At 46.2% G+C, this 72,089-nt stretch overlaps 1 protein-coding gene across 1 annotated transcript; it reads right to left on the bottom strand.

Moving 5' to 3' along the window:
* Nucleotides 1-24,727: 24,727 nt before the first annotated feature.
* On the bottom strand, nt 24,728-61,069 carry LOC147664085 (selenoprotein S-like). Its single transcript, XM_086949998.1, has 4 exons — nt 60,962-61,069; nt 50,510-50,599; nt 28,225-28,303; nt 24,728-25,994 (listed from the first exon to the last, which is right to left on the bottom strand). Exons 1-4 carry the CDS (start codon nt 61,013-61,015, stop codon nt 25,912-25,914), a joined length of 306 nt encoding a protein of 101 aa, XP_086806124.1. The 5' UTR covers nt 61,016-61,069; the 3' UTR covers nt 24,728-25,911.
* Nucleotides 61,070-72,089: the final 11,020 nt, after the last annotated feature.

The following is a 72,089-nucleotide window of genomic DNA, read 5'->3' as shown; positions in this document are numbered from 1 at the left end:
TGAGCCTTAGGCTTACCTCCTAAGGTCTTATTAGCCTTTTGGTAACACAATTGTATGCAGGACACAATCCACCTAGAAATGGACTGCTTAGAGGTAGCAAGACTCGTCCTGACTGATCCATAATTAATAAACAACTGGTCAGACCTACGAATATCTTTGGTTTTATCCAGATAAAATTTCAACACCCTCCTAACATCCAGGGAATGGAGAGACCTTTCCGCTGGAGATGAAGGATTCTGAAAAAACGTAGGCAAAATTATGGTCTGGTTGACATGAAAATCAGAAATAACCTTGGGAAGAAATTTAGGGTGAGTACGCATAACAACCTTAGCAGCATGAAATACAGTATAAGGTTCTTGGGAACACAACGCCTGAATTTCACTCACCCTGCGGGCCGATGTAATGGCCACGAGGAACGCCGTCTTCCAGGACAGGTGCTGCAACAAAGACTTATGAATAGGTTCAAAAGGCTCCTTCATCAAACTGGACAGCACCACATTCAGTTGCCATGAAGGCGAAGGAAGCCTGACAGGAGAGAATACTTTCTTAAATCCTTCCAGAAAATCTTTGATCACAGGGATCTGTGTTAGACGGACCCGGAGGGTCGGCCGAGCAAGGGGGAGAGGCCTCCTGGCGAGGGACCTCTCCTGTAATCGTACGGACGAGTAACTTCCCCCCCACAGATGGGCACCACACCAAGATAGGTTACGTGCACATTTATAGGTATTCTTAAGCAGGTTAACTTGACGATACAGTGGGGACCAGGATTCGAGGATCCCGTCAATTCTAGTCTCTTTGGGGAAAGGGATAGCGGGACAGTCTTAGTACCGGTCCGGTACGGGGGTAGCAGGGGTGGAGCTCACAATCCTCGAGCTGGAGGGTTCGCAAGGAGGGGCCGCGGCAGAGCCAGCAGGCCTTCAAGATGATTCACGACGAGGAGAGGCTGCGGCAGCGCCAGCAGGCCGGCAAGATGGTTCACGACGAGGATGAGCCGCGGCAGCGCCAGCAGGCCTTCGAGATGGTCCACGACGAGGATGAGCTGCGGCAGCGCCAGCAGGCCTTCAAGATGGTTCACGACGAGGATGAGCCGCGGCAGCGCCAGCAGGCCTTCACGATGGTTTATGATGAGGATGAGCCGCGGCAGGACCAGCAGGCCTTCAAAGGTAGTTCACGAAGAGGAGCCGCGGCAGCGCCAGCAGGCCTCCAAGGATGAGTTCGTCTCGGTGTCTCTCGACTCCAGGATACAACTGCCTTCCTGCTTTGGAGCTGCCCCAGTTACAGGTCTGGCACCCTTTGATGTCCGGACCCTCGCACTTGTAGGTCGGGAGGTCCGGGATGAGGGAGTCCAGACACCCAGCAGGGGGGTGGAGCCAGCGCCCAGGGAGGCCGAGGGCGATCGAAACCGGGCGGAGGGGAGCCATCGACACTCCTTCTCCCATTGACCTGCCAAGTGGTCTCTCTACCCCCTGGGTGGATGGTGGTGCCTCGATGTCGGGGCCTGGCTGGGCCCGAGGCCGAGGTCGACCCGAGGCCACGAGGCCTGGCCGTGTAATCCCCAAAATGGCGGCTGGGCCGGAGACAGTGGTTCGGGAAGGGACCCGGGCCAGCCGAGACTGTTGTGATCATGAGCCAAGGTTCCGTTTGGGAAGAGCCGTGGGTTGACCCGGTGGGCTGCAGGGGTTGTTCTTGTCCGGGGAACAGGGGTAGCAGGGGTCCGCGACCTGCCATGCGGGGAGGGGTCGGGCATGCCACGAGGCCTGTCCAACATGCGTCCCCCCAAGCTGAAGGCAGGGAGAGTCACCCATCCTCTTGGGTAATCTCCTCGCCGAGGCGGAAGAAACGGGACAGGCCGTCTGCGTTGGCACCGGGAGTGAGGCCGATCTGCCAATAGCCCGCTGTCAAATCAAAGATGCTCAGGTAGCGGGCGTCCCCCATGCGGTCGATCAGTTCATCTGCCCGGGGAATGGGGTGAGCGTCGGTCCTGGTGACGGCGTTCAGACCCCGATAGTCTACACAAAACCTGAGCTCTGGGGCGACGCCTGGGGCGGCGGTCTTGGGGACCAGTACGACCGGGCTGGCCCAGGGGCTGTCGGAAGGCTCGATCACTCCTAGAGCCAGCATCTTGGATACTTCCGACTGGATACAGGCGCGTACTCAATCAGGTACCCTGTACGCCCTGTGCCGGCTAGGGGGGCTATCCACGGTGTCAACATCGTGGAGGCACCAGGGGGTGACCCCAGGGATGAGGGAGAATAGGTCGGCAAATTGTAGTAGCAGGTCTTGGCAGTCCTGGCGTTGCGCTGGGGACAGGGCATCGGAGAGGTGGACTTCTTCCACGGGGCCGTCTTTCTCGAGGGTCCTCAGGAGATCGGGGAGGGGCTCGGAGTCCTCTTCAGCCCCACTGTCGGTAGCCATCAGGAGGCTAAGTTCAGAGCGTACAAAGTGGGGCTTAAGTCTGTTGGCGTGGAGGACACGTAGAGGGTTCCGGGGTGACTCCAGGTCTACCAGGTAGGTGACGGGGCCCTTGCGCTCCACCACTTTGAAGGGTCCCGTCCATTTGTCCTGGAGGGCGCAAGGTTCGACCAGGGACATCAACCAGACCTGCTGTCCCGGCTCGAACTCGATGGACGAGGCATTCTGATCATACCAGCGCTTCATGTCCTCTTGGCTGGCTTCGAGGTTGGCCTTGGCAAGTTCCCTGAACCGCCGGGTCTGGTTCCGGAGGGCCAAGAGGTACTTGTACACATCAGGGGGAGTCTTCTGAGGGGCCACCTCCCACCCTTCTTTGACCAGGCTGAGGGGGCCCCGGACGGGGTGCCCATACAAGAGTTCGAACGGACTGAAACCCAGGGATTTCTGGGGGACCTCCCTGTAGGCGAACAGGAGGCATGGGAGCAGCACGTCCCATTGGCGACGTAGGGGCTCTTCCAGGCCCATGATCATCCCCTTGAGGGTGCGGTTGAATCGTTCTACTAGTCCGTTCCCTTGCGGGTGATAGGGGGTCGTGAATTTGTAGGTGACCCCGCACTGTTGCCATAGGGACTTCATGTATCTGGAGATGAAGTTCGTGCCCCTATCACTGACGACCTCTCGGGGGAAGCCCACCCGCAAGAAGATCCCCATCAAGGCTCGGCCCACCACGGGCGCTGTCACGGTCCGGAGAGGTATGGCTTCGGGATAGCGGGTGGCATGGTCCACCAGGACAAGTATGAACCGGTGACCCTGCGCTGTCCGGGGCTCCAGGGGCCCCACAATGTCGATTCCCACCCGCTCAAAGGGAGTGGTGACGATGGGAAAGGGTTGCAGAGGGACTTTAAGTTTTCGGCCGCTCTTCCCACTGGCCTGGCAGGTGGGGCAGGCCCGGCAGTGGTTCGTTACATCGTTCCACATTTTCGGCCAGTAGAAGTGGGTCACCAGGTGGCTGTACGTCTTGTCCTGCCCCAGGTGCGCGGCAAGAGGCACATCGTGTGCCAGGTTCAAGAGGAAGTCTCAGAATCGGAGGGGGAAAACCAGCACCCGGGTGGCTCCCAGCTCGTCAATCTTTGGCTCACTGTAGAGCAGCCCGTTGTCCCAGTAGATCCAGTGGGCCCCCGAGGCATCCCCTGCGCTCTGGGCTATGGCTTGTTGTTGGAGACCCTCGAAGGAGGGACACGCTCTTTGTTCCTGGCGGAACTGCTCCTGAGTGGGGCCACCCTCTTGGTGCCACTGGGCCAGCTCCGGGAGGTCTTGGAGTTGGTCCGTTTCTTTGTTGCTGAGCCCCGGAGGACCAGGCTCAGGGGTGGTTTCTTCTGCGACGATCGGCGGAGGAGGTTCAGGCCACTCCTGTTCCTCCGTGCTGGAGATGGCGCGGGCGGCCATGGATTTGGTCGTTACAGAGACCCATTCAGGGAGACCAAGCATCCCCAGGTGCTCTCTCCGCTCAACGGTTGACCAGGGGGAGCTCTCGAGGTCGTTTCCCAGAAGGCAGTCCACCGGGGCATCGTCGCGGACAGTCACTTTCAGCATGCCGGACAACCCCCCCCCCCCCACTCGAAGGGGACGCGGGCCATCTGGCACAGGCTTTCGGAGTTGTCTGCCGACCGTATTGACAAAGTACATTGGGTAGGATTTGGTCGGGGGTCACCAGATGGCAGCGAACTGCGGTCACACTGGCCCCTGTGTCACGGAGGGCTTCAGCCCGGCGTCCATTGATGGTGACCCACTGGCTGTATTTCTGCGTGTTGGCGGGGATGGGAGCCCGTGGGACCATGTCCCTTTCCCCTAGACAGACCAGGGACATGGTGGCCGGTTCCCACTCAGGCTGGTATTGCTCGCACTCTTCGGCTTCTTCGTGGCCCTGCTCTTCTCCTAGGGTGACGGCAGTGATCTGGCGGTTCATGGGACTCTGATTTTTCGGGCAGTTTGGATAATTGGCGTAGTGGCCGGGTCGCTGGCATTTGTGGCAGACAACGTTGGAGCGGAACCCTGGTCGCGTTGGAGGGCTTCCTCTTCCGGCGGGGGTTGCTAGTGGGGGGGCACCGTGACGGTGTCCCGGCCCGACCCTGGCCTCCTCCTCCCTCCCGTGGGCGGTGGGGCCCTTGGGAGGCTCTGTTCTGTTCGCTGGGCCAGCTCCGAGGGACCCGTGTGCTCTCCCATCGGTCTGCTTCGATGGCGAGTTTCCGAGGTTCGGTCAGCTTACTATCGAGGAGGTGCTGCCTTAGTTCTACGAAACAATTATTGGAGAGGTGCTCCCACACAATAAGGTTGAATAATTGCTCGTAGGTGGTGACCTGGCTGCCTTTGATTCATCCCTCGAAGGCTCGGCTAAAAAAGTTCACGTACTCCACCCAGGTGGTACCAGGGATTCTTTTACAGTCTCGAAATCGCTGCCGGTACATCTCGGGCGTGAGCCCATAGCGAGTGAGGAGGGCGGCCTTCATGTGGTCGTAGGATGTCATCTCGTGGTCGGGGAGTTGCAGCAGGGCATCTCTTCCTTCCTTGACGAATTTTCCCCATAACCCGGCTCCCCAGTCTCTTCGCGGGATTCGGTGGGAGGTCATGGCTACCTCGTAGGCCTTAAACCATTGCTGGATATCGTCGTTCCGGTAGTATTCCCGGACGACGTCCTTGGGGATGTGGGCCTTGGGGTCCGTAGGGGAAGTGGGGCTCTTGGTTCTCGGGGACGCTGAGGTCTTTGTTTTGCCGTCGAATTTCTAGTTCTTTTAAATTGCGCTCATGCTCGTATGCTAGTCTTTTTCTTCCAGCTCCCTCTGGCTCTTTTTCTCTTCTCGTTCTTCCCTGAGCCGTAAGTGTTCGAGGGTTATCTTTTGTTCTGCCAGTTTGAGTTCTCCATCTAAGCGGAGTCGAGCCAGCTCCAACTCGTGGAGCCGGCTTTTCTCCCGTTCTCTGGCCTCTTCGGACGAGAGGCCCGCTCTTCTTTCTTCCACGGGAGTGGTACTTGTTTCTGCGGCCTTAAGGCTTTGATTTTGGGGTGGGGATGCTTCCGTCTCCACCCAAGATTCCAAGGCGTGCTTGAGGTAATCCATCGTGCTCAGTCCCGTGGTAGCGATGCCCAAATCTATGCAGAATTGCTTTAGTTCTTTGTGGCTGCATTCTTCCAGCCGTTCCATCTGAAATTTTTCGGTTGTTCCACTCTCTTTTGTCGTCATTGCTGCTGTGTGTCGTTGGGTGAGTTACTCTCTGTACGATTATGCGTCGGCTCGGATCGCGGCGCTGGCCACCAATGTTAGACGGGGACACGGAGGGTCGGCCGAGCAAGGGGGAGAGGACTCCTGGCGAGGGCCCTCTCCTGTAATCGTACGGACGAGTAACTTCCCCCCCACAGATGGACACCACACCAAGATAGGTTACGTGCACTTTTATAGGTATTCTTAAGCAGGTTAACTTGACGATACAGTGGGGACCAGGATTCGAGGATCCCGTCAATTCTAGTCTCTTTGGAGGAAAGGGATAGCGGGACAGTCTTAGTACCGGTCCGGTACGGGGGTAGCAGGGGTGGAGCTCACAATCCTGGAGCTGGAAAGTTCGCAAGGAGGGGCCGCGGCAGCGCCAGCAGGCCTTCAAGATGGTTCACGACGAGGAGGGGCCGCGGCAGCACCAGCAGGCCGGCAAGATGGTTCACGACGAGGATGAGCCGCGGCAGCGCCAGCAGGCCTTCAAGATGGTTCACGACGAGGATGAGCCGCGGCAGCGCCAGCAGGCCTTCACGATGGTTTATGACGAGGATGAGCCGCGGCAGCGCCAGCAGGCCTTCAAAGGTAGTTCACGAAGAGGAGCTGCGGCAGCGCCAGCAGGCCTCCAAGGATGAGTTCGTCTCGGTGTCTCTCGACTCCAGGATACAACTGCCTTCCTGCTCTGGAGCTGCCCAGTTATAGGTCTGGCACCCTTTGATGTCCAGACCCTCGCACTTGGAGGTCGGGAGGTCCGGGATGAGGGAGTCCAGACACCCAGCAGGGGGGTGGAGCCAGCGCCCAGGGAGGCCGAGGGCGATCGAAACCGGGCGGAGGGGAGCCATCGACACTCCTTCTCCCATTGACCTGCCAAGTGGTCTCTCTACCCCCTGGGTGGATGGTGGTGCCTCGATGTCGAGGCCTGGCTGGGCCCGAGGCCGAGGTCGACCCGAGGCCACGAGGCCTGGCCGTGTAGTGTCCAAAATGGCGGCTGGGCCGGAGACAGTGGTTCGGGAAGGGACCCGGGCCAGCCGAGACTGTTGTGATCATGAGCCAAGGTTCCGTTGGGGAAGAGCCGTGGGTTGACCCGGCGGGTTGCAGGGGTTGGTCTTGTCCAGGGAACAGGGGTAGCAGGGGTCCGCGACCCGCCATGCGGGGAGGGGTCGGGCATGCCACGAGGCCTGTCCAACAATCTGGAAAAAGGAAGTCTGTGAAGGGCATTTCCTGTAGGCAGTCAATGCGGCGAGATGAACCTTAATGGAATGAACATTAAGTTCAGACTGCGCCAAATGTAGAAGATAAGGAAGGATGACATCTTCCTTACACGTCATCGGGTCATGGTTCTTAGACTGGCACCAGATACAAAACCTCTTCCACTTTAAGCATAGGAAGTCCGAGTGGAAAGACTTAGACTCCTTCAGTATGTCCATGCAATCCGCAGGCAGATTCAGATGGCCATATTGCACTATCTCAGGAGCCATGCCACCAAACTCAAAGACGAGAGGTTGGGGTGTAACATCCGTCCCCCGAACTTCGTGAGAAGTTCCGGCCTGCACGGCAGCCGAATGTGAGGAAGGAGAGACCGGTGAAGCAGGTCCGTGAACCACCACTGCCTGGGCCACTCCGGGGCAATGAGCATCATCCGAGCCCTGGACCGGGCCAGCTTGATGAGCACTGCCGGAATCAGGGGAATGGGAGGAAAAGCGTACAGAAAGCTGTCCGACCAGTTGATCCATAACGCATTCCCCAGCGTCCCCCGCTGGTATTACCTGGAGGCGAAGTCTCTGCATTTGCTGTTTTCGGCGGTGGCGAACAAATCTACGTCTGGAGTTCCCCACCTTGCGAAGACTTCTCCTAGTACTTCGTCGTTTATGACGCATTCGTGGTTTTCCTGAACCAGTCTACTCAGCGCGTCTGCCTGAACATTCTGCACACCTAGCAGATGGGTAGCCGTTATCGTCAGTCCTCTGGCTAGAAGCCAGTGCCAGATCGCTTGCGCCTCCTGCGACAGAGTGCGAGATCTCGAGCCCCCCTGCTTGTTGAGGTAATACATTGTGGTGGTATTGTCCGTCTGTACAAGCAGAGAGTTGGTCTGGAAGGACGGAAGAAAGGCCTTCAGTGCCAAGTGAACAGCTCTGAGTTCCAGGAAATTGATGCGATACGTGGCCTCCATCGGTGACCACGTTCCTTGAATCTGTAGGTTCCCGGAGTGCGCTCCCCATCCCAGGAGAGAAGCATCCGTCACGACAGTCTGCGTGGGAATGTCCTGGTGAAAGGGAACCCCTCTGAGGAGATTCTCCACTGAACACCACCACTTCAGAGACTGAAGAGCATGCAGCGACAGTCATATCTTGTCGTCCCAATATCCTTTCCTCTGATCCCACTGATCTTCCAAGCACTCCTGCAGCGGTCTCATGTGCAGTCGTGCGTGTGGCGTCAGGAAGATACAAGAGGCCATCGATCCCAGTAGAGAAGACACCGTCCTCACTGTTGTAGATGGAGTTGTCATAAGAGCCTGAGCCGTCCGAAGGAGAGATAATCGTCGCTCTTCCGAAGGAGACACGCTTGCTGACAGCGCATCGATGGAGGCTCCCAAGTACTGTATGCATTGGACCGGAGTCGGGACAGACTTGGACATGTTGATGTGCAACCCCAGCTTGTTCAAGAGAACGCACGTCTTCTGGAAGTGTGCTCGCGCTTCCGAGGAGGATGCCTTGATCAACCAATCGTCCAGGTACGGGTAGACAAACACCTTGTTCTTCCGTAGGTGTGCTGCTACCACCGCCATGAACTTCGAGAATGTTCTCGGCGCAGAATTTAGTCTGAATGGGAGTACTGTGTATTGATAATGATTGGCGCCGACTTGGAACCGCAGGAACTTCCTGTGTTGTGTGCAATGGGCACATGGAAGTAAGCATCTTGTAGGTCTATAGCACATAGCCAGTCTCCCTGTTGCAACTGAGGATAAATCTGATGCAACAACAGCATGCAAAACTTTTCCCTGCAAATCCATTTGTTTGCCTGTCGCAAGTCCAGAATGGGCCTGAACTCGTTCTGGTCCTTCTTGCGAACCAGGAAGAACCGGGAGTACAGACCTCTTCCTCTCTGGGACAGAGGTACGTCTTCTATCGCCCTTTTCCTTAACAGGATATCCGCTTCCGCCTGAAGCTCGCGCAGCTGAAACTGCGAGCTGACCGGTGGAATCGCTGAAGGCGGGCTTGTGAACCGAAGACTGTATCCATTGCAAACAATATTCAGCACCCACTTGTCCCGAGTAATTTTTCTCCACTCTGCCAGAAAAAATTGAATGCTTCCCCCTACCGGAGTGGGTAACAGATCCGGGGGAAGTAGGTTCCTAGGGCCTAGACCCAGCCTGACCCTTGGTCGTCGGAGCCGACTGCTGGCCTCCTCTGCCCTTCTGGCGTTTCTGGAACGGCTTACGGAACTGTTGTTGTTGCGACTGTCCTGAAGCTCGGCCACGTCCTCTGCCTTGCCCACCGAACCGCCGTTGGAATGGGTGGTACGATTTCTTCGTGTCTTTAGGCTTCTCCAGGCCCCCAGCCGTGAGCGTTTCGGCCTCTGCCTTCATGCGGGCCATCTCGTCATCCGCATGTTTCCCGAAGAGGGTCTCGCCAGAGAATGGCAGGTTGGCAACCCTCTGCTGTGCGTCCAGTTTCAGGGACATAAGACGGAGCCAGGCATGACGTCGCTGGTTAACACCATGGCAAAACCCATGTGCAGCTAACAAAGATGAGTCTGCCGCAGAGCTGATAATCTAGTTCGCCACCAGCATCCCTTCATTCAGCACTTCCTGGAAGTCCTCCCGCTTCTCGCGAGGTAAGTGTTCCGCAAACTGCTGGAGGGAGTCCCAGAGGGCGCGGTCGTAGCGTCCCAACAAAGCTGTGGCACTCGCAGCCTTCATAGAGGTCGCCAATGTTCCACATACTTTCCTCCCTGCTGAATCCATCCATCTAGACTCCTTATCCGGGGGAACCGTGGATGACGGGGTGGTGGCATGTTGTTTGCGGGCCGCCGTCACAATCACAGAATCCGGAGGAGGTTCCGCCCTTAGAAAGGGCGGGTCCGAATCGGGAGCCCGGTACGTTTTCAGCAATCTCCATGGAGCCGCCTTTGTCACCGCAGGGGGAGGAAAAGGGCCATGGCCGGTTCCTCCAGGCCCGGCACCAGAGGTAGCAGTGGACGAGACGGGTGTTTCTGATGCAACGTCTCGAAAATGACTGAAGTCTTAGGTGTAGGCACCGTCAAGGATATGCCCAACTTTGCAGCGCCCCTTAAAAGGACATCATGGAACGCCACCAGGTCATCAATCGGAGACACCCTCGTGTCCGGTGACCCCGACAAGGTAGGAGAGTAGTCCCCGGTCCCCGAGGACCTTGTGTGAGAGCGAGATTTGTGCCTCCTATGGCGGTGTCTCGACTGCCTGGACGATCTGAGGCGCGATCGCTCCTTCCTCCTAGAGCGAGAGCGAGATCTGCCAGCCTGTGGCCGCTCCACAGGTTTCCGTGGGGGAGTCTTCCTCGGTTCCTCCTGGGGTCTAGGTTTCGGTGTCCCCTTAGGAGGTGTAGGCAGAGGAGGTAATGACGTGGACCTCGGCGGAGGGACCGGAGGTATCACCGACCGAGGGGCAGGCCCATGCGGTGGAATCGGTGGCAGTGGTCTGCCTGGCGGAAGAGGAGGGTTGGTGGGAGGGTCCTCCTTAGGTACAGGCGGAGGTGGCGACCTAGGCCGAGATGGTGTGTATACCACCGAGTACACTGAGCCCAGTGACCCCTTAGGCGAAGGGGGCTGAGATCCAGCCCCTTCAGCAGGTGATCACTTTCTCTTGCATCCTCCACTAGATCCAGTCTGACTTCTGGGGCCAGAATCCCTCTTGCGCCGTTTAGGAGAGGTGGAGCGACTTCTAGACGCCGATCTCTTCTTCCTCGACGCTGAGCATCGCTTTTCCGGCGTCGAATGTCGCCTCTGCGACTCCGGCGTCGAACGCCGCCTCCGTGACGTCGATTCCTTCTTCCACGACGTCGAACGCCGCCTCCGCGTCGTCGACCTCTTCCTTCGTGACGCCGTACGCCGCCTCCGCGACATCGAGCGTTCCGTTCTCGACGACGAGCATCATTCCTCCTTCTTGAGATCCTCGACGTCGAGGAGCCCCTCGACGTCGACTCGACGGCGAGCGCCGATGCTTGTCGCTTCGTCTCCGACGTCGATAGGTCGACTCAGACGAAGACGATGACGACGACGATGCCGTCGACGGTGGCTTCGATGTCGGCCTCTCCAGGCCCTTCGACGTCGAGTCGTCACGCCGTCTCGACCCAGAGCCCCGGGGAGATGGGGAACACACCGCCGTCATCCCTCTCGATGTCGTCATCGATGCAGTCGACGCATACGGAGACCGGGACCGTTTGCTGGTCTTCCTGCCTCTGGGGAGCCCCCCAGAGGCCTCAGCAGAGGCAGAGGGAACCTTCCCAGCCTGCCCAGACCCACCTGCAGCCGTCTCTCTTCAAGGCCTGAAAACCTAATCTTCAGCTCGTCCCTCAGGGTCCTTGCTGAAAACTGCTGGCAGATGTCATAGTCTTCAGGGACATGTTCTTCAGGGAGACAGACAATGCAGAAGTCGTGTGGATCACTCTTGGCCTTCTTCCTTCCACATGCTGGGCACTTGTCAAAAAGACCAGGCATTTTAGAGTCCTAAAACGCCTGAACCAACACACAGGAGAGAAGGAAAGCACCAAGAAAGCTAAACTCAAACACTTTGAAACACAAAAGTGACAAAAAATCCAATAAACCCTTGAAACAAGGGAGAGCTCAATGCCAGGGTCCTGTTAGCAGGAGCCGGAAAAAAGAACTGAAAGTAAGAGGGACCTGCTATGCATTCTGGGATACTGGGAGAAAGTTCTGGAAAGTTCTCTTAAAGGCACAGTATCCTATTTGAGCCACATAATGGCAGCCTATGGGGCTTGTCTGTCCATGCCTTCCTCTCTATCATTCCAGAGTCTTTTACTGGTGGAGGCAAGTTTCTCTATGGTAGAAACTGCAGGCTGGGTTATGTGTGGTGTTGTTGGTGGAATTTCTAGTTGAAGTACTGGACAGTGTAGCCTGTGGATAAAGGCTGCATTATTTGTCTTTAAATTCTCTCTTAAGTGTCTTGCAGGGTCTGCATTTTTTGACGACTTAAGAGATTATTTTTGATTGCCGGGGTCCACGCACATGGGCGGGACTATTCACTAGATTATGACTATACACAGAGATCCCCTACTACAGAAGGGACACTATGATTGATTCGCACGTGGATTGGGGTAAAGCCCCCCCCCATCTAGGGCCGCCTGGAATTGCAACTTTAACTGGGGGACCAATTGTGACGCGAAGGCGTGGTAAAATTCTAGTGGAAAGCCGTCTAAACCAGGGGCCTTGCGGGTAGCTAATACCTTCATTGAGTGTCTGATTTCCGTCACCTTGATGGGCCCGTCAAAGTCTTGGCGGGTGTCGTGGTTTTCTCAGAAACCTGGGTGGGACTGGCATATAACAGTGTGTAGTGCTCTTGAAAGGCTTTTAGGATCGAGTCCTGCGAGTATGAAAGAGTGCCTTGAGCATTACAGATGGCCGTGATTGGCGGAAGGGTCGAGTCCTGCTTAACGAACCATGCCAACAACATGTCCGCCCTAACTCCCTCTTTATGGGCACGGGCCGCATAAGCTGCAAAGTTATATCAGCGCATACTTGCCAACGCCTCCTCATAAGCAGTTTTGGCGCTAACAAACTGGGCCGGCGTGGCTTTATCCGGGTTGGCCTTTTTGGTAAGGACGGCCAGCGCTTGTTCTGCACTTTGGATGCCATGCTCCAGGACCATTCGGACTCCGGTAATGTGGCAAAAGCAGGTACCACGCATTAAGACTTTAAAAGCATCCCACTCGTGCGCGGGTGTAGTAGCTGTGTTTGTGTAGTCTTGGAAGTAATGCTGTATGTGGTCCGCTGGAGTTTGTTTAAAAACCGGGTCATCAAGACAGTCCCTAGGGAGGCGCCAAGTAGGGACGGGGGATGCGGCGCGCGCCATCGGATCATTATTGTGTGGAGTCTGGCAGTGGGATTCCAGGTTCAAAAGGCATCTGCGAGGGACCAGTGTTGTGCCCATGCTACAAATCGTTTTGCCTGCACTACAATGGGGGACGCCGGATGGCATCTATCCAGTGTTATATTTTGCACACAATTGTAGTCCCCACCTAGGATCCAGGGTACTTGTGTGTATGTGCTTAAAGGGGTGGAAAGCGCGTCCCAGAATTTATTTTGGTCTACGTTGGACCCATAGATACTCCCCAGCAGTACTACTTGACCGTCCAACCGTCCCTGCAATAGAGCGTATTGGTTGGCTGGATCAATGGCGTGGGACTGCTCCGGAAATGGAACACCGGGACGTACCCATATGAGGGTGCCCCAAGCGAAGGCCGACTATGTAGTAGCACATATGATACCCTTCCACCTCCTGCACAGTTTCGCCACCTCTCCTGCTGTAAGGTGCTTCTCTTGTAGAAACGCGATCTGTGCATGGTGGCGTTTGATGAAAGTGTATATTGAGTATCTCTTGCGCGCGGTGTGCATACTGCGCACATTCAGTGTAAGGATGGTGGTGCGGCCAGTGTGTGCCATCGGTGCTTGCGTAGGGTGTCTAAGGCAGGATGGGTGCATGGGCTCCCCCGGAAGTCCTGAACTCTAACCCACTGCCCCAATGCCCACACTGCTAGGACATCAGCACAGCTGCTCAGCGGCTTGTGGGCAGGGACACAGTGCTAAGTAGGTATGGTTGCGGGAGGGGAAACTGAGGAGGGGCAAACGGAACATGCCCAAATGTGGGGGACCCATTGTCAAGGGTGATACGTCATGGGTGATATGTTCAAACTCGCTCTCAATTGTTGCGAGAGCTTCAACATTTTGTAGGGGTGACGGCCTGCATTCACGAGGGATCTCGACATGTGGGCTATAAGCGAAATCTATGACTGTCTGCTGGTCCGCCTGTATGCATACCTGCAAACACCAAAGCCACGATAGTTAAAATCCTACCTAAGCCTGCACGCTCGGCAGCCAATCCCGGTGTGTGGAGGGCGGGGCTGAGGCAGGACATACTGGAAAGCGAGCGGTTAGCGCTCTAGACTCTGACACTTCCTGGGCTATTTAGGCGGCGAGGAGGCAGCGCATTTTGCGGTAGGGAGGTGGTGGCAGCTTCTCCTAACCCCGCTTGGCGCTACAAAATCAGATAGCGGTGCCTAAATTGTAAATTGTAAAAGGAAACGGATTTTTTTTTAAAAACGACCGAATTTTTTTAATGTTGATTGCAAAAACTATGCTGACAGTGTTTTAACCTGAATAGAAGGAATTGGGTTGTGTATTTCTCTGTGGCATACTGCAATAATCTCGCATACCTGCAAACACCAAAGCCACGATAGTTAAAATCCTACCTAAGCCTGCACGCTCGGCAGCCAATCCCGGTGTGTGGAGGGCGGGGCTGAGGCAGGACATACTGGAAAGCGAGCGGTTAGCGCTCTAGACTCTGACACTTCCTGGGCTATTTAGCCCCTCGTCGGCCCTAGCGCGCAGCGTTGGCGCGCAGCGTGGCGCCTACTCCTGCGCCTAAGACGAGCCGAAGACCAGCCCGTCTGCGCCCGTCCGCGACAGGACGGGGCTAAGGGGCCGGAGATTATGGCGCTACCATCACATGTCCTAGAAACATCGTCTACCACACGAATATCATATACTTCGCAGGTATTGCTTGCGATTCGTGCTGATATGTCCCATGCCTGTACTTTTTGTATTGATACTCCGGCTGAAGGTCCTTTTTCCTGTTACAGATGCCATAGACAGTTTGATCTTGATATGAACTGGAACATGCATTCACAGGTAGCTGAGGTCATACCAGCAAGAAAACTAGATTGTGTTCCTATTAATATACAGACAAATAACTCCATTAGGTGGAGTAAAAATCTACTCTGTAATACTCGATCTTTAGTGAAGCATTCTACACAGATATGGGATCTTGTACTGACTGAGGAGCCAGACCTCTGTTTTTTAACAGAAACCTGGCTTAAGCCCCATTTGGTTCCAGCAATCACTCTTAGTGTCCCATTAGGATATAAGATTGCCAGGGTTGACCGCTTAAAGAAAACTGGAGGGGGGGTGGCAATTGTGTATAAAGAGGAATTGAATTTAACTATACTGGAGGAAGTTAGTAATCCTCAAATGCAACTACTTATTTTTAAACTTAGTCCTAATCCCAGAGATCAAAGTAAGGGTGCATTGTTGTATAGACCACCAGGTCCGATTGGGACTTTTCCAGTTGTGCTAATAGAGGCTTTAGCACCATTTGTACAAGATAATCAGGATTTCCTCTTGGTAGGGGATTTTAATGTCCATAGTGAGTTAGAGGACTGTAGGGAGGCAAGAACTCTCCTAATGGACCTAGACTCCCTAGGGCTGAAAAAGATCAATGACGGCCCCACTCATGAGGCAGGCCATACGTTGGATCTGGTAATGTCCAACTCACCTTTAATCAAATGTATGCCTCCTGAACAAGTAGACTGGACAGATCATTTTATTTTAAAGTTCCACACTGCTACTAACAATAAACCTCAAAAGCGGAGTACTCTGGCCACTAAAAGGAGGCCCTGGCATAAACTAACGGTGGAAGCCTTTAGAGATCAGTATAAAGCTCCCCTATATGGACTCACTACAGGAGATATAACAACAGAATTGTACAGGTTTGACGAGGCAGTTAAGGATGCAATAAATAATACTATCCCCCAGAAAATCTACAAACCCCGCCCAGCTAAAAAGCAAGAAATCTGGTTTTCTGAAGATCTAAGATCCTTGAAACAAAAGACCAGAAAACTGGAAAAATTATGGAGACGGTCTAGAAAGCAGGAGGATAAAACACTCTATAAATCCTCTTCTAAATTGTACCATAAAGCCATCAGGACTGCGCGGAAAACCCATATTGCTGCACAACTCATAGAGGCAGGGAAAGATTCTAGAGTTTTGTATAACATCTTACAAACCTTTACCAGACCAGCAGCCTGTGAGACTGTTGAGGTAGCCACTCAAGAGCTGTGCAATGAGATTTCTACCTTCTTCATGGAGAAGATAGAGGCTATCTATGAGAAGATAATGGCCTCAAAGACGGCTGTGGGAACAAGTAATAACAACATATCCCAGTCGAGTATACTATCAGGACCACCTACTCAATGCCTCTCTAGCTTTCCTCCTATCTCTTTGGAGGAGGTAATCTCACTGGTTGCACAGATCAAGAGTGGAAGTCCCTATGATAGCATTCCTGCCCGCATCCTGCCTAAGCTGGTAGAAGTTCTTGGACCAGAAATCCAGAACTTGATTAATCTTTCCCTCTGTACAGGGCAGGTTCCTATGGACTGGAAGAGGGCGCTAGTAAGGCCATTGAGGAAGAATACTACCATCCCCTGGACGGAGTTGGCGAATTTAAGGCCCATCTCTCTTCTCCCCTTTTTGGGGAAGATTATAGAGAAATATGTAAATCGCCACCTATCCAGCTACATTGAGCTAGTAGGCGGTCTGGATCCTTCTCAGTCGGGATTTAGACCAAGACACAGCACCGAGACCACCTTGCTGTCAGTCGCAGACGATCTACGCATGTTCCAGGATAAAGGTCATTCTGTTATCCTGGTTCTGCTGGATCTGTCTGCGGCGTTTGACACCGTGTCATACGACATCATGACAGCCAGGCTAGTTAACATCGGCCTGGAAGGCAAGGCGTTGTCATGGCTGAGGAGTTTCCTGACAGGTCGTACCCAAAGGGTCACCCTGGGCGATTATCGGTCAGAGGAGTTGGAGATCTCTAAGGGGGTGCCACAGGGCTCTTGTTTGAGCCCTACTCTTTTTAATATCTATGTGGCCCCCCTAGCTAACATCATGAGATCGTATGGATTTATTCCAGTGTCATATGCAGATGACACCCAACTCCTCTTTCCTTTTAAAACCCTTACGGTGGAGGTCAGGAACTCCTTTGCCCAGGGGATGAAGGCGGTGGCAAACTGGATGGCATCTAACCTCCTGCAGTGTAATGTTGCAAAAACGGAGGTGATGCTGTTCGGTGAGGCCAAACTTCTGTGGACCCCAGACTGGTGGCCTCAAGATCTTGGCCCGGCTCCAGAACCCAAGCAGGTAGTGAAAAACCTTGGCGTCCGACTTGATCAGGAGCTTTCATTAAAACATCATAGCAATCAAGTGGTGGGCTCCTGCTTCCATATCATCGGGATGCTACGAAAGGTTTTCCCTTTACTACCTGACTCTACTAGGAGAACCTTGGTGCAGGCCCTAGTATTGAGTCGCTTGGACTACTGCAATGGGCTGTTGTTGTCAACAAATGAAGCGGTAATCTCTAGACTCCAGGTAGTCCAGAATACTGCTGCCCGTCTGGTCCTGAACAAGCCCTCTCGCACCCCTTCTAAACCCCTTTTGGAGAAGTTGCATTGGTTACCCATCAAACAGAGGGTGAAGTTTAAGATCTGCTGTACAATGCATAAGTGTCTACAGGGAAATGGTCCAGCATATCTGATTAATAAATTCTCCTGGTATACACCGACACGCTCTTTGAGATCCAGTGAGCAGGCATTGTTACAGATTCCAAAATTTAGCAAAGTGAGACAAGGGGGAAGATCTCTTACGGTTGCTGGTCCAACTTTGTGGAACAGCCTCCCACTGTATTTGAGACAGTGCAAGGACCACCTTCCTTTTAGGAAGCAATTAAAGACATTCCTTTTTCAAAATTGACTTATGTTTATGGTTAGGGTCCGCTAGTTGCTTTTTTGGCTGCCAAAGGCGCGGAGATACTCCTTCGGGAAGTGATCCTAGCGCGGTACAAACACGCAAATAAATAAATAAATGCATGTGGTCAGATTAAGCCTGAGATGGCGGGAAGGAGCATGCGTCACGAGGACTACCTGTGTCAATATGCAGAAGACATCGCCCATCGCCCCAAAACCTCTGCATGTTGCAAGGGTCCATTCACATCAAGTCGTCTGCTGTTCACGGGGTACCCGAGGGCAGAGCCACCGAATGCACCCCACACTGCGTCGTTTCACTGTCCCCTTTCTCCTCCGATGTAAAGATGTGGGGAGCTCGGTCAATGTCTGTTGTTGGGGAGGCGGACAGAGGCCCGCCACTGCCTTCAGGGTTTTACGTCTCTCCTGAACTATTTGCTCCAAATCCGGGGACCCCAGGGTGCGTGGAAGCGATGAGGAGGCACCCAGATGGTTGTGTCTCCATGAGCATGATCTTCTGGGGCCTGTTGCTCTCACGTGTTGCTCTTGGGTGCGTTCCGATGGCCCGCGGTACAGTTATGGTCCGCCCAATCATTTGCCTCCTCCGGGGTCGCGAAGAAGTGAGTAGTGCCATTGCGTATGACTAAGGCGGGCGGGAAAAAGCAGGGAGTATTTTATTTTTTCTGCTCGTAGGCGCCGCTTCACTTCCAACAAGGATGACCTTTGTCGCTGGACCGCTCGGGAGTAGCCGGGGAAGAGCATGATGGTTTTGTTCTCGGAGCGGTCCAGTCTGTCGAGCTGCCCAGAGCACCGCATTACGGTCTCTGAAGTGTAGGAATTTTGCCAAAAATTGGTCCTGGCGATGCGCTGGAACGCGGTGCGCCCTTTCGATGGAGAAGTATGCTGTCCGCTCAATACCTGGGGTGAATGACTTGGTCCAGGTTTCCATATCCTCCACTGCGTCTTATCCTTCAATTCCCTCCGGCAGATCGAGAACTTGGATGTTGCAGCACCACGATCACCCTTCCAGATCATCGATGCATTCTTCCATGGTGAACACGCAGCCTATCAGAGTTCATATCTAGTCCTGATGTGTCCGCCCCATGGGGAGGATGTCGGTGACCGCTCTGTCATTGTCTGAAACATTGTCTGATAATTTTCGGTGGTCATCCCGGTGGAGGCTAATGTCCCTTGTGAGGGTGCCCAATTGTTGGTCCATGGAGAGCCTGGACTGCTCTATTGCCACTAGTACCTTGCCTAGCTTGGCCGATAGGGATATGTTCGTGGTCGGTCCGTCGGCTTTGGGAGCGCCACTCGAATGGTTGGTGGGAACTTCTGATGCAGCCTCTGGGGCCGGCGCCATTGCTCTTGCCCATGTTGTCTGGTTGGGACCGCGCGAAAGTGGAGGATATTGTTATCATGGTAAAGTGCTGTCCTAGCCGATGATGGGTCTCCTGGCATTTTGTCTAGCTGCTGCGCAATGTCCCTCGCAAATGGAAAGGACTCCGAAGGGAGGCATAACTTGGATTGGACCGTGGGTTTCGGGCGCCCGGGAAGGTGAGTGCTGTCAGTCGGGGGTTGGGGTGCCTTCACTGCAGGCCGCCGGAAGGGGATGGGCGCTCGCAGACACACCCATCGCAATTCACTGGAATTGGCGTAAGTCCATGGTCTTCCTTGTCCTGAGCAGCTGGTGCGTGTGCAGTGTCCCTAAGCTAGTCACCACACCACCTGCGCATTGCCCGCTTCTGGCAGTGGATGGTGGGGGAGGGTCCTCTGGTTGGTGGTAGCTCTTTCCCCAGACGTGGGCCCAGCAGGTAATGCTATTTGCGTAGGTGGGCTGGCGAGATGCAGACACCGGTCAGCCAAGCGCTCACTGTGACAAACTGCGTGGCTTATCCGGCGTTGGCGGTTGCTAGTGCCTCATAGCTGCAGGTGCACAATCGCCTCTCTTGAAGGTGGGGGCCCCAACCTGATCTCATTCCCCGAGGCCCCTCCGCTGCGTTCCTTTGCCCTGATTTGAGGGGCTGTCCTGCTCCAGTACTCGGCAGTGAGAAGTGGTGTTAACGTCAGCTCACCAAGTGTCTTCAGCGGCCCCCCAGCCCACAGAGTCCAGGCGAGCCTCTGTTACGAGGTCTTGTGTTGGGGCCGAGTCTACGGGCCCGGTGGTTGTCAGCACAGTCCCCAGGGTTTGCTGTGCACTGATGTAGGCTGCTAGGCAGGGGCGAGCCAGGCCGCCATTTGAGAATCAGACAGGCCGCGTTCTGGCCACAGTCTCCGGCAATCTCTACGAGGCATGCAAAGCCTCCCACCGGGTCACCGCCACCCTTGTGCGGGCTCACCTTGGCTCCAGCGGTATCCCAGGTCAGTGGCAGACGGGCCCCGCAAGTCAGTGGCAGACGGGCCCCGCAAGTCAGTGGCAAACGGGCCCCGCAAGTCAGTGGCAAACGGGCCCCGCAAGTCAGTGGCAGACGGGCCCCGCAAGTCAGCGGCAGACGAGACCCCCCCCACCCACCCCTCCCCCCGAGGCCGGCGCAGGTGGTGGCGGTGCTCCTGGGCAATGCGCGCCTCCCTATATGCGCTGGTTAGTGCAGATTGCTACCTCTCCGCAAGGGCCCCTGGCGGGGGAGGCCTCCGCCATTCGCCGGGTGAGTCAAAGGTAGGGTGAGGATATCTGTGAGCATCCGCGTCAGGGCTCTCGCAGCTCCAGGGAAGAAGTTGAGCGGCGCTCTCAATGTCGAAGGTCCGAGGTTAACTCCTCCGATGCGCCTTCGTTGTCCACATCTCCTTATTGATGGCAGGAGCTCGATGTGGTGCAGCAGGGAATCTGCAGGCCCATAGAGTCAACTGTCCAGGCAGGAAGTTATGAGTCTGGTGGGCGCCATCTTATGCTTGGCGCCGCTTCCCCGCTGCAAAATCCAAATCTCAGCCCCTGCAATGCCGAGCCTGCAGCTTGGACGTAGGCGCCAGATGTGGTCAGGAACCGCTGGGTGTGGGCCAGTACCAGCTAGACTCCATGGGACTATGCGAGGTGAAAGCCCAGTCACGGAGCCTCACCGAGACCCGTCCGTCTTGGTGGCCATCTTAGCCACACACCCTATGGACTTACCCCATGTGATGGTTCCTCTTAGAGGTGACTGCGCCGTTTTGGGCACAGTCTTTGCAGGAGTCTAAACCATAACACATAGTACTCCGACTGCATCAATCTTGCCAGAGGTGTTATAACAAATTCAGAATGCACACAGGGCAGCTGCTACCCTGGATTTGGGGATGAAGCTAATGGGAAACTTTACTCTAGTCTCCGCAATGATCCTGTCGAACATAAAAGGCGAAGCAGCTTCTCTGGCTATATGGCAGCAACTCCTGTAGGTTGCAGTAGGCAACCAGGAACGTGAGCTACCTATAATTATTGCTGAAGTCTATACTTCCAAAAGATGCAATACTTTGGGAATGAACCCAGAAAACCACAACTTGGCAAACCTAGTTCTGACAAGGATACTTCCAAGCAGAACCTAGAGTTTGCCAAAAAAAACAAAAAACGATGGGATAAACCCAAACCTAAAGAAAAAGCTAAAGCTAAATTTTGAGGAGGATCTCCACCTCCAGAGTCCTTCGACAGACGCAATAATTTGTGTGATTGCACACAAATTAAAGCACCTGATAGTTATCAGCTTTCTAATATTTGTCCTCTCTCGTTCCTTCCAGGACTCATCGTAAAAACAACATTACGAGCGAGAAGGGCGTTCTGACTGAAGACAGAAAGAGTACGTGAAACAGAGGAGGGACTCACAATGCTTGTCTGACATGAAGAAGAAAAAACCTCCTGAATTTAAGCCCTAATTTCAAATAAAGATAGTTGCGGCTATAATCTCAAAATATGCCACAAACACTGAGAACTTTCCCCCCCTCACCCCCAGAAAAGGTGAAAAGGTGATCCCAGTCAGCTTAGGTCCTCAAAAGTGGCCGTGTACCATGCCATTGCCTAAATTCTTGCCTTTACACCCGACATGTAAACACCAGCTCATGGCCAAGAGGGACGCCAATTACACAATGTTACATTTCGAGAAGTTATAACAGCTCCCATTCAAAACAGTAGACACCCTCTGCAGTGTGTTTAATACATGCCAGTAGGTAAATATGAAGCCCTAGCAGGGAGCTCTATTTAGGAGTATTGTCTTTACCGTTCTCTTATCGATGTGAGCAGGCAGACAAAGAGGTATAACTGGAAAGGAATGAGACTCTTCTGTTGGTCGCTCACTTGTCTGTATACGCGTTACCATTCATTGGACATGCAATGCTTCAGTAGTAAATTTGACTTGTTTTCTAAAAGGAATACCAGACTCTTCAATTCTCCCCCTTAACACTGTCCTTTCAAATGGAAGCTATTTAAGGTTAAGCGACCAAGACTGTTGCGGCATGAAAGTCAGGGTCCTGTATAGTTTATCGGTCTCCTAGATGGTGACCTGCTACAATAATGTGCTTTTTCCACCTACACATAGTCTCGGATAGTTTGGTGTGGCCTTTTCCAGCTTTGAAGGCAGATTTTAGCAAGATAAGCCGAATCACAGCCTTATTGTTTAAAAAAGATGTAGCATTAACATCTGTCCGAGAAACTTTTAAACTGCAAGTTGCAAAGACATCCAGTGAAATACAGTCCTTGTTGAACACAAATCTCCCATTACACTTCGTCAAGCTTGTGCACAGAATCTCTAATGCTTCGAATACCACCGGTATAGCACACTTTTTAAAAATTATCTCTAATGGCTTAGTCAGTTCCTTAAAGAAGATCTTTGAAGTAATACCAGCATTTAGCCATTCATTATTTTCCAGTGTATTTGGGGGCATACCCTTGGCTATTATTTCTCATTTGCAGCATTCTGGTTCTATTTGTTGTTACTCCGCAATGGAAGTTGTTTCGAAGTCCATTTGTACTGGAACTACCATCAGTCCAGCTGTGCTGTGAACGCATAATACGACTCTTTGGAGTACCCTTGCTTCAGGAACTGAACACTATCTGGTAATTTTCATTCCTATCCACCTGGTTCACCTGTGTGCAACCAGGGTTTTATTGCTTATGGTGCCCCTTCAAATGGGCACTCTATGTCTGCTTCGCACTGCAATTGCTCATTCCTGTGGACATTAACCTGTTGATAAGTCGATAATTATCCACTTTCGAAGTTGTCCCATGAACTTGCGGCTGCTCAAGAGGCATGGTACGAGCCGCTCCCTCTAGGAGAGATGGGGGCTTCAACACAAGAATACCAAACTCTAGTAACATGGATGCAGGCCACCAAGCTACTTTCTCATCATCGGCTGATAACGAGGATCATGTCTGTTCTTTGGAGCTTTTAAATGGGGAAATTGTGGAATCATTGTCTGTGGAGACTGAACCCCTTCTAGATTCGCTGAACATTGATCTTGTAAATGAAATGTTGGGGGCCTCCGGCTCACTCTAATTTGGCCACTTTTTCAGAATGTTCTTGTTGTATTTTTTATTTGGATAATAGTCGTTTATATGACATGCTTATTAGCATTGCATTTAATTTGCTTAGCTTGTGCTCGTGTTATTATTTTGTCGCTAAGTTTACATTTCCGATCATACAGGCGGTGTGGTGATTTCCCTTTTGGGTTCACATTGTTTTTCCCGTAGTTGCACGTATTGGCTGTTTTAGGCTGCCCTTGCTTTGCAGAGCCACACATAATACATTTTGTTTTGTGACACAATATTCTAAAAATATGCTACACATATTATTTGTTATTCAGTGACGCTTCTTGGGATTCAGTTTGTACATTTCATACAAGGTCGAATAACATGGTGTACTGTTTTCTTGTACCCGGGCAGCAACATCTCCTAACACTTTTAGACATAACAAGATAGCATAGCTGCAGTTTTCTTACACAGTAGCTCTTATCATATATACTGTGTCTCGCCCCCTTAGGTGCAAAGAGGAGAATTCCAGAAGAGAGACCGGTCCAGGAACGAAGGCAGCAGCCTTGCATAAACTTAATTTACACCTATAATGTGGGCCACCTAACTACACACACCAGGTATAGGGTCAGGCGCCAATCCCAGATATCGCAAATATATTTCTGTACTCACATAGTGAGAGTAGGCCTAGATCGATATATTAGTTGCCACGGTTGGGTTGATCATTGTTTACAGTCTGCTAGTAGTGTTGATTACTTTGCTCAGTTATATTTCTTTACTAATAACAGCACATTTGCTTCAAAATAGACTACAATACTATCAATAAATATATTGTAATTTTCCTTCACGCCTGTCTTTCGTTTACTATGGACATTCATGAGTGAGAAACGAAAGGTGATGTCTGTTTCCACTGATCCCTTTAGGACTTTAGTTTGCCGAAATAACCAGATACTCTGGAACGTTAGGAGTTCAGGTGAGGCACTGGGCGAGCGTTGAATTTGGTGTGGTAAAGAGACTCAGCCCCTACATTATGACGTCCTGTTCTCCCAATGCACAGTTCTGCTTCAAAACAGAATCCCTGCAACACAGCCACCGGCCTCCATGGATGCGATGTAGCGGCAACCCATCTTTCAGATTCTGAGTCTTGTGTGTGAGGAGCTTTGTTTCATACAACATCATGTTACAGCTCTGTTTGCAGGGGGCAGTACAGAGCATCACAGTTTCAAAATTATGTCCATACAACCCTGGAGTCACCAAAATACAATGTGAGACACCCCTTAGAAAAATAGATCATCCCCAAACACTTCTTCCAGAGAAATTAATTTGCCTTTTCAAAATACCCCAACAAATTTCAGTATCACTGTAATCACTTGGTTTTATGTCGGGTAGCAATGATTCCCATCGGATATCGCATTACCATTCAATTTCTTTCAGCTACCAGATTTGTACAAATGCCCGACTGACCCACATTGGAATTTTGTACCCACATCTGAAACATAGGTGATGCTTGTTCTTGTTTCTACCACACTTTCCCCTTCCTCTATACTTAGCAGAAAAGAAAGTTACAGTACTTCACCCAACAGACATAAACAGCAGTTTACCACTATGAGATCACTGTTGTATAAATCATAGGTGTCACAAACATCAGTGCTTATTTTGCAGACTCTGCCCATCAAAGGATGTAGTTGGGTTTTGCACGACTTTTGAAATCTGACTCCATGTGACTACTAATGGTACATACTGTTCAGCTTTAGAAACCATCTTGTTGTCTCACGTTTTTAAAGAAATTGAAAAGCTTGTGAAAATAATTTTGATCTTTATGTAAGGGACAAACAAAGCAAAATGAGAAGGAGTTTAATAGATTGAACATACAACAAAACTATGAGAAAGGTCTTAACACACTCATTTCAGAAATACCACAATTTATTAGGGCAGGCAAGTTCTATTTCCAGTAAAAACTAAAAATATTGTTAGAAGGACGAACAGTGTGTCCACTTAGTCCCAGAGAAAGCACATGTTAAAGAATAACAGTTTTGCAAAGTAGGTGAAATAAAGATGGCTATACAGAACATGACTCCTAACTGCTTGCAAGTATCAGCTACCCTCACTGGTGAAACCACCATTTATAAGGGTGACATCATTCAATGCAGTTAACTGCAGAGACTCATCCAAAGAATTTTGTTTTTATGTTGCAACAACTTCTGAAGGTCTTTCAACTTGCTTATGAATCCCACTTCTGAGAGGAGGAAATCAAACAATTTGAAAATAATTGAACAATGTTGATCGGGGCAGACCAGGAAAGGGAACAGAGAACTAGAAGATGCAGTTCTGTTATGTACCTTAGGTACTTTCAAAGAGTCTATGTATAGGACATTCAAGCAACAGAATTGAGCAAAGGAATGGGCATTATATTCCAAGTCACTTATATGGAGGATCCTCATGCAATGCACCAAACCTTTTCCTTGGGATAATGAGAGGCCTAGGTGAAGCGAGTATCTTGCATGACTCAATACAGAACAGTATTGGTGAGACAAACAGAAGATTTAACACACATTAGCCACTCAGCCATACAAAGTTGGCACTGTTTGAAAGCATGAGAAAAATAGAGCACATTCCAGTTTCCCAGCTTTGTATAGCCACATGTATAGGCACGGAGTACCCTAATTCCAGTTCGTACAAGGAAAAGCAGAAACATTAATTCAGAGGAGGACATTCAACTTCATTAAGAGTGGTTCTTGGAAGGCTAGCAGTGGAAGGAGAGCGGTTAAATGGGAGGGATAAATGGAAAAGTGTTTTTCCTTAGGGCATTACACTCCTACATCAGTAGTGTGAGACGTTTCACATCCAATATTTTTCTGAACATTCACTTTTGATATTCCAGCTTGGCTAATGGTTGCACAACATGTAAAAATAAATCCAAGGACAGTCACTGAGGAGAACGAAACTGCAGTTGGCAGGACAGCAGGTCATGTTGGAGAGCACTTGCTGAGGTCCCAACAGGATCGCAGCAAGACTCCTACCCTCATCCACCCCCTGATGATGGGCCTCTGCGTCCTGGTCTCCAGCCACATGCCCCTCCACCATCGCCCGTCAAAGGGTTGTACCCTGAAAGCAGTCAGAAAAAGAAAAATGTCATATCAGCCAGTTGACAAACTTTAGAAATCCATTAGGCGTAAGTATAAGTAAATGGTGAGGTGGCACCAGATTCATTATCGGCTTCCAACATCAACATGGAATTTCCACTAGCTTCCTAACTCCCCTGCCCCAAACAGCACTCTTTTTGATTGCACAAGACTCATTATAAAAGAAACACGAACTCTGTCAGCAGATAAAAAAAAAAAAAAAAAGAACACCCACTTCGCTAACTATACTCTCACACAGAATGTCACCAATTTTACATTTTCTTACTCCGTACTTTTCTTCCATCTTTTTTTGTCTTATGCATTTATGAAAGATAGGTGACTTCAAAATCCTTAACAAATACAATATCAAAATGGCACACTAAAGTATATTCCAAAAGGCTTTAATACCATGGCTATCTGAAAGTAGTTTGACACCTTGTTCCTCATATTTATTTGCAGTTTTATATAGCGCTGGCTAGACCCAGAGGTATCAGAGAGCTTTACAGGAGGATCAGCGTGTTACAAGTTGCAAAATTACGACAGTTGCTGGAACATAGTAAAACATAGGAAAAACCAACAGTGATACACAGTAAAACATGAGTTACTAAAGCATAGTATAACAAATAATAAAAATTACACAATAAAATGTATAATGATCCTAACTTTGACTGCATGGCCTTGCTGTCCTATTTCGAAATAATATGTATCCAAAAAGGGCATTTGAAAACCATTGTTCCCATAACCTAAAGTACATTTTAGATCAAATAAAACACTAGGGGGCATATTATCAAGGGATTTATCTCCGCTTTTTTGGCTTTAAAAGCCAAGAAAGCGGAGATAAAATTATCTCCTTATCAGCAACAGGGTGCCAACACGCAAATTTGCATGTTAGCACCCTTTTTCTCTACGCTTCCCCTTGCATCTCTAATGAGATGCAAAGGGGGCGTTCCAGAGAAAAATAATAGGAGAAATGTTGTTAAGCGACATTTCTCCTATTATCAAGGATTTCGCTAACCCGGTTAGTGATAAAAAAAAGCAGCGCTAACCGCGGTTAGCACTGCTTTTTTTACACCTGGTATTTTCCTGACTTAGCCATGATATCCTATGGAAGGTGGATATCATGGCTAAGTTTGTGAGCCCCTATCATCAAGCTAACGCCAAATTTCGAGAGATTATCGTTGGTTTTCCAGCGATAATCTCTCAATTGGCAGTTAGCACAAGGATTTTTATCACTACTGAGATAAACCGTGCTAATAGCAAGCTATCCCAGCGATAATTTCTGGCGATGCTTAGCGTTAAAAAATTCGTTGCTAAGCATCGTTAGCGGTAAATATCGCTAAATGTTGGTAATATGCCCCCAGATCACATGATTTCTAAACTTACAAAATCATGTAATCGTAAAAGTACAATAGTACAAAAGTATGCATTTATTTAAATTCATTCAACCCAAAAAGAAGGAACCATTAGGTTCCATACAACTAAGTTCTACACGAAAATGCAGTGTTTTGATATATAAATAAATAAAATATTAATAATAAATCGACATAATTACTTTAAAGTATTTAGGGATATGACAAATGGGCAAGGGGGACTCCACTCATATTCCTATTAAAACCTTAAAAATTTCTGAAAACAATCTCTGAAAAAAATATAAGAATTAAAAATCTGTTCCAAGGGGAAGATTTCTTGGATCCATACAATTTCAAATTTATTTCACCTTTTTCAGGAAAAGTTATCTTTAAAACTAATAGTCAAAGTTTTAATCATGACAAGGTTGTATTAAGGTCAAGTATTTTACTTAAACGTCTGTTGTTACATTTGTGCAATGGGCAGTGCATCATCACCAATAGGTGACAAGAGTGCTCACCTCCCTAACATTTCGAGTTTTCAGCCGTACCTGACACAGAGCTGAGAACATGCACACCTCCATCAACCTTGAACTCCAAAAAGCAAAATAAAAATGGGTTTCCCACAACTGTGACAACTGTGACTTTCCCCAAGGAAAGAGAGGAAGAACTACAATTTCGAAAGTCATGAGCAGTGTTGTCCCTCTATCACTCTTAAAATAATTGTCCACATTTATTATCTTCACCGCAAAGCTAACAAAGCTTTACTTCTTGCTCTCCATCTCTAATGGCTCCCCACCTTACTGGAGACTAATACCCCTCACCTGCAGAGCAGATACGTTACTGTTCCCAAAAACTTCTACTCACCACTTCCTCGCAGAGATTTCTTGTCAGATTTTGGCGTCTGGACCGTAGTGGACGCTGACGTGCTCGGCGCAGCTTCCAGCTATAAAGAAAGTAAAGCATGCATTTGTTAAACAGTTTCCATGCTTGTTCCTCTCATAGCATCCACATCTCTGTCCAAAAATAACAAGAATTCAACATCTCACTTTACAAATCACACTGAGCAGCAACTATCATCTACAGTGCATGTTTCAGAACTACGCTTTTCTAAATATGAAACCAATACAATTCATGACCGTTCAGTTTTAAACTCAGGGCAAATCGGGTGCCCTGTGGAAATTGGACCATGGGAAGTGTAATTACATCCCAGTTTTCAAATGTTTATGGGATAGCTTTGAGCAGCATGACCTCTACAAAGGATTTTTATTGCTGTCCAGTAAAATATTTGTAAGTTGTACATTGCTAACATGTGCTCTGAAGAAAGGCTGTGCTAAAGCTCAAAATTGCATATGTGATGAGACAAATACCATGTACATCCATCTACAGAATGGAGAGGGATTCTTTGGGGGTATTAGTGAAGACCAATGTCTCAGGATCTAAGCCAATTCCTTCCACAACCATAAACAGGATCACCACACCCCCCAAAGAACATCAACCTTCTGTCCACTATGTTTTGTCTGACCAGAGAAACTTTGAGCTGAACTGGAACTTTCTGTAAGGAAAAAACTGACTGATCTACAAAAGTATCACTCATATCACTACATCTATCTATTTAATTCATATGTCAGAGTTTTAGATAGTGCTGATGTGTTGCTTCAAGCTACTATGTAGTCCTTGAGAACAAGTTATTAGGGAGTTGGTAGGTAACATCAGAAAGAGAGGGAATGATTCAGATCATCAACTGCTGTGTCTGGTTTGGTCAATGCAGCTCCTTGTCAGTTACTTTGCACAGTTGGTAGGACCCAGTTACTTCCAGAGTGTGTGGGCAATATTGTTGGACAGGTGTAATACACCTGCCTAAATAAGGTTCACCTTTTGGACTGGGCGACTAGTTTAGCATTCTTCCAGCTTGAGTCACAGTTGGGAATATGTTGGGAAACCAGTTTCTGCAGATAGTCGTGCCCCCGCAAAACCGCTGCAGATGGTGTATTTCACTAGGAATTAGATTAGAGAATGTTACAGTATATATTTGGATTGCTGAAAATATTGAATATTCTGTCTGTTATTGTAGAGTGGTAATAAGAAGGGAAGGGGAGAAAAAGGAAGAACAACAAGTATGAAGCTGGGAGAATGAATAAGAATGACAGTAAAGAAGGAAGTTTGCCGCATTTAAAAGACGAGGAATGCTATGTGCATGGGACTATTTATGAAGTATTGTGTTCTGGTTCTAGATTGTGTTGAATTGTTGCAAGTTCTTTAAAGGTCCTGCAGGAGTAGCAATTTAAAGGTTATGCATAATGTTAGTTTTCGTGTCTTAAATGAAATCTTGAGTCCCTGTGCAATTCATCTGGAGAATCACCATTCTTAGGTAGTCACACTTTACAAGTTCACTCAAAGGGACTATAGATAGAGGCTACACCGGGAGGGTGATAAGCATGGTAGGCTGCTGACTTTGATCCGGTTTCACGAGGGGGCCCCCCCACCCATGATCACGGCAGTGCAAGGCAGCCGAGGAGGAGGAGGTCTGGTGCTCACACAGGCCACAATTAATGGTGAGGTACATCATTGTTTGCCGGTTCCTTATAAGAGATGTGGCTGGGATGGATTATTTGAGTCAGATTGCATTGCCGGCTCTTATCAGGGAGCAAGCAGCAGCCCTGGATGCAGATCTCACTAGAAAGGATTTATTGGAGGCCATTAAGTGCAAGAAACCTGGCACGGATCAGGTTTGGCAGCTCGGCTAGCATCATTACCCCCAAGTGCTCATACTAGTGGTAAAAGGTTTTCATTATTGAATTATGTATACAGGTTAGAACATATTATAAGAATATGTAATAAATTACCTTATTGGTAGACATTTCTCTGTGCTACTGCAGTTAAATGGTTTGTGCTGCGGGAGTTAGGAAGACATGTCCAGTGCACAAAATAAACATGAAAACCTGTTATCCATGACCCCAAACAACATGTTCTAGACATCAGGCAGTATGAATTCTACACCCTTACAGTTTAGATTGGGGTGTACAGACACTAAGGAGGGCATTACTGATGGAGTCATAGCTGCTGGGGCCAGTGCTAACCAGATGTCTCATGAGGCTGTCACAATTTCCCCCACATGCATTCATAAAACATAATGGCTAAGCGGAAGTCAATAAGTGCACCATAAGTTTAAGATCAGATTAAGTAAGCTCAAAGACTGAGACCATCACCCACCTACTCAAGTGTGTTTTCCACATACATGGTGAAATCAAGCTTGAGAACCTCATGAAGTGCATGGGGAGTCAATGAGAAATACTTCAATACATTCAGGAGACACACAAACCTAAACTTTTGTAAAAAAGGAGACTGGCTTACAGAAAGAGTAGTAACCTCTGCAATCTATTTAAGTTCATAGCAGAGAGAAGGGATTCAACAAGTGGTCTCAGAAAAGAGCAGCCCTGTATGTTTTTTTTTTACGATACACAAAGACCTTATCGCAATTGGAGGATAAGAGGTCATTGGGAGGTGAGAAATAAAAATAAATTTTTGTTAAATAGTCCTCAACTTACTCCTCTTGAGCAGGAGAACACCAGGGTTGCCCTGTTAATTGTAAGCCAGAGAAACCCTCAATATTTCAAGGAGAGGGAATTTAGGGTGACGGTACTAAAATGACTGGATCAATAAGTAGCAGCTTTGTGTTTAAATCTTTGGTACTGTGCACATTGCAAACAAAACAGATTGAAGTGATCCAGCAGAACAAAACACCACACTTCAGCTAGAATGTTAGAGGGCAGTTTGGTGGAGAAGAGCAGTGTTTAAAGAGCAGTGAAAGGCATTCAAAGATGTAACCTGAACTACATTTACTTCCCCACATACTGAAAAAAACAGCACTCATTTACTTATAGCATTGCAAAGTCTCCTAACAGCAAGGTAGGCTTCAGAGCAATGTGACCATCCTGGAATATGTAACGTGCGATCTTATAAATAATGTGATTTCCATGTAAATACTTGAATGTCATCTAGAACACCTTAAATTCTATTTTGGCATGCACAACAACTAACAGAATATTCATAAAAATATTAAACAGTTTGCAAACTGTCTGCGACCCAAAGTTCTGACACAGAGAAACACCACGTTACATGTAAGCACCTAATCTGGTATAGAGTTGAAAGTTGCAGATAACCAGGACAAAGTAGCAAAGGGTATTTGTTGTACATCCACTGCAATAAGTTTGCAGCCTTATTAATTAAGTAAGGAATATGCTACTTACCAGTATGCATCTGTTCTTGGCATAGAGGGCTGCAGAGTGGTACATTTATGAATAGATCGCCATCTGGTGTTGGGCTCGGATGATTGCACTTGTTTTTCTCTTGGAGAAGTCTTTTGTCGTCACAAGACCGATGACTCCTCCTTTGGGTGCTAGTGCGCATGGGCATCGGCTCCATCCTTAGATTGTTTTGCCATATTAGGGTTAGATGAAGCAGTATGATAGAATACAGAAAGAGATGCCCATGTAAGTGTATCTAAATAAGATAGTGTTGGAACAGACACAGGTTCCCGGGGAGGCAGGGAGGGCATGTACCTCTCTGCAGCCCTCTATGCCAAGAACAGATGCATACTGGTAAGTAGCATATTCCGTTCGAGGCATATGGGCTGCAGAAGGTACATTTATGAATAGACAGCAGTTACCTCCCTAGCGGTGGTCACCAGTGTCTGTTGCAACAGTTTGAAATAAAGTTTTTAGTACAGCTTGGCCCACTCTAGCCTGTTGTGTTGCCTGCACATCAACAGAGTAGCGTTTTGTGAAGGTATGCGGTGTAAACCAAGTTGCTGCTTTGCATATGTCATCTAGGGGAATGTTTCCTAAGAATGCCATAGATGCCCCTAGTTTACGTGTAGAATGAGCTCTAGGAGGAACAGTTAATGACCTCTTTGCTTTTATGTAACATATTTGTATACATTTTACAATCCACCTGGCAATGCCTGCTTTAGAGCTAGGATTGCCCTTATGTTTTGGGGAAAACGCTACAAATAGTTGTTTGGTTTTTCTGAAAGTTTGTGTTTTCTATGTAATACAATATTGCCCTTTTGACATCTAATGTATGTAGGGTCCTTTCTGCTACCATCTGTGGTTTTGGAAAGAAGACTGGTAGTTCCATTGGTTGATTAATGAGGAATGCTGAAATTACTTTAGGCAAGAATTTTGGGTTTGTTCTAAGAACCACTTTATTTTGGTGTAACTGTAGGAATGGTTCTTGTATTGTGAATGCCTGTAACTCACTCACTCTTCTGAGGGAGGTAATAGCTATAAGAAATGTCACCTTCCATGTAAGGAATTGTGTTTCACACTTATGCATAGGTTCGAAAGGTGGACCCATTAGTCTGATGAGTACTATGTTGAGATTCCAGACTGGGAAAGGTGGTAGTCTTGGTGGAATGACTCTTGAGTCCTTCCATGAAGGCTTTTATTGCTGGCACTCGAAACAGGGATAGATGTTGCCTGTTTTGCAGGTATGCTGCTATAGCTGCAAGATGTACTCTAATGGAGGTGTAAGCAAGGTTACATTGCTGTAAGTGTAGTAAGTAGCAAATAATATTTTTTGTGGATGCGTCCAGGGGGTTGATGTTGTTACTGTTACAGTATACAGCAAACGTTTTCCACTTTGCTGCATAGCATGCTCTAGTGGTAGGACGTCTTGCTTGCTTAATGATTTCCATACAGTTTGGAGGTAAATTCAAGTATCCAAATTCTATGACCTCAGGAGCCAGATCGCTAGGTGCAATAGTTTGGGATCTAGGTGAATTATTTCTCCATGGTTCTGTGTAAGGTGCATGGGTAATATTCTTAAATTCTGATGTGGCACCTGTGAGAGTTGCAGGAGGGTGGTGAACCACGGCTGTCGTGCCCACGTGGGTGCTACTAGTATCATGGTCATTGAATGTTGTTGCAGTTTTCGAACCACTAATGGAATTAGTGGGAGAGGGGGAAAGCGTATGCAAATTTGTTGGACCAATTTATCCATAAGGCATTGCCCTGCGACAGGTGGTGTGGGTACCAGGATGCGAAGCTTTGGCATTTTGCGTTCTGATGAGTGGCAATGAGATCCATCTCTGGCTGTCCCCATCTTTGGAAGAATGGCTGCAGTATTTGATCGTGCAGTTCCCATTCGTGTATTTGTTACGACTCTCTGCTTAAGATGTCTGCTATCTGGTTTTGAATTCCTGGTAGGTGTTCGGCTAACAGATAGATGTTTTGAGGAATGGCCCATCTCCAAATCTCCTGCACTAGTCTGGATGGTGGAGAGAGTGTGTCCCCCCCCCCCTGTTTTTGAATATAATACATGGCTGTCATGTTGTCTGTTCTGATCAGGACTGCTTTGTTGAGAATCTGCATTTGAAAAGCTTTTAATGCTAGAAACACTGCTAGTAGTTCTAGATGATTGATGTGCAGTCTTTTTTGCTGTACACTCCATCTTCCCTGTACAGTATATTTCTCCATATTCGCTCCCCATCCGGTGAGCCATGCATCCGCTGTTAGTATCACTTGTGGAATTGGTTCTAGGAATGACCGCCCCTTGGAAATGTTTGTTGTGTTCCACCACTTCAGAGAGCGATGTGTGCGGTCGTCTACCAACACCAGATCTGTAATCTGACCGTGAGCCTGATTCCACTGTGTTGCTAGACATTCTTGCAGCGGACGCATCTGTAGTCTGGCATATGGTATTAGCAGTATGCAAGAGGACATCATCCCTAATAGCTGCATGAACACTCGAGCTGTTAGTGAGTGTTGTGGTTGAAATCTTTGAATCAATGTGAGCATTGTTTGAATCCTGACTGGATTGGGGTATACTTTGGCTTTTTCTGTGTCTATAGTAGCCCCTAGATATTGTTGAACTCTGTTTGGTTGCAGGTGTGATTTTGTGTAGTTCACCGTAAACCCTAGCTGGTGCAGCAAATGAATGTTTTTTTGTGTGTTTTGAAGACATTCTTCTTGTAATTTGGCCTTTATTATCCAGTCGTCCAAGTAAGGGAAGACATGTATTTGTTGTCTTCTTAGGTGAGCTGCAACCACTGCTAGGCATTTTGTGAACACCCTTGGTGCTGTTGTGACCCCAAACGGAAGGACTTTGAACTGATAATGTTGTCCTTCTACGACAAACCTGAGGTATTTCCTGTGGGCTTTGTGAACTGGGATATGAAAGTAAGCGTCTTTTAGATCCAGTGTAGAAAGAAAGTCCCCTTTCTTCAGTAAAGGAAGTACTTGTTGGAGCGTGACCATGTGGAAATGTTCCGAATTTATGTATGCATTGAGAGGTCTGAGGTCTAGTATTGGCCTTAGAGACCCGTCTTTTTTGGGAATTAGGAAGTATAGAGAGTATACCCCTGTTCCCTGTTGATGTTGTGGAACCTTCTCTATGGCATGCTTTTGTAGCAGTGATAGTACTTCCTGCTTTAACAATGTTAGATGATCTTGACTCATTGGACACTGTTTGGGGGGGATGTTTGGTGGGGTAGCTGGGAGTTCTAGGCAATACCATGTTGGATAATTTGTCAAGTAGGAACTGTGATAGACGTTCCCCGACCGGTGTTATATGGTCTGGGGGGAGCTGTATGAAGTCACTGTTTTGTGGTAGGGGAGTTGCGGTTGTTATTTCCGCGACCTCTACCCTTGTTGTTGTTACCTCTGTAACTGCCTATAGAATTACCTCTGGGTGATGTTGGTGTAAAAGAGGTAGATTGCTGGCTTGTGCCTGTATTCTTTGATACGCCTTTATAGGTGGACATACGAAAGAAACCCCTTTGAGTTGGCTGTTGCAATGCTCCCATTGACTTAGCTGTTTCCGTGTCCTTTTTCATCTTTTCTAAAGTCTCATCTGTACCTGAGCCGAAAAGGGTTTTCTCATCAAAAGGCTGGTTCAATAAGGATGTTTGTACCTCTTGTTTGAACCCTGAGACTCTGAGCCATGCATGTCTTCTTAACATGATACTGGTGTTTATGGATCTTGCTGCAGTGTCTGCTGAGTCTAAGGCACACTTAATGGAAGTGTTAGTTATTATCTTCCCTGCTTGTATAAGCTGATCTGCCGTTTTTTGATGTTCCTTAGGGAGATGTGTAATGAGTTTTTCTAACGCATTATAATGAGCTCTATCATAACGTGCAAGTACCGCTTACGTATTAGCTATGCGCCAGCTGTTTGCCGCTTGGGATGCTACTCTTTTGCCAGAGGCATCTATTAACTTGGACTCCTTGTCAGGAGGAGAAGCTTCTCCTGTAGTTAATGAGTTTGCTCTCTTACGAGCGTTTGTGACTACTAGCGAGTCCAGAGGTACTTGTCCTTTCATAAATATTGGGTCCTTTGGGGCTGCCTTATATTTCTTATCAATTCTTGGGTTTAATACTCTAGCCCTCATAGGGTCTTTGAATATGTCTGATGTGTGATTGAGGACACCCTTAAGCAGTGGTAGTGTTCCTGATGTTCTTTGTGCAGCAGGTAGTGTTTCTAAAACGAAATCCTCCATTTGAGGTTCTGTATGAAAGTCTACCTTGTGGTATTTTGCTGCCCTATTAATTAACTGCGCAAAACCTGTATTATCATGAGGTGGTGAAGGTTTTGAGGGATACATTCAGGGTCATTATCATTATCTGACCCTGAGTTATAATCTTCTCATGGGTCTGCTTCATCTGGGACAGTGTCGTCATCCCTAGGAAGTTCTCCCTCCCCTGTGTCACTTTCTACATCTGTTTGACGTGTAGATGGTCGTGGTGTAGAAGGTGGAGGAATAGCTGGCAGAGTGTGAGGAGAAGAAGATGTGTCTTTAGGTTGAGGAGAAATGGGAGGAGTTGTATTTGTCCCCATTGTTCTCTTTTTAGGAGGAAGAGCTTTGTCGTCCAACTGTTCATTTTTCCTCTTTTTAGGTAGTTTTGTTACCACCTTGCCAGTTTGTGGATCGATAAACAAAGTATTTTGTTTTGGATCGGTCTGATGCTCCTGTGTCGGTACCGAAGTTTTTGGTTCCGAAAGGTGCATTTGCTTATGACCGTCAGTGTTTTGTGTTCTCGGCACCGAGTGTTTGCTCGAATCAGATTTTTTCGGTGTCGAGGAAGTCTTAGACGTCGGCATGTTTCGTTTCGACTGCGAGCCTTCCTTTGTATGGAGCTTCGGTGTCGATGTTGACCGCTTCTCGGATCCGACATGGTGGGAGGCCGAGTGTTTCTGTTTCGTTGCCGAGCCCGTAGGCGGGGCGCCGGAAACTTTTTGGGGTAGTCTGACCGGGCTTGAAGGCGGGGTCAACACCAAACTTGGTCGGTTTTTTGGTAAGGGGACGTCGTCACTCACGGTTTGATGAACGTCAATTTCTTCAACGTCTGAGTCGTCCCCTTCCGACCCAGACTCGTCCTCATCTTCTTCTTCTTCCTCTTCGGGGTGCTGGGCCTCGAACAGCTCCTGGATTGCCTCTGACTGCATTCTCGACACCTTGTGTCTTCGGGCTCGACGGTTTATAATCGTCGACTTGGAGGAGAATGCTGCACAGGCTTCACAGTCCCTGGAGTCGTGTTTAGGTGATAAACAGAGGTTGCACACCTCGTGTAGGTCCTTGTGTGGGAACTTAGCACCACACGTTGGACATCTTTTGAATGGAGTCCTTTCCAGGGACTCCGGGCTGGACTACGTCGAGATGGGCCTCCCGGTCTCGACGTAGAGTCTTGAAATTTGTTGTTGACGTCGAAGTTCGTCGAAATGGAAATGAACTCGCGCTCGATACTACTGTCGAATTGGAAAGGGAATACGCGCCAAAATATCACTTTTTTCTCGAAGTCGATCCAGAGCGCTTCGATCCTCATCCGAACCGGATGGCGGAAAAAAACAATCTAAGGATGGAGCTGATGCCCATGTGCACTAGCACCCAAAGGAGGAGTCATCGGCCTTGTGACAACAAAAGACTTCTCCAAGAGAAAAACAAGTGCAATCATCCGAGCCCAACACCAGATGGCGATCTATTAATAAATGTACCATCTGCAGCCCATATGCCACGAACATATAGTTATATAGCAGGGGTCTCCAAACCGGTCCTGGAGGGCCGGATCCATGCCAGATTTTTAAAATTACTACATGTATCTCAATGGGGATATCCCAAAAATCTGGCATGGATCCGGCCCTCCAGGACCGGTTTGGGGACCCCTGTTATATAGCATGGTCCTGACCGCATGGGCATCTGAACACTTTACAAACAATATGGGAATAATAAGACAGTACATGGGTTCTAGTTAGTCACATTACGCAGTACTTCGGGGGAGGATGAAGAAGGCAGAAGACAACATAGGACCCCAGAGTTCATAGAAGTTTTAGTACAGCATTATAGATAGGATTTGCACAGGAAGACCGTCAGGTTTTTTATGAAGGAGAGTAGAAACTCATTTGATCAAGTATCATCAGGAATACAGTTTCACTGTCTGTGAGCCAGGCAAGATAAGGCTTGAATTCAACGTTTTTGTTTTTCCAACACTTTGGATCTCCACCATTAGTCAATATATGTTTCTTGGGCTTCTTTCTCCCTCCTCTATCAATCTGTATTTTTGCTTTCATCCCTTAGACAAAATATTCCTAAAAGCAAATTAGAACCAAGTCATGCAGATTTTGATGCTATAATAGCCTCTCCACAACACAAGTTACGGCACCCTCAGATCAGAAAAACCAACATTTCACTCAGCTAAGTGAACATGTAAACAGGGAGCCGCCACAGAGCATGGAGGTGAGAGCAAAGCGCAAACCCACAAGATGTCAGTCCAAACCTCCAGAGCAGCCATCTGGTACTAGAAGAGCATTCTCTGGTTCTTCTGACAGTCATGTCAGCCCATGACATCCAAGATCCTGCAGTAATAAAAACGTCTACGGTGGTGCCAGGCAGACAGATCGCTTGCAGGATGTACCTTTAAATATCCAAGCTGCACCCAGGAGTTACAAGTCCTGAGCAGGAGTTATCAGGCCAGATCTGCACCATACTGGAGCAGTAAAATAGATGTGCATCAGAGAGAGAAAAAGCAGGGAGCAGCAGCAAAAAACATCTGTCCTGCTATGGAAGGAATCTCAATCACACAGCCCACCAAATCAGGGGAGGCATCCGAGGTACCAATAAAATCAAATTAAATGGTTGATGGCATTTTTGATCTGGGTGGACTCTAGCCTGGGTCAAGCTCATAATTAGCAATGTTTGATTTACTGATTCGGAACAACATTTAACCCGCTCCACCACCCCACCCAAATGCATATTTCCATAAACTGCACTTTCAAAGTCGAAGCTACAGCCATCAAATTTAACAAGCATTTGTAAAGCAAACCGGTTTCACCTATGTGAAATCTATTGGCTTTATCATGGTTTGTTAAATGTTGCACAGCGGTGCAAGCTGCTGAAGCGATAAGACATGGCTAGAACATGTAATATTGTTGTTTAACAGCTATGCATGTACAAACAAGTTAAAATGCAAATTTTACCTAAACTTACTATGCAGTTTATATTCTCGATAAAACGCCCACTACAGTAACCAGTGTGTCAAATTGTAGCTAGATGGAACGCATCGTCTGTACGTCGACAGGCCTTTATGGAAAGGTGTGGAGGAGAAAGCAAAACATAAAAGATGTTCAGACAAAACTAAGAATGGGGGGGGGGGGCTCTAAAGGCACACACACTACTGTAGTAAGGTCAGACCAGAGCCTCCACAGGTATGAAGAGCAAGAACATGTGTGGAAACATCAACGTCTGCAAAAACACTAGTTCTTTAAAAATCAGGCATATATGCAATGATGCAAGGCAGGAGGTATTGAATGTACTTAAAACTAATCAGACAGAGATTGAGAAACAGAAGATCTTGTTTGAAAAAATCTTGATAAGCAGCACCACATGACACTCTGGGTGAAGTAATGTCTGCTCTCTCAGACTGAAGCCGTGTAATGGAGCAATCAATGGGGTGTGTTAAAAGGCATAGTAATTGGACCACTCCTGCACTTGGACTCCCCGTCAACCAAATATCCAAGCCAGAAAATGCAGGCTGAAGTCAAAGGACACTTTGCTTAATTAAAAAACTGCTTTTCCATCGAGATTGACATGGTGGCACCACAGGTGAGAGCACAGTTGAAATTCAGAGACGAGGTCCCCATTTCACATGGAAGATCATGTTCTAGTACATTAGGATACATTAGCACTCAGTAATGAATGGAACATTCTTAGAAATACATTTTTTTCAGTTGTCAGGAAAAGCATATGTGGCTAACAGGAGTCGTCTATATTTGCAAAGAGCGGTGCTTCATAAAGCTTTAACAACAAAGGGTTGAGCTTTACTGTGCAATGCCTCACATTCCACACCTTTATGAGTCATCAGCGTCACAAGCAACCTTTTACTGGCATTAAGCATGAGGACAGGACTGTAAAGGGCTGCTGTGTAAATATGTACAAATGGACAATCATTAGCCCACTTTTCTACACTTTACATTACTCATAAACTATTCATTTATCATTAGTTGTTGATATACATAGCACATCCCTACCATTCCCAAAGGCCTGTTGGCTTAGTTAGGTTTGTGACTAAGTTAGATATATAAGCATAGCAATGTGTTGACTTTACTAGAGAATGCTCCTGTGGGGGGAGGAAGATCAAGGTCCCACAGGCCTCAACCAGTACCGGTCTGCTCAAATCTCAAATGGGATATGGGTCAGAGAGAGAGATCCCCATGTGTAGATGTTTGCTCTTATGTGTGGTCTCGTTTTCACCCTCCAATCACTCCCTGTCGACCTAGCTATTGTATTTGGATTGTCCGTTATCACCATGGATGTGACATGAAGGTCAGCTTTTTAGAATTACAACCACACTATCAATTCCCCGCAGATATGAGGTGAGCCTTTGTGCTAATGCATAGTCAGTGGAATGTGGTGTTCATGTCAGTAATGTTGGATACATTCGTGACCCCCATGAGACCATGTCTTGTTGTAGGGCCTCTGTGGCGAGCTTCTCAGCTGGGTCGTGCTTCCTGGTACGGATAGCTAGTGTATGTGTATGGTATGAAACTCAAGTGTGAGTGCCATTCTTCGCAATGCCACCCTGTTGAAATACCTGTGCCTTACCTGTAACCACTCAAAATCGCCACAGCCTTCCTTCTCCCAAGTTATAGAAAAACAATCTTGTTAACCAGGAGTTGGGATTCTTTGTGTTAGATATAAAAATGTATATAAAATAAATCTCTAAAAATCCTTAGTTGCAGGTACACTATGGTTGCAATGCAAATCTTAAAGGCTATTGATATTTGCTAGTTACAGGGAACTGCATATTTCTCCCCAATGCATGCAGCCCTTACAGATGTCACAGATGACACTATGAAAGACCTCGCCTTGGTATAACATTTCCCAGCACCACTGACATCAATAACACTGAAGCTGCTCAAGGTCACTGCTCTCCAGAGAGTGCATACAACCAATAACTGAACGTACCCAGCAGGCTCTGGCGCAGGGTCTGTGCCTCATCCAGTCATGTGCTGAGTAAGAGTAAAGGACTGTTGAGCACACAGACTACGTAGGCCATGGCCAGTGCACTGTGGGCAAAGGGCCTGCCCCTGTTTCATCCAAACACACACATTACATTTCTGTCCGCTATTATCCAATTCACAAATGGTTCAAGACCACGCCAATCCAATAAAGTATGTCATAGAAGCCTGCCAAGTAACTTTATGTAACTAATATTTCTCAAAAACAACAATAGACGTACACCAAACTTAAAGATCAACTCTGAATAAAGCTTTATTTATTCCGTGTTTAGTGGAATTACTTTCAACGGGTTTTACCATTGGAGCTACAATCATATGGAACCAAATTTGGGAAATGTATTTGGCACCATCCCAAATAACTCTGCTAACCACAAGCCATCCACCCCTCCAATCAAACAGTACATCATTTAAAATTAAGAATCTCGGCTAATCTAGCAAATGTACATATTCAATAAATAGTAACAACGTTGTAAGCGAAACAAAAAGTTCCTGGGAAAATACCAAACAAGTCCAATTACAGGTCCAATACCACCAGCCAGCAAAACAAAACAGTGCATTTCCTATGGCCATACCAATAAAGCACAATTACACATCTTCTACTCCACATCTATTACGTAAAGAAAGAGGGTGTAAAGGATCAAAAGTAGCAGTGAAAAACTAGTGTTCATCTAATTTCAAAGTGCTTCCATTTTCTAGTAGTAAGGAAACTTTCGCACTGGGAGGATAAAGCTATATGCCAGGATCATAGTTTGCAGTCCAGAAGGAAAAGCTGGTTTGGAACTGAGGTCTCCCTCTTACAAAGTCAGCAACTTAACCACTAAACCAATTTTCTTCAATTACACAAATAAATATGAACGGTTTTCCAGAAAAGACCTGCCAGAGACCTGTTAAATGATGTATAATATGTCCACGTTTTGTGCCAGAAAGACTGACATAGCAGTAACTTGCATACACCAGCATTTTCGAATGCCTGTAGAACATTAATTATGAACAAGAATACTGGATAGTTTTACTGGAAAGAGCATTGGAAAGGAGTGGTACTAACATATCACATAACGCAAATACAGAAAGTGGAAGAACGTGGTTAAAAATAAAGATTTCTACCACATCATTTGATGCCAAAATCTTGCCACAAACGTCATGGTAGCTGCCACATGTTGGCAATTACTGATCAGAGTGTCACAGCACAAGAAATCACTCAAATTAAAGCATGCTTACGTAATGGGTTCGTCTGACAAAGAAGGACACTAGAAGAAGAAGTTGCCGAGCTCTTCTTCATTTCATAGAGCACACAGACACAATCCCGATACATCCGCCAGTTTCAGAGGTCTCCGCATAACTGTTGGAGTCCGAACCCTCCGGCTGGAACTTCCTGTACAATCCACCCTCACATTCCTGATTCCACCCTCACAATCTTGTAACCATTCCAATAACCATAGAAAGGGAAACATAACACCTTTCTTTAAATTAAGGCTAGAAAACTGGGACTAATCAGAAAGATATGCTAAATATGAATGGCCACAGAATCAGCTGAGATAAAGGACGCATATTTAGAGCAGAAACACGGTGTTGTCCTGTTTAATGCAAGGACTTAACGTTGAAGACGACCTTAGTATAAAGTTACTAGGGATTCATTAACCATCATGTACTCCCACTTGTTTTTTCAGTGTGGCACGTGCTCCAGTGCCCCATCTGTACAATGAGAAAAGAAGTAGGAAACGGAATGACCTCACGTGTCAGCAAGAAATTATAGAGGATTATTTTTTACAATCAGCATGGGCTTGTGTTAAACATAAGGCGATTCTAAAAGGAAGTCATGGGTACGAAAGGGTGGGGGGGGTTATTATACACTAATAGGACAGTTATCTTTATTGGATTCACCTTATTTGGTATATTTCTCAATTTAAAGGGACATGCAGGAAAGCCAGAAAGAATTTTAATAGGGAATAGAAACCCAAATACCCTTAATGGTTAGATTTGAATATCTTGTCTTCACATTAAATGATTTTTCTGGCAGTCCCTGTATGGGTTAAAGCTATTCAAAATCGCTGGTGTTTTTGTCCATACTCTTCTATTGTCAGCTTTAGAGTCATGGTGATAAGAGTCCTTCATTTTAGACCCACAACAGTTTTAAGGTCTTTTTTTTGTTACTACAAATGAAACAATACATGTAAGAGACATAGAGGCCACTTAAAAATAAAACGTAAGGACACAAGTAATTTAATTGGTAAAATAAAAGCATTAGCAATCAATCTTGAGCTGGCTTTTTAAAATGTACAACTGTATGTTCAACAGGGTCATCACATCAGTAGAATCATAAATAAAACTATTTATAACAACAAGCATGCATCTTCTCTGGAGTTTTCCATCTAATGTTGCACTGACAGGCCAACAGTGAAGCTGCTAATTTGTAGCTAACTGAAGTTGCATGCTCTCTATGAGAGCGCACTTCCAGGACAGTCAGAAAAAGGTCCAAAGCAGTTTCAGTTCAATTATAAAATTGATATTCTCAAATGATCTGCTACTGCAAACATTTATCCATTGTGATTCCACAAAAGGTACTCACATGACCTGGCGAAATTGGAAAAGGGAATAATCTAGGTACAAAATTAATATTAAAATCAACAGTTGACAGAAGAAAGCTGTGTGCAACTGAAAAATGAAAAGCTATTCCTCAAATGGTATACTTCAAATTGGCAGCTCCTAAGTAAAATTTTAAAGATTTCATTAACAACCAATTCTATCAGGCAATTTGTTGAAATCAAAACACGTGAGGACATGCAGTGAACTGAAATTAGTACCATGAAACTAGCAATAGGACCAGAGAGAAAATGTTACTTACTCTGTAACTAATGGTTTGTATAGTGTTGCTTAGATTCCCATGCCTTGCACACTCCTGCGATATAGTGTTCGGCATAAGGTTTGCAAGCTATTTTTTCGTAGCAGAAGTCTTTGACTTCCAACTATCTGGTCACTCCTGCCTGCACCCCACAAAGCACCAGGAAAAAGACTCAGTCTCAGCAGCTAAATGTAACCTAATGGATGGACCTGAATAGATGTGTATGCTAACTCTTCCGTTTAACCCCTTAAGTGCTGCCTTGGTGCATTGGCCGACGGCAGCACTACCTCCCCAGTGCTGCGCACGACCATTGAACGTCCATTCAGCACTAGTTCTAATGGACAGCGCAGCACTGGGGAGGAATGTTTAATAGCAGCTATGGGGTTAAAGGAGCAGCCAATAACCGATCTTGCACCAACACCTTTAAAGTAATTTGTGTGATCAGTCACGAACGAAACGTTTAATCTTTACAGCAAAACATGCACATGTAGTAGGTTACTGTGCTTTCCACAGGATTAGCATACACTAGTCAGGACGTTTGAGCTACCAAAACTCTATGAGCTCAGATATCATATCACTAGGTTAATTCTTTGATGTTTGAATGTCTCAGCTGGCCATGATGCTTTGCTAGAAGGTATGCGGTGAAGGGCAATTTCTTGTGTGGATGGATTGCAGAGGCACTGAGAACCAAGGCTTTCTTGTCCACCTTGGGGCAATTAGATGAGTCTCTGATATCTGCACGAGGACCTCATCAATAGTGCAATGCCCATGGACCTTGTGTGAGCCTAACTGGAGGTGAAACGTTGCCATTTTATGAGCTTTCCAATCGTGAACACATTGACTTTGGGTGCCCCCTTACATTTTTGTGAAGTCATACCAAAGTATTTTGCGATTCATCCACCACTTGTGTACTTGTAAAGATGTCCAACTTATCAGATCTGTAAAGTTATAGTCCACCCCGGGTAGGAGCAGAAACTAACTGTAATGGCCCAGTGTCAGATCATCTGCACCAAGGCTGGCAGCTGAGGTGAATAAGTACCTCGATCCCTTTTTTTTAATGTGATACATGGGGGTCCTGCTGTCCTTCACCAGAACTGTTTTGCATTAAATGAGTGTGTAAAATGTTCAGAGCACCACTTATATTGCTGTCAGCTCAAGAAGAATGATGTGACACTTATTTTGCTTTAGCATCTAGATACCTTGAACTGTTAGGTCGCTCAGGTGTGCTCCCCAACCCACCAGTGAGATGCCGGTGGTAATGGTCGCTTATCAATGACAGTCCAGAAACGACCTACACCAAAGTGACAAATGTTTGTTGTTCTACCATTTGACATGAGCTGAACTCTGGGCTCCATCAACGCTAGATCTTTCCATTGAACTGCTGCTTGAGACCATTGCTTCACTAGACAATCTTGCAGCGAGCGCAAGTGGAGACGATACTATGACGCTCTACTACTATTCTTGCAGTTCAAGGGTGTAATATCTGAAAGAGGCAGCAGTTTTGAAATGCCATCTTCCACTCTTGATTTGGATAAGCTTTGACTTTCACTGAGCTAACAGTGCTCCCTGAAATGGATGAGTACGGAGATTGGATTGTTTGGCATTCACTGCGATTCCTAACCTGTTGAACAATGAGACTGCTGCCCGACTGTGTGATAGGGACTGCAAACAGCTACAGCTCTCAGAGCAAATCATCTGGATATGAAAACACATGAATGTCACTGTGGCGAAGATGAGCTGTCATCACCTCTAGTAGTTTTGAACATACTCTTAGGGCTGTTGCTACTATAAAGGGGCCAACCATTAATTGGTAGTGGTGACCACTTACTACAAATCTGAGGTAGCGGTGATGTGCCCGGTGAATAGAGAAACAGCTGTCCTTCAGGTAAAGTGCCATCACAAGGTCTACTGCACGGAACAGAATGATGACGTCCTGCAGGGTTGTAACTTTGAATTGGTCCAACTGTATGTACTGACTCACTGCCCTGAGGTCGAGAATAGACCACAGGGTGCTGCGCTTTCTAGAAACGATAAAGTACAGAGAGTACATTCCTTGACCTCGCTGATGTGGGAGAACAGGTATAATGGCATCTTTGCTGAGAAGTGCTTGTGCTTCCTTCTTGAGAAGTCTCTGGTGTTCTCGACTGATCATGTGATGTAATGGTATATTTGGTTGTGTGATGTGGAACTCCAACCAGTATGATTGCAGGACAATGGAAAGGACCCATGTGTCTAGGGTAATTTCCTTCCATTGGGTAAGCTATACCTAGATTCTCCTTCCAACAGGTGTTGTATGATCGTGAGTGTGCAGAATCAATAGCAAGTCACTGTTTGGAAGTGGAGCTACCCTTTCCAGACCCACATTATCCATGACAGTTCCCACAAAATTCTCAACACTCAGAAAGGACGTAAGAGCCAGTACCTTCTCAAAGAGTTAGTGCTGCTGGTCGCCTGGCCCCTGCGGTGGACTGGCAGCCTTTGCACTTACTCGCGTCAGTTGATGCCTAAACTAAGGCTTCGCAGTTTTTATCTGGAGTTCTCCTACTGCTTAAGCAGTGGCTGTATTTTCTTTTATTTTCTCCAGCATTGTCTCTCCCTGAATACTAAAGAGATTTTTTCCATCCAATGGAACATTAATCAAGTATTTCTGGACCTCAGGGTGGAGGTCTGCATATGGGGATTCTGGTGCTTACTTCCTTTGATGCAGTGCCAGCTGCATCCATGGCCTACTGAATACTTGCATTCAAGATCTTCTTTCCCTCCTGCACTAGCTTCCTACCCCTCTTTCTGTATGTTCCACTGGAAATTGCTTGATAAAGCTATTACATCTCCTCTCGAAGAGGCCTGTCATATTTTGAGAGGCGAACCACTGAGTTAGGGATGTGGCAACTGAATTGCAGCCCCCACAGCAAAACGCTTGCCAATCCTTCCAGCTTTCTTTGTCAGAGGGGTACATCACATGTCCCCTATATGAAGACAAGGCTCTTTCGAGTACGACGAAGGAATCGGTCAGGATACTTAATGTAGGAGGTCTTGTGAAGCAGCCTTACACTTTTTTCCACCCTAGGAGTAATTACCCTGGTTTTTACCTGCTATTTAAAGTTTATTGCTGCACACTTCTTTATACTGCGAAGCATGAATGTAAACTGAACTTTGGAAGAGTCTCATCCAAAAAAGTCACCTCTTTCTCCACAAGATGCATCTTGAGCATTTAGTGGTCTATTGTCCTTAGAAAAATAGCATGGAATGTTTGTTATTGTAGCCTTCAAAGGGTACGGTATCAGAACAGAGTTGTCCAGGGGACCGGTGTTGAAATCCTTGCGTGGATCTCCCCCTTCCTGTGGTGAGAAAGACTAGTAAGTAAGTAAATGTTTATTGTTTAGTTAAATAAAACCTTAACAATATGTTGCATAAAAGGAACGGTAAAATCTCTACATAATTTAAAACTTTGTGGGTTTTACATTTTCAAATTATTGTTAACATTATTAACAGTACATTCCTCAATTGATAAATTCGTTACTTCAATACAATTCATAGCCTATACTGAGAGATTATTATTAGATTAAAAATGTCTACATTCTATTAGTCATAAATACTGATTCAGTTACCCAGCCTTTCGTTTCTATTAAAAGATTTTAGAACTCGCAAGATCTATGTAACGACATTTCTGCGTCCTATAATTCATTAATACTTATTCAATTCCTGAGCCTTTTGTTTCTATTAGCAGCTTTTAGAACTCATAAGATTTATGTAATGAAATTCCGAAGGATGGTAGTTTTTTCATTCTGTTTCGACAATGAGATTTCAATTTCCAAAACCTGTTCGTAAGAGTCCAAAAATGTAATCGGTTTACAGTTCATTCGAGGGTCTGCAGGATCTAGTCCTGTTATTATAGCTGCTCTACATGTCCTTATTCCTCTAAAATTCAAGGCTTTCCTTTGCATTGTAACTCGTGCTGCGTGAAATTTGGGACATTTGCAAATTATGTGAATAAAGTCCTCTTTGTTGCTTCCGCAAATAGGCATGTTTTGGGTCCGTTATATATCCAGGTTGGCTGGTCCGCAATCATCAGTAGTTTCCCAAGCCGTAAGGCCATCAGTTGTCTTTTTCAGTGAATTGACAACATGATGTTTAAGTAAGGTGCCGGGGCCAGTGATTCATAGCTGTTTATCACCATCCAGGCGTCTGTTCTCGAGCTAAAAGCGTTTTTGTCAAGTAGTAGAGATTTGGCCGATTTATCACTTGCTTAAAGGACAGAAAGTACAGGTTCTTGTTCAACAGCTCAGCCGTGGGAGTAATTTTTAGAGCACTATAAAGGTATTGATTATAAGGAGATTTTTATCCTTTTCCATTTCTGACCAGAGGGCCTTGAGTTTAGAGTTTGCCCTGTTCTGTTTCACCAGATACCATGGATTTATTGTGGTATACATTCTCCCTACAGTTTCATTTAAGAGCCCGAATTCGAGTCGTACCTGGGCTGGGGAGGATGACTGGTGTATTTGGAAGACCTTTTTGTATGCTGAAACCAATCATTTATTTAAAAGATCTGAATCCTTACCATGTAAAGCAATGTTGGCATACGTTATTGTGAGGAGCCTTTTGGCGGACATCACTGCGAGCAAAGATTTATATGACGGGCCCAGTTTTTTGCTCCAGATGGTTTTGTCTATTGTCCATGTAGAACACCAGATATTTATAACTAGTTGCCTCCTCTAACTGATTACCGTCTAGCCATATGTTCTGTTTGGCAGTTGGATGATTACAGATGAGCATAGTCTTGGTTTTAAAATATATTCCCTCATTTCCTTGAGAGATCTTCGGAGTCCAGTCTTAGTTAGGCTCATTAGCAATAAGTCATCCGCATATGAGAGATGTGATATTGATAGTTTCCCTAGTTGCAGTGGGTGGGAATTGATTTTATCGAGCCTATGTGCCAGGTCATACATAAGTAGATTAAAAAGGTGCAGCACCAGCACACATCCTTGTTTTAAGACTGTGCTTGTAATTGTAGACTAATGAAAGGGATCCTGAATATCATGCAGACATTCCTAATTTGTGTCTGTATGTGTTGAATGTCGGGAAGGTGAACTATACAGAAACTGTGGTTCTGGTGGTACTGCGCTTGGAGGTGGAGCCTGAGGGGGCAGAAGCAGTGTCAGACTACTTTTTTTACTCTTGAGCACAGTCAAACCTGCCTTTTAGAGACTGAACAACTCAATTCCTCACTGTCTTGAGGTAAACAGAGGTTACACGCACAACATGGTCCGCACACAGGAACTTAAGATTTGCGCTTTTGCAGCAGAACAGGAACCGCGTGTTCTCCATAAACTATCCCACCATAGTCATTTATCCTAGTCCTTGAAAAATCTCCTTCTGGACCGGTTTGAATTTTAAGAGATGACAGTGTGGATGAGTACTTTGCTGCCCACTGCTGGTTTTCCGATGCATGGACTAAAATAGTTACCAGTAGTAGCTTGATGAAACCGGAGCTCATGATGAACAAAATACTCGACAAAAAAACAACCAATTAAGGTGGAGTCTTTGCCCTGGTGAATAGTAGGGCTTAGGGAGGACTTACATCTCGCGTTTGAAGAGTTTTTGAAGAAAAATAAATTTCCAATGTCCACACCCAACACTAGATGGCAAGAGTGTGCCCAGCATGTGATATACTACAGCACATGCTACAAACATAATACTACCCCTTTCTAATTACAGTGTCACCCCTTTCTTCCAACCTTTACATTTGATAAGCAGCACATACTACAAAAATAATGCCTACCCCAACTACAAAGTGTCACCCCTTTCCTCCAACCTTTAGATTCGATGTCCCTCAAGTTAATCACTCTCAAAGAATAAACTTCATGAAGAGAACTAGCAGCATCCCACAATCCAGAGGATGGAACTACGAAATTCAAATATCATTTGAAAAAACATAAAATGAAAAACTCACAATAACATTAGCACTAGTACAATAGATGTGTTCAAACCTTTTCTGAACATCCTTACTGTTTTGACTCAGGTTTGGCAACCTACTAGCTCAAGTTAGCTAGTATGCACAGGAGTGACCGACTGATCTAGGTTGTTATCTTGAACATTTCAAGCTGGAAATGGAATTTTCACCTCTTTTCCATCGAATCCAGATTGGGTTATCCAATATTCAAAAATACTGGCCTAATTACACTCTTATAAAGACATTTACACGATTGGACCCTAAAGAATTTCTTATTTCAGTTTAGTTACCCCTCTTCAAAACAATATCAAAAGGGATTAATCATTTCCCCTCTTTACCCTAAATTAGATTTGGCATCATATTTCAAATTTCTCTATTCTCATGGATAACAAAGTCAACTGAATCCTGGGATGGACAGTTACACTGAAAGTGGTTGATTTATCCAGTGGGATATCAAATTACTCTCGTTATTTGCCTTTACCAGCCTACAGCCTTATTGCAGTAGTATAAAACATTTTCTGACATTAGCCTAATATCAAAAATTCAAATTGGCTGAATATTGATCAAACCAGCAGGTTTCAGAGTAGCTACTTTTTAAATGTTTCTCTGACCTTGGAACACTATCTAGAATTTCTTTGCTCAAATTAGATGTAGTTACTAAAATTCTAATATACTTTTTTGCATTTTTATTATGTCCAACTTTATTTTTACTACATTTGAATCCAAGGGCGTAACTAGTGGATGAATAGATGTTTGCAAACAAATCCAAAAAATTAGTTAACTGACACAAGTAGACAGATACGAGAGGATAAATCAAATGGGTGTAATTCAGAAAAATCTAGGATGCTCACCTGGCTCCGTCGGCTGCTGGCCTTGTAGCTTTTCCCTTCTTGCATGCTTTCCCAGACCTCGATCTTCTGTCTCCTTTTGTCCTCTTCAAGCTGCAGAATTACAGACATAAAGGACAAAAGTTCTACCTTTAGAATAAAAACCAATCCAAGAAGACAACATTTTAAATGAAATACTTTTTTGTAATAAGAAATAATCTTTGATACTCCACAACTCTTGCCTATCATGAGACTCCCCAACCTCACCTTGCCTTCCACATCTGCCAGGGAAACAGAAAGAACTTTTATCTCAGGTGTTTCGTTAGTAAATAGTGACACTTTTATAGGGGTGTATGTGCCAACAGTGAGATTTTTAGATACAATCTTTTGCAAAACTAAAAAGACTATTCCTTCACAAATCGAAAACATTTTTGGTGCAAATTACAGGAGAATAAATAAAAGCGTCTGGGGAAAAAACTCTAATGTGTTATATGTACAGATTAGCGGGAAACTATTAAGAAGGAACACACAAATCGGCATACTTTCTTGAAAATACATATTATGTTTGGTTACTTTTTATTTTTTAAACAAAAAAACGTTATGGAAGATTGAATAAAACATGTAATTTATTTTATTTGCAGAGTTTTATATAGGCCCACTAGACCCGGAGGTATCAGAGCGCTTTACATGAGGATCAGCGTGTTACAAGTTGCAAAATTACGACAGTTACTGGAACATAGTAAAACATAGGAAAAACCAACAGTGATACTCAGTAAACCATGAGTTACTGGACCATAGTATAACAAAGACACATGCCCTATGAGGCATAGAAAGGAGAGGTGGGGGGGAGAAAAAGGGAGAAGGAATGCAGACCGGAAAAGGCAGACCAGCAATGGGGAAAGTACTTCAGGGGGACAAAGCAGACAAAGTAAAAAACAGACAAGCCAGCTGGGCAAAGGCAATCTCAACAACCGGTGACTGTACATGATGAGATGAGTGTAGGAGACTCAAAGGCGAAGGTCAGACAGGCGGAAAGGGAGGAGTCCAGCGGCAAAGAGGATCAGTCGAATCTACCAAGATGCAGGACCCCGGTTCATGGGTACCAATAACAATATCCCAAAATGGCGGGATACACGAAAATTCAATCATGAGAAACCAAAGGGGAGCTGGCTTCACGGAGCAGGGCAAGATGGAGGAGACAGCCACAAGGTCAAAGAGGGTGGAGGGAAGGAGAACGCCGCTTAGAATCGTTTAATCTACAAGTACAGGTTCAGGGCTATGGTGCAGACGTGTCGTTAAGTATGCCACAAAAGTCAAGGGAAGTCAGCTCGTGTGCCAAGGCGGCAGCCCCGGAGAAGGGAAGCTGAAACGGGGGCCAGGAGGGTACACCTCCTCAGCTCGTAAAGTAAAAGTAAAAACAAGCTCAGGTTCGCTGGACCGCAATGCCGCGGTACTCACCAATGCTGCACACTCGCCGTGGGGAACAAGACCCGTTCAAGTCCTCTTTCAGGAAGCGAAGCAGGAGATTAAACAGCTGCGGTTAATAACTTATGTAATAACTTCATAAGAGGGTTTAGCACTCAGGGAGTAAAAGATCTGGACATTTAAAGGGCAAGGATGAAATGAAGCTCAGGACACTGTGCAACCTGTACCTCGAGAGGCAGAATACTAGCTAAGACGGGCACATAAACCTGCTCAATCATTTAGCACCAACAACAATTTATGCATCTTTTGTGCAGCAGTTTACATCTACTTGATATAGGTGTACAAATCACTTAGCTAAGGGAGCAGGTTTAACACTCCTGTAAATCTGAAAACATGAAGTTAACAGACTGCAAATATATATTTTATGATGGCAACTTTCCCGTCACATTTCTGTTTTGGTTTAAAATATGTGTAGATCTAGGGATTAGGAAAGACATACCCTACCTATATCACGGAGGGGGCAAGAACTTTGGACACCCTGGACTAGAATGTCTATGCCACATGACCTCATTATAACAGCAGTTGTGCTAACCAATCTAATCAGGACCCTTAGCCACTGCCACCTGCTGGGGAGTGGATTTGGGTATGCAGCGTTGGGCAGTACCCTACTGGCAATCACTTTTCAAATCTCACTCTCACCATTCAATTCTCACATCTCATTGCTAAACCTGCAACCTCACCCTTCCAGCATATTCCCGTCGACCCCCAATTTAACGTTCACCCTCTCTACTTAGCCACGCCTTCAAGACTGAATTATGATACTGTCAACCCACATCCAATGTGTGAAGTACAGCAAAGACACTATTTTTGATCCTTTTCAATAACTAGACGCCATGTCATCAGTGAAATCCTTTGCCCAGTCCTGTTAATGCATACTGGAAGACTGAAATCCCCCCAAAATAAAGGGATAATAAGATGCTAGAAGTCACATGATCAGGACCAGGCCTAAATCGGATGGACCGGAACAGCACTCTGGGCGGAAAGAAAATGTGGTGCTTGGCAGGGGGTTGAAGGTGTGCTAACAATGATGCTGATGCATATTAAGGGCTGATTACAAAGCCTTTAACAGGACCTAGTTAGAACCAAGTGGGAAGGACGAGCTGCTGTTTGCATGACATTAGGTCAGGCAGCTCCCTGCTGCGACTCTCAGAATATTTGAGCCCCAGGCCTGAGCCCTACTTGTCCATGCCCAAGCCCGGTCCGGCCCGGCCCTGGATGCAAACTGTTGTTGGCTAAAAAGTAAGGAAGAGAAGGTTGAAGAATGGGAAGGAAAAGTTTTCAAGGCAGTTCGTATTTCTCAAGCACAACACCCAGGATCTAGAATTTCTGTCAAAGGATCAGCATTGTACAAAAAATAAAACAATTTTGTTAAAAGCAATAATTTTTCCCAGTGCTTGAAAAAGGTAATAGTTTTTTTTATTTTTTTATCGAGGGCATTTAATCTACGTGTTGAACACAAAACCAACACTTCTATGACGCTCTACCTAGCGCTGGCATGCCACACGTACCAATGAGCTCAGACACAGTGGAATCCCTGCACAAACTGAGGAGGTGGAGTGGAATTGCAAGAAGTGAGAAACCGGTTACTGTGAGACGTCATGGCATTTTAATCTTCTTTTGCTTTTTCCTTTGTGGAAATACCAGGTGCACCACATTCCAAGGCGGATTTCACAAGAAAGGCGCATGCGACTAAAGCTTGTTTTAGTTGCTAAGCAAAAGGAGATCCTTTTTTTTTCTCTCATTTTATAAATTGATATTATGTGGGTGGGTAAAACTAATTTCATTTTAAAACACTGGTAGGTTTCAAGTAAACTATATTATTTGTAGCTAATACTTCACGTTAATTAAACAATATATTTTTACTTTTGAGGCCCTCTCCGGTTACGTTTGCAATTGTGAAGAAGGCCTTTATTGTATGGTGCTGCCAATACCATTTACACTCGGTGTTTTCTCCCTGCCTTATAGTTCTGACCCAGACACTTTCCTTGTTCCCGGACTCGCTGGATCCTGTTTAGACTTAATGCACCCCCACTGCAAACATCTCGTTATTCGAGCTTCTAAATATAATGTATGTTTTACACCAGCTTCTTTCTTATAATGTTTACGTTTTGTCTGCCTTCCAAATTGTACTTTGAAATGCTATTCTGTTTTTGTCTCATAGTACACGGTTTCCACTTGGTTTCTTAGTGCTGTAATGCCCACGGGGTTTCTATGTGCAATATATAAAACTAAATAAATCTCATAAAAAAGCAACACAGCTGTTTAGGTGGACTTCTGCAAAACCAGTACTTCCCATGTTTTCGTTGGAAGTGTCCTTACTCACGATAGTTTTTTGTTGGGAGTATAATCTGATGTTACAGTGTAAAGTAGGCATCCTACTGGAGCCTTGCTGCTGCTGGGAAGCGTTCAAAAGGCATCCAGATGATGGCAGCACTGTTTTAACATCTACCAAACAGTGCCACAGCAGCACTGTTATTAAAAGCTGAGAAACTGGTGTGGCAATGCCCATTGGCTTCTCTGTTTTTCAGTGAAATGCCCTTCAGTCAAGAGTCCACAAGAAAACTGGCCTCTGAAAAGCAAATGTGAAAAAAGCACCGTTGCTCGTAGCCCTACTTCATTTCGCGCAATAGTACTAAAACTGGCATCACAAGGGCTGGCCAGCTCTGAGCTAATGAGCTGAGGGCTGTGCAATTTTCATTACCCCTTCAGTTCCCACCTGGGTGGGCTTTAAATAAGTCCGGGGTTGGGCATTACAAGTTCCTATACCAATCATGTCAGCGAGTCATCAACTGGTACGAGGATAGTGCCACAGAGCGGTCAAATTTTCCTTAGCAGCATACCAACACATCCCTTAACCAAGATTTACTCCCTCTCTCCTTACCCCACTGACTTCATACTCGTGTGTCCGCTCACCGCCCCGGTTTTACATAAACTCCCACAGTTCCCTCTATCTTTACAACTTCCCCCATGCACACTTTCAGGGTACAAATCCTAAAAAAATGAGCCAGGAGACAAACCAAGTTAGGCAGTATGCAAGTGACATCACGATGCATGACATTACAGTGCTTGACATCACAGCATGAGACAAAGCACGTGGCTTCACAACCCATGACCTCACAGTAAGTGACATCATAAGTGTCAGCAGATCTTAAAACCTCACATATGTTTAGCAGGTCTAATATGAGGACATTTGAGCACATTACAATATTTAACAAATGAGATTTCGTGTCGGAGTTGTGGAAAAAAAAATGACAACCCCAAGCGAAATCAGGGCCTCAACTTAGACATTTATTTTTTAAACCCCGCCGCAAAGAAATTGGCAACCATGAGAAACGTGGCGGTAAATCTGCTCTGCTTAATTGGTTGTAAAGTCTGCATTTTAAAATATCTTACTGGGTTAAGGCGCATGTTGCAGGAACCTTGGTGTGCCCAGGAAATCTCAGGGAATAATAATAATGGTAAATTAACTAGTTCCTGTGTTGTGCTGTGTTTCGTCTAGTCCCAGTTTTGAATCAAAGTAGCATAGAGAATTAATGTCTCCTGCACAGCACATTATGTGACACACATATGAGAGGCTTCTATTTTATTTAAGTGGTTTACTGCTTTTAACACACAGGTACTTTACTTGCAATCCATAAATTGTAATCCATCTAATATAGCAAGGTGAGCTATGGAGAACATATGGCTCCTACACCTTGTAACCCTCACTGTCTTATGCAACACATCCTGTACATTGATTTACACGCATCTGATTTATTGTCAATGCATACGTGTGTGATGTAAAGCACTCAGACACCCTGCACTTGGATGAGTAGCACTCTAAATAAAAAATAGTGGTATTCAAATTGTTGTTTGCGTAAATACTGGCACAGACCAAAACATTGGACATTCTTACAGTGCATGCATATCTCTTATATACAGGGACTGACCAAATCCAAAAGCATGCCTCTCTTTATTACCTGTGCAGTGACATGATAGCAAGGTGTGTGTTTTTGTTTCCCCTCCTTTGCATTATGGTTTGAGGCTCCCAATAGCCCCCAGCGAGGATACTCAAACAAAAGGAGGCCTGATGGCCCCTAAACTTCGGCATTGTTATGGGCCCATCTGTAATTTAAAATGAAAAAAAAAAAAACCTCCCCACCTGCAAGCTGCTAATTGGACCAAACGTGCAGGCGCTGCTGAATGGGTCCTGGTGTTTTAAAATTACACTAGGACAAGTTCAGCATATTTCTGTGGTGCCCAACTTCTTGGGAGGGTAGAATGGATCCACCCTGTGAAGAGAGTGGGTAGACTCAGTCTACCCACGTGTACCTTCGATTTGTGCCCTGCACACCTCCCCTCTACCTTCTCAGCAGACCCCTTCCATTCTCCAACTTCTTCACACTCTTCCCCTGCCTTCCTACTACTACTACCAAACCTTTCCCCCTTCAAAAACCGTTCCTACAATGATGCTAGAAAGTAAGCTATTTTTCTGGTAGATTACCGAGCTTTTGGTAACTGTATTCCCAGGAATCCAATAGCGAGCAATGTTTAAACACAGTATACACCTTTAAACACAGTAAACTCTTAGCCATGATCTTCTAAGTCTCTGCAGTGGCTTCCACGCTCTGAAAAACAACTCAAGCACTATCTAAAGTGGGCTACCTACTACAAACCAGTCATGCTCAGCATACCCCAAGCGTACACCATGACTCCCACAATCAATAAAAAACCTCTGCTCATCTCATTCTTCTTTCTAGTCAGGTTTGTTTTTAATTCATTTTCACATTTTTATTATTTCTTATTTTTAACTTACAACAGATTTGTCTTCATACAGACTGGATTTTTAATAGTTACCTTTACACACATTTTTAAAACAGGCTTTCACTCGAAGTATCAATCTGAATGGCTCTGTGGTTGGATGAAGAACAAATCTTTATTTAAAAGCATTTGCTTCTCCCCACATAGGACTCTGACAATTCTGAATCTGCCCAGCATGAAGGAAATCGCACTCACCCACCTTACCAACGCCCCTTCTTCCCATGCTTTCCTCGGTTCTCTACATACACCTCATGTATTCCTTTCAAGAATCCAGCTTCCCATCAATTCCCTCTCTTTATTTTCCTCTCTTCCCCCACTAAGGCTCGACTTTTCCTTCCCTTCTCACGAACCAGTCAATGTGGGACTCCCTGCCCCCATCCAGGTTTAACATCACAATTTCTTTCACCCCTCTCATGTGCCTCCAAGTGAAGTGTTCAAACGAATCTGCATCAATGCCAGATCTCTGTCTAAGAACCAGTATGCAATCCCTACTAGTCAGGAGAAACTTCCTCACAGAAACCTGCATTCTTTTCTTATGTTTTTCACCACACAACGTCTATGCAAGAACAATCTACAAAATTAATTTTATATGTTACCCTGAAGCATCCTAAAGAGTCTGTACTCCAGGACTTCAGCACTTTGATTATTAGGGCTTGAATTTCACTATATTAAAATCCTACTTTCCGAATTGGAAGCACTGTAACTATATTATCTTGTCCTCGGACTTACCCGATGATCTAGTCATACCATTCACAACTTTTTTTGTGGATCATTCATCAGAGATGTGAAGCTATACCTGCTTACTTTCAATAATGGGAATGCTATAGCGTTCTTCAGCCCACCTTGGCTGAGTGAAAATTAATATAAATTATGATTTTTTGCAAATATGCTCATGCCTGGAAGAAATCAGCTCCACCAAGGCCTTAGGGACCACCTCGCCACCTCTGGATAAGGTCATCAGTTTACATATGTCCATTATAAGCTTTGTATATTGTTTATCGAAGGGCTTCAGTACTTTCGCTAAATTACAGACCTCACTATTCTTGGAAATCCATATCAGCCATATATTTTACCAAAATGTGGACAACCATCACAGAAGTAAATCGATACTTGGAGTGGGAGAGAAGACATGTGACTGATCCACTGGATAAACCCATGGTTTTCATAAGACAACAATATAGAAAGACAAGAGTTACTTCTCATGCCGCCTCGCTTAGGCCACTTGGCTCTTGAGGAACTCTTGAAAGATAATCCTTAAATACACAACTCATCAGCCTACTATACAAAACATTGCCAAAAAAATAAAGACTTCTCTTATCAGCAGTGCTCTAACTCTCATGCAAACCATTAAGAGACGTAACTTGCTATCTTGATCCGTAAACCACCTTCCATTCAAGCATTTTTACTGGCCTTCTCTATCAAGTACAATCTCTCTGATTTCACCTTTCAAATTCCAAGACCCCAATCACTCTTTGCGAAAGACTACATCTGGCAAGACAGTTTTATAAAAATTCTACTCCATGTCTAATGTCATTCTATCTTATTTCAAGCTGGCATTTTCCCAATTACGTCAAGTCTCCTTGATTTGTTAACAATAACTCTGGCAAATATGGACAAATGGGTGCTCTACAGTCAATCAACTCCTATGAGTCTTTAAATAATGCAATCGAAAGGAAATATTACAGGATTCGCACCTCTTACCTCTTGTGAGGGAAGGATTTAATCAAATTCAATTTTAAAAATCACTACACTTTATTAATGAATTTGAGAAGAGCACCTCCAACATATGATTAGGCCTTGAGAAAGAGGCTTTGACCTTGAAACATGTTGGTTGTCGTGTTCGAAATCTTGTATGCATGATATATTGAAAACAAGAATTTTCGCAATACATTAACTTTGGTGAATCTCAAAGTAGATTTTATGTGTGACTGGTGATGATTTGTTTGGTCTTCATGCATGCTGTTTAACCTCCAATTGGACAACATCTATCATGACTGCTTAAATCTAGCAGATGGAAATAGGGCTGACAATTATTCTGCTGGACCAATTGGCAGTCTTGACATGGTCCATTATGCTAATCTCCTTCCGGAGCGCTCTTTGGTCAGCCTCCATGTTATTGCTTTAGACTGGCTCTCCCAGTTCATAACAAGTAGAAATCATCTCTCTTCCCATGCCCAACTCCGTTTGGGGTTATTCAGGGCCCCACTCTTACATCTCTAGTTTTCAATCTCTAGATCTTTTGACACACCATCAGGAAACTGAAACACTCCTCCAATTAACACCTGAAACCTAAGATAGGACCCTACTTTCTTGCAATCATACACTGGATGATCCAGAGCCTTCTTAAACTACAAAAAGCAATGCTGCAGTTCTGACATGCATGGTGTGTCATTAACTGGTAGTGCTGCGACCTTCGATGTTTCCCTTAAACTATGTGAGAACCTCTGCCTCAACTTGAACTCAACCCTCATCCATGCACCACTGGTCAAATCTCTAATGTATCTGTTCCACCTCCTCAAACTTCTTAGGTGGAACTTTTTTTTTTGTGATCCATGCTCCAAGTGCAAGCCACCCTTCAATCGCACTCTCTCCTCTACGGACTCCAGCTTAGTACACCTGAATGTCCACAAACTAAACTCTGCTGCGAGCTCTTTCCACAGCTCTGGCCACATCTGCACATCTCTCCTACCGTACAAGGACTCTAATGGCTGCCAGTCATGCATGTCATTCAGGGTCCTCTACTTTCCACCCACAGTTCTTTAAAGAATTGTACTACTGTTCCAAGAAAAACAAAAAGAGTAGTGATCATAACAGCTTAGACCGACTGCACCAATTCCAGAACGAGATACCTCAAGGCTGCAATTTCCACTGTAAAGAGACACTTGTCTCTGTCCAAACCGCCACAAGTGTTAATCAGTTCTAATCTAGAAAACACAAGGACTGGATACCGTTACAGAAACTTTTTTTTAAAAGTGATTGTTTTGCCTCCTGCAATATTTTATGAATCACCTCCCATAGGAACACTTTTGGAATTACCACAATGATTCTAATGACCTTCTGAATACGACGACTCTTCCACCGATAAATTATTTGGTAATCTATCTTAAAACTGACCTCTAAAAAATGTCCCAAGTTATGCATGAAATATGAAACACCAAAACAATCCAAATGCATCTCTGTGAAAGGTTCACGCCTTGCCATGGCATCAAATGTGCAACAAGATGGGTGCACATCTCTGGTGTGGGGTGGAGTGGTGTGGCTCACTGGTTAGAGGCGGCAGCCCCGTAAGCAGAGAACGGCCCGGTACCAGGGTTCAATCCCTGACGCGGCAGGGTCGTGGACCAGGGTCAAACGGACTCGATAATTCTCGCCTCGGTGCATACTTTAACCAGGGAACACACTCGGCAACTCTGGGCATTAAGCTTGCCTCATCTCTACAACGGCCCCCCCACAGACGCCGGGGATGCCTGGTTTCACTTTGGAGATACCCAGAAAGGGACCATCTCACAGGGAAAACCAGGACGGGTTCCCCAGCGGTCTCAGCGCCAGGATACTCCTTGGAGTCACAGTGCGCTTTACAAGTACACCCACATTTACATTTACATGACATTTAACTCTCCTCATATGCTACACCCTCCATGCAATACACAGGTGCAAACTCTGGCATGGAATGTAAAAGACAATAGGGTCAAAAGGCCACACTCATGGCAGTTGTGCGTGAGAGAAATAGCAAATAACAATAACAACAACTAAGACTATTCTAGTTCTATCCCATCAGTGTCACATATGGGGACATCTTTCTGCTTTATGGTTGGTCTCTTTATTTAACGAGAAGAAAGTAATGGAGTAAGCATCTGGAAAGTTGGCATCTGAGAATGAAAGCATGAATAACGTTTCACTTTAGCAACACAAAGGTGCATCAAACCGTGGTGCCAATACATTCATCAGAAGCAACTGAACACAGTGCCTCCGGAGGGTGAAAAAAAAATAGTTATGTATTGTCAGTTAGTGACTATGTAACAGCAGTACGAACAGTGTAAATACTCCAACTTACACATAAGGATGGCCCAGGAGTTTAAACAGTTACACAACTTACGTGTACATCACATACCACATACCGTAAGGGGAGGAGATCTATCGTGAATTGTTAACTGAGAAACAGCTCTTACGCAGTGGTCAGAAAAAGCTTACCTCTTTCTGACGTTCTTTGTATTTTTCTGCCTGAGCATTCAGTTCTTCTTGCATCCGGAGACGCGCAGCGGCCAGGGCTTCATGCTGGCGCACCACCTCAGTTGGATCTGCGGAAACACCAATGATCACAAATGTGGCAAGACAATGAAAAATAAAGCAAACAAAAGTGATGTCAGGATCCAGACATAGTCAGAAGTAACTTCCCTGAGGAACAGTGGATGCTTGATGCAAACTGTAGGTTGAGGAGATAAAGACAGCTCATTCCAGAAAACTGCACACACTCCCTCCAGTGCTTAACTTGCAAAATATGAAGTCCAGGTGCTCAGATTTTTAAAGGAGGCCACACCCACTTCCTCCACTGGTCCCACCCACTTACTCTATTGGCTCTACCCACATCCTCAGCTGGCACTGCTGAAAGCCAGATATACCACCATCCATATCATGAGCACCACATTCCAGAACGTGTATGCACATGTTGAACAAGAGAGGAGGATCATGCCTTCAGCAGCAGGTTCTGGGTTGGCCCATATATTTTAGACTGAACAAAACAAACTAGTGAGATGAGTCACCAGACCCACAGGCTACACATCTCGAGGAGCTTGGTGAAGACCTAGCCGATGGAGTCTCGGCTGGAGATGCAGAGTGGGGAATTCGCTTTGCTGCTGGCTACAACCCACCTACTGCACAATGATGTGACTGTACTAAAAGTTTAAATTGTTAAATGTGTTCAAATCATTTCCTACCTTTCGCAGCCCTCCCGTTTCCTTTTTCGAGGCTCCACTGGAACGCTCATCACAATTTGTGTTGCGTCTCGATTGCTTTCATCACAACAGATGGGGAAGGACCTTGTTGTCCCGTTGTTCCCACTTCCAGTTCTTTTTTGTTCCTCATTCTGTTTTTGCATGAGAAGAACTGGATGCGTAAGCGCTCTGTCTCAAGCAGTGTTCTGCTCCTGTCTCACCTGAACTAAGAACAGCTATCAGAATAACCACCACATGGCCTAGGCCGGTGCACCCAGGCGCAGACATTGATGGTACCATTGGCGGGATAAGCACTGCTGTTTGTTACCAATGTATAAAAGGTCCTTCGATCCCCAAAGTCCCCTCGTGTGCTTCAAAGCCTCTTCCTCTTCATATGTAAGCTCAAGGACATGGTGTTTTCTGGGTCCCATATACCCACCCCACCTTCTGTCCGTCCAGTAACGACCTCACCATGTGCCCCTGGGAGGACCTTGAATCTCCTTTTATTCACTAGACGATGCATTAACATGCCAACGCAGGACCCAAGAAATGAATCCACCTTTAATGCGAGTATAAAAGTCATGGCCCTGAGCTCCCAGTGGCTTCTTCTTGTGGGCTGCTTACCATGGCCCAGTATGCCCTGACAACAGCAGCAGCTCCACAACATACGTCTGCCTTACACCCTGGGCACTCCGCGCCAAAAGAGGATATATTCTCCGTAGCTCACGCGGGTGAGATAGGCTTAAGGGAGTAGATTAAATTGTGCCACTTTAACTTGATACCCCAGGGGTGTAGGATATTATTAGCATCCAGCCTGTGTCACTTATTTCCTATTCAGTTTTTCTCTGACGAATATGAAATCTGCTTTGATTGATGTATGTGTTGGTGGTTTCTACCCATTGTTGCTATTTTCTCCAGGGCTGCGGTGCTTGAATTCTGTAAGTGACTCCACATGCAACATGCAACGTAGCAAACATGATTTGCTTTTCCATTACTTGCTTCACAGTTTACAAACTACTGTTAGCATCAGGTTACAGAATCCTTAATTACTGGGACAGCCTTTTAGTTCTGATTAATCTAAGGCCTGCTGCACAACATGCTGCCTGCTTCTGCTTATTAGCGCTGTGGCTGCGCAGTATGCTAGGGAGGGACGTGTGCAAAAACACTGATCATTGGTCCAACTTGGGAGTCAGGGGGACACACTTATCAATTCGCCAAGGAGTGACGTGGCCAGGCTAATAATATATTTTGAAAGCAGTCATTGGAAGCGCACTCGCGCTACTATTTGATTGTAGGGATCTCTAACTTACGCTGAGGCAGGGACCCTGGCAGTTTCTGGTGGTGTGTGTGTGTGCCTCATAATAAAGCGGGGAGCCGCAGAATCCAATTTGAAATATTTTATGCACACAGTCAGGTGCGATATCAGCTCTTTACCAGGGAGGCCGTGTGAACTTAGTGAGTAGGCAGCAGCCAATACCGTGTGTAGTCCCAGCCATGACAAATAAGTGCCGGTGCGTAGCACTGGAAACTACAGGTACAAATTAAGCACTGAATATATGCCTTTTTTTAAGCAAAAGCTGTTCGAGAGCTATGAGTACGCATCATATCACCTGTGCGATATCCAGAGAAAACTTTTATTGAATGCGATGGCATATTTTGCTGCACCAGCAAAATTAATCTACAGATGTTACTAATAGGAGCTGCAGGCGCCTCATATTGCTAGTGCCATCTTTTTTTATGAATGCATTCGCACTGAACTTTAAAACCCCAATTTGTAATTCTTTTTAACACCGAAAGCCTAATTACTGTTGTTTTTAGGTCTCGGCCTGCGTAGGCTGCGCTTGCGCAGTCTCGCTCCGAGACTTTATGTCTTAGAGAGTGGAGCTTGAACCCTCCCCTCTTCTCCATTGGCTGGCTTCCTAAACAGAGGCCAGCCATTGGAGAAGAGGCCCGAGTGATGTCATTCTTTGTATGTAAGCCCTGTCCTTTTGCGATTGGGGGGCGTGTTTTTTTACTTTCTTTCTCTGCTATAAACAACAGTCAAAAACACCCTCCCCAGTCTGAAAAGGACAGGGCTTAGATAGAAAGAAGAACCATTTGTCTGTAAGACCCGTCCTTTTCAGTCTGGGGGTGTTTTCGACTTGGTTACAGCCGAGAAAGAAAGTCAAAAACACGCCCCCAATCGCAAAAGGACAGGGCATAGATACAAATGGCAGTGCTTGTTCACACAAGGCCAGATGAGCATGGTGGCGAGGGTACTTACCGAATGGTTCAGGCTGATGCGTGATGGGCTGCGTTCTCTTCTCGCTTAAGGACTCCTGCCTTTCCCTTTCCGTGGTATGTCTGCTCTCACAGGCCGACGTCTCCAGTTCGCTCCCCTGCAGCCTGCTATCTAAAGTCTTCAGCCCCTTTTCTGTGGGCTGTCTGACTCCATAGACCGCGGTATCCTGCTCACTCGCCTGCAGCCTGCTGTCTAAAGCCTTCAGCCCCTTCTCTGTGGGCTATCTGTCTCCATAGAGAGAAGTCTCCTGCTCACTCGCCTGCAGTCTGCTGTCTGAAGCCTGTACATCTGTCTGCGGGGTGTGTCGCTGCTCCCACGTCGATGCCTCCAGGCCTCTTTCCTGACCTGACGGTTGGTCTCATATTTCTGCAGTCTTGTCTCTGAGAATGGAAAGTCCCTCTCACACACTGACTTCTGCAAAACCCGTTCAGAGGAAGGCGAGCCATCGGAAACAGAGCCCAGCTGCTCGCTCCCCCGCACCCTCCAAGCCTTACTGCCTCCTTCGATTCATTGGCTCTCACTGCTCCCCGGTCGAGGCCTGCCTGACGCCGCAGAGTGGGCCCTGCGACCTGCTGCTCGGGCCTCCATGCCCTCTGCCGGTAGGGGGCTCTCTCTTGGCCCTGTTCAACTGTGTCACCTTGTAGAGGGACGTGGGAGGACCCGGTGGGGCCTGACAAGGGACGTGAGGCGTGGCTGGTGGGCTCGGGAGCCCATGGACACTCTGGTTTCGCGCAAAGCAGTCTATGTGGACGTGCTCCCCGTCCATCTTCCTCTACCCCCGCACCAGGTGTGAATGAACTGCCCCGCGACCTGTCCAGTCTTCCTTTATAGGCGACATTTAGAAGCGAAGGCTACATCAAAGCGGGGACAAAAAGCAACAGATAATAGCTATCAGTTAGGACTAATTAACCAAAAACACTTGAAATTCACACTGCGGCAAATGTTTGAATAGTGGCTCCAGTAAGTCTGGGAGGGCAGAGCCGCCCCTTGTGATGCAAACCCCGCTCTTCCCAGCCTGTCGCCCGCAGCAGTTGTCAGTTGCAGCTAACTGCCTCGACAACTGCATACGAATGAGGGCGGTTTATCTCAAGCACTTTGAAAGTACCCACCTAGTAAAGCTCACCTGAGATCCTCAGAACTGGTACCCCCACTGCCAGTCTCAAGGTCTGTCCCCTAACCTTACACTGTCTATAAACTGATACAACAGGATAGTAATGGCCAACCTTATACTACAGATCATATTTAAGACATACCGATCTCTAACGTTTCACTATCAGCTTTATAGCTGCTTATTGTTACCGCTTCTTCATAGCGCCACAATTTATAGCAAAGGCATAGCGCTTCAATATATTGACACGTTGAGCAAAATGACTGGGCCATAAAAAAAATGGGGAGGGGGGGGCCCATTTGAATAGTTTGAGCCTAGTGTCTGCTGAGCAGAGGTGGTAGTGTGGGTGGTTGTTGATATTCAAAACAAAATGACTGGACCATAAAAAAAAAAAAAATGGGGGAGGTCCCATTTGAATAGTTTGAGCCTAGTGTCTGCTAAGCAGAGGTGGTAGTGTGGGTGGTTGTTGATATTCAAAGCACTACTGGAGAAAACTGCCGTGCACCCCAGTGAAATCCGTGAATGTTCATTTCCACAACCAGAGGGTTGTGTATCAGCGCACACATAATGCAAAGAATGAAACTATAAATATAGCCAGGTTCTGAGCTGGGATGGTGCAGTGAGATAAATAACGGTGATGGATCAAGCCCTGATCTTTGGACTGGGTAAGAGTGGTCTGCGTAATTCAGACACTCTGTTCATCACCACCCCCTTTTAAGAATGAAACTGGTCATTGATCACCGCTAACAGATATGTGTTTCAAAAGAAACTCTAGCACAGCAGTGTAGTCAGAGTAGCCTGCACATCACAGTGCTTAATTTATTGCTGAAAATGTGTAGCTAGCCTAAAATGTAAAAAAAAAATGTAAATGTAAAATGTAAATGCCAGCATTTGTAGAGCGCACCGCAACATCCAACGGAAGTGTCCCGGCGCTGTCCGTATACCGCTTAGGAACCCTTCCTGGATTTTCCCTGTGAAATGTCCACTCCTGGGCACCCCTAAGGTGAAGCCAGGCATCCCAGCGCTTTTGGGACCATTGTGGAGATTAAGCAAGCTATTGCCCAGAGTTACAGAGTGGGAGCCATGATAAGAATAGGCACCGAGGCGAGAATTATCAGGTCCGGGGAAATTGCGCCCAAGACCGGCGGAGGCAGGTATTGAACCCTGGTCCCGGGCCAGACCTCTGCATCAGGGTTTGCCGCTCTAACCATTGAGCCACACTTCTCCACAAGCCTACAGCGTGTGTTGTCTTCTAACCTTGGAGTAGGGGCACCTGTGCAGTACTGTTAGGTAGCGCCGATATCTGGAAAGACATTTTTTTGGGGAGTTTTATATAGCGCGAACATGACCAGAAGGTATCAAAGCGCTTTACATGAACAACACTTTCATTTTTAGGTCTCGGCCTACGTAGGCTGCGCTTGCGCAGTCTCGCTCCGAGACTAGGTCTTAGAGAGTGGGGATTGAACCCGCCCCTCTTCTCCATTGGCTGGCTTCCTAAAAGGAGGCCAGCCATTGTCTCTGGTGAATCGTCAACTCTCAGATTATCTGGAACAGAGTAACCTCCTTGACCCCTCACTGTCAGTCTTCCGTGCAGGTTTCAGCACGGAGTCTGCACTAAACGAGGTGTCAGACACGATCAGGCGAACATGACCAGAAGGTATCAAAGCGCTTTACATGAACAACACTTTCATTTTTAGGTCTCGGCCTGCGTAGGCTGCGCTTGCGCAGTCTCGCTACGAGACTAGGTCTTAGAGAGTGGGGATTGAACCCGCCCCTCTTCTCCATTGGCTGGCTTCCTAAAAGGAGGCCAGCCATTGTCTCTGGTGAATCGTCAACTCTCAGATTATCTGGAACAGAGTAACCTCCTTGACCCCTCACTGTCAGTCTTCCGTGCAGGTTTCAGCACGGAGTCTGCACTAAACGAGGTGTCAGACACGATCAGGCGAACATGACCAGAAGGTATCAAAGCGCTTTACATGAACAACACTTTCATTTTTAGGTCTCGGCCTGCGTAGGCTGCGCTTGCGCAGTCTCGCTACGAGACTAGGTCTTAGAGAGTGGGGATTGAACCCGCCCCTCTTCTCCATTGGCTGGCTTCCTAAAAGGAGGCCAGCCATTGTCTCTGGTGAATCGTCAACTCTCAGATTATCTGGAACAGAGTAACCTCCTTGACCCCTCACTGTCAGGCTTCCGTGCAGGTTTCAGCACGGAGTCTGCACTAAACGAGGTGTCAGACACGATCAGGCTGCTGCTGGACGAAAAGGGACCCCCACCATGCTAGTTCTCTTGGAACTATCAGCAGCTTTTGACACCATCTCTCACAGGATCTTGTTAGATAAACTGCGGGAAATTGGTGTCATGGGGAGAGCGTTGGACTGGATACATAGCTTTCTCTTTGAAAGATCTCAATGTGAACAACTTGACACCTTGGTATCCAGAACCACAATCGTGCATAAGTGAGTTCCTCAGGGCTCTGTAGAAGTTCCACACTGTTCAATATTTACGGGTCTGTTATTAAATCATGTGGTTTTATACCGTCTCTTATGCCAACGACTCACAGATCATTGTCTCTATCGAGAAGGACTCAGGAGAAACTAGAGATAGATTCAAAGCATGTATGACCAAAATTGCAGTATGGATAAAAAAGAACTTCCTGCAATTAAACTCAAACAAAACCGAGATCCTCCTGTTCGAGCAGTTATGGACTAAGGATTGGTGGCCAGAAGAACTAGGAGATGCTCCCTTACCTAAATCTTGGGCAAAAAATGTGGGTGTACCAATCGACTCCAAACTTTCTATGGAGCAGCATGTGAAAACACTATCCGGCAAGTGTTTTGAACTACTCCGCGTGCTAAAGAAGATTTTTAAGGGGGCGGGGGGGGGGGGGGGGGGGGGGGGGGGACGTGCTTTCTTTTATGTTGCCCCCGAATTCTGGAATGCTCTACCAGTTGACCTGCGGTCCTTTACCACATTCAGGGCCTTCAAGAAAAAATTAACAAGCATTTGCAATGCAATAGGTCTCGCATTAGGAAAGTTTGAGCTATTGGTATTGTAAATGACAAATTTGTTATTTATGTGTTGGTTTTGAAAATAGTGAAATTAATACCTTTGTCATTTACAATGCCAATAGTTTTAACTCGCAAATATGACACCTATAGCATTTGTAATGCAATATGTGTTGTATTTACATGACTTAGATGTATTGATATTACAAAAACCAATGGCTTTTATTCATTTGAAATAATTAATACTTAAATAAAAGTTATTGCAATTTATAATGGCAATAGCTTAAACTTTGGTAAATAACTTTTGTGAAGATTATGTTAAGTGTATTTTATTGTGACAAAAATCCAAGCACAGAAGTGAAATATTAACATATTTTTGTGGCATTTGTAATAAAGCTTGAAACATTGAGAGAACATATTTGAACCAGTTGTTGTTGAATGGTTGCACAGTTTGATGTTGTGGTGGCGCTGAGTGATGTTGTGGTTGCGACGACTGATGCTGTAGCTTTCAGTGATGCTGTGGTAGCGCATAGTGATGGTGTGGTGCCCCTGAGTGATGCTTTGGTGATGCTGTGGGGATGCGATACACAGATAGAGTGAGGGCGATAGATAGAGGGAGGGCGATAGATAGACAGATAGAGGGAGTGCGATAGATAGATAGAGTGAGGGCGATAAATAGAGTGAGGGCGACAGACAGATGGAGCGAGGGCGATAGGTAGAGAGATAGAGTGAGTTAATGATTAATGATTTCTGCTGTGGGCAGCGTGCTCCTCAGAAGCATTCCCCAGGTAAAGGGAGGCTTTGTAAGAGCCGCATTCCAGGCAATTTATAGTGACGGGATGACGAGAGGCAGAGAATGTGATGAGAATTGGCCGACCCGCAGGCCTCCGATTTTGCTGATGCGCATGAATCTCAGTAATTAGTCTGCACACAAAGTGATATATTTATCCCCCTTAGCCGTAGCCGTTGAACCACTGGCTCTATGTGTCGCATGCATGCATTAACGTGGCAGTCTATTTTGGCCAGCAGGCGCACCCACAACACAATGAAAATAAACTACTATTACCCAATGTAACGGTACCCAATTCATCCACCTTAGAAGCTGGAAGTGTGAGTTGGTCCGGCCAGGATGTGAATTGATGACCTTTATTACACCCTGACCCCCTAGGCCTGATCAGGGAGTCTCACAAGGACCCCCAAGGTCACGTAGGGATACGCGTAGGGTACCCGGGGGGCCAAATGTCTGGGGCAATTGACTTCCCAACCCCAGGGACTGCCACCCCAGGGGCTTATTTTAATGGGGTGGGGGGGCTCTGAGGCCCCCACAGCCCCGGAGACCGCCACCCCCGGGGCTTCTTTTATTTGTAATAATGGGGGGCCCAGAGGGACAACCCAGCCCCGGGGACCACCACCCCCCGGAGCTTCTTTTTAAAAAAAAAAATGTTTTAACTATGTGGGGGGCTTAAGCCCCTCCACACGCCCCGGGGACCGCAACTTCCCCCGGGGCTTCTTTTATTTGTAATAATGGGGGGCCCAGAGGGACAACCCAGCCCCGGGGACCACCACCCCCCGGAGCTTCTTTTTAAAAAAAAAAAAATGTTTTAACTATGTGGGGGGCTTAAGCCCCTCCACACGCCCCGGGGACCGCAACTTCCCTGGGGCACTAATATTCAAAGTAGTGGGGTCCGTGACGGACCCCCTAGCCCAGGGGACCATTACCCCCCGGGGCTTTTAACTGGGCGATGTGGGCCTCCACAAGAAATAAACATCGCCCACTGGGGTTAGTATTTAAAAGCGGACTACAGCTACCAGAATTCCCACAGCACACACCCACATGGGCGGGACATTTTAATGTGCTCAGGTGGACTGCTTTGATGGGGCTTCCATTGCCAGTGATCCAGGGCGTTGTGGCACCCGAAACGCGTTTGGCTCACTTGTGTGCAGTCTTTGGCTGAATAAGTCTAAGGAGCAATGGACTAGCACGTGTGATGTGGCTTCATCTTTGGGGGCAAATATTATATATTTTTTAGGCATACAAACGTCTCAGCAGTCACGCAGAAAAATGACGAGGCGAACCCAGGAATTGGTGCTGGTTATTTTATTCTGCTCTCCACCACACCACCATTACGCGTTTCGGCCGGCCACGGCCTTGATCACATGACAACGTGAGGGGCGTATGTGCTCAATTTAAAGTGCTAGTGCCAAAGAAAAAACCTTGCTAGTAGTAGACAAACAACATACTATCTTGACTTGTTAATGCTTGAATGCAATTAACCACGAGCCTGTCAATTCTGGAAATAGCTCATGAGAGCCCGAAAGGCATTGCTGTATGAATACAGTGGTAAACAATGGCGGTCACTCATATAAATACATTTATAAATATATAAATAATTATAAATATTAAAATAAATATGAATTGAGCATAAATATAGTTATAAATATAGCAGCAATCATAAGAATAACAACATTCCTATACCGATTCATAATAAAGTCAATGTTGCTCCACCATTTCTGATATAAACCCAGATTTTACCTCCTTTCAGTTGCCCCAAGTAATGAGAAAACAACTGACATATCATGAGCTAAAACAGGCATATGTGCAAAAATTAGCAATAAATATTGGCATAAAAGATAGGTGCTACCAAGTGTAAACTAGTGCAACTGGCTAAAAAATGTGTGTTTTAAAACAATGCTGTTTGATAGAAAATGTAGGAATAAAAATGGGCTATAAGTATGTTTACAATTTACAATTAATTTGAAAAAATCATGTTCACAAATAAGTGTGACAGTCTTCCCCTTCACAAACACGGAAGCCACGGACAAAGGAGGAAGCACCGACGTGCTGGGGGTTGAATGGACCCCCCATTACCCTTTGTCCAAACTTGGCTCATGAGGCACTGACTCCTACCTTCCTAAGCTTATTGCATCAGAATTACTGATAGAGCTAGGGACACTTGTAAATATAAATTATATATACACATTGATAAAGAGAATATCATCACACTTCTTTGTACAAACACCTTAAGATTTTTTTGTGGTAAAACATTAGTGAGTGACAGGGGGATCTGACCCTGGTCCTGACGAAGGGGCATAGCGCCCCGAAACATGTTGACCCGCACAGGAGAGTAAGCCCATTAACTTGCTGTATCTCTCCGAATCACTTTTTTAACAATACCAGCCAGTGTCTATTAAATAGTTTTTTAATTATATTTCACCACTGACCCTACTGACACTCACTCCTATTCAGTCACATAGCACCCACATAAAAAGGTGCTCCAGCGTAGTCGCTTGTCGCAGCACTGCCCCGTCCCGCAGCGGGCGGGAAGAACCCAATGATGAAGCAGGACACCAAGGGCCCTTTTGGTGTGTGAGGGGTATTTTAACGCACAGTGTGTATTCCATGAACATCAGGATACATACCAACTCTACGTGAGGTGGACCTTTGTTGATAAACTAGTCTTCCCCTGCGTTCAGACCATTGGGGGTCTTGGTGTCTAGTAAGAAAATGTGTCTAGTCTCCAATCTGCGCAACATGGCTTCATGGTATCTGTATATATATATATATGTGTATATATATGTGTATATATAATATATATATATATATATATATATATATATATATATATATATATATATATATATATATATATATATATATATATATATATATATATATATATATATATTATATAACCACGCTGACTTCGCTTGTTGTCTTATAGAGCGGAAGTTACCCGTGAGGAGTGTGCTTTGTTGTGGACAAGTGTGGCTTTTTATGTTAAACGGTAGTCCGGCCATTGAAGCGCACCACCGCCTAGGATGTAATGGCAGGTCTCTGGCTTAGTAACGACAAAGCTAGCAGAGAGACCCCCAGGAGATAGATATGATCAAGCCACCTCGGTGGTGAAACGCGTTATGGCGGACTTTTTGATGGAATAAAACGCTACAAGCCTTTTTGCACTTACCTTGGGCTCGTGTCTGCTTCTTGGTGCTG

This window comes from Lissotriton vulgaris, unplaced genomic scaffold (assembly GCF_964263255.1).
Source record: "Lissotriton vulgaris unplaced genomic scaffold, aLisVul1.2 SCAFFOLD_1098, whole genome shotgun sequence".
In the NCBI taxonomy this organism is placed as follows: domain Eukaryota; kingdom Metazoa; phylum Chordata; class Amphibia; order Caudata; family Salamandridae; genus Lissotriton; species Lissotriton vulgaris.
The sequence above is the reverse complement of the archived record's forward strand: the minus strand, read 5'-3'. Positions and strand labels throughout refer to the sequence as shown.

Excerpts from the sequence above, each read along its gene's own strand:
- LOC147664085 (XM_086949998.1), bottom strand. The coding sequence starts at position 61,015 with ATGCAAGAAGAACTGAATGCTCAGGCAGAAAAATACAAAGAACGTCAG. Across the intron at positions 50,600-60,961 it reads ACAAAGAACGTCAGAAAGAG|CTTGAAGAGGACAAAAGGAG; the intron begins GTAAGCTTTTTC and ends GTAATTCTGCAG. Across the intron at positions 25,995-28,224 it reads GAAATCTCTGCGAGGAAGTG|GGTACAACCCTTTGACGGGC; the intron begins GTGAGTAGAAGT and ends GACTGCTTTCAG.